The 72,089-nt window shown below is 42.7% G+C and overlaps 3 protein-coding genes across 4 annotated transcripts; 2 read left to right on the forward strand and 1 right to left on the reverse strand.

Moving 5' to 3' along the window:
- Positions 1–8,757: 8,757 nt before the first annotated feature.
- lrrc3ca (leucine rich repeat containing 3Ca) lies at positions 8,758–21,174 on the reverse strand. The gene is made up of 2 exons (XM_024386758.2): positions 20,871–21,174; positions 8,758–10,106 (listed from the first exon to the last, which is right to left on the reverse strand). The coding sequence occupies exon 2, from the start codon at positions 10,021–10,023 to the stop codon at positions 9,229–9,231; it is 795 nt and encodes a 264-aa protein (XP_024242526.1). The 5' UTR covers positions 10,024–10,106; positions 20,871–21,174; the 3' UTR covers positions 8,758–9,228.
- A 5,338-nt stretch (positions 21,175–26,512) lies between these two features.
- Positions 26,513–54,101, forward strand: top2a (DNA topoisomerase II alpha). Its single transcript, XM_024386757.2, has 35 exons — positions 26,513–26,726; positions 28,129–28,275; positions 28,509–28,599; positions 28,739–28,802; positions 30,058–30,203; positions 30,344–30,441; positions 30,575–30,787; positions 30,998–31,171; positions 31,411–31,512; positions 32,016–32,153; positions 32,282–32,420; positions 32,625–32,782; positions 34,186–34,311; positions 34,603–34,713; positions 35,049–35,154; positions 35,311–35,420; positions 36,670–36,762; positions 36,926–37,040; positions 38,699–38,820; positions 39,049–39,197; positions 39,468–39,699; positions 40,019–40,153; positions 40,448–40,648; positions 40,879–41,074; positions 41,352–41,449; positions 41,607–41,744; positions 42,705–42,788; positions 43,472–43,660; positions 43,830–43,959; positions 46,310–46,468; positions 48,845–49,007; positions 49,183–49,238; positions 49,351–49,464; positions 53,072–53,307; positions 53,529–54,101. The coding sequence occupies exons 1-35, from the start codon at positions 26,709–26,711 to the stop codon at positions 53,658–53,660; spliced, it is 4,683 nt and encodes a 1,560-aa protein (XP_024242525.1). The 5' UTR covers positions 26,513–26,708; the 3' UTR covers positions 53,661–54,101.
- Positions 54,102–56,606: 2,505 nt separating this feature from the next.
- LOC112223653 (gap junction delta-3 protein) lies at positions 56,607–60,570 on the forward strand. Of its 2 annotated transcripts, XM_024386755.2 has the most exons (4): positions 56,607–57,053; positions 57,199–57,355; positions 57,509–57,598; positions 57,719–60,570. In XM_024386755.2, the coding sequence occupies exon 4, from the start codon at positions 57,972–57,974 to the stop codon at positions 58,872–58,874; it is 903 nt and encodes a 300-aa protein (XP_024242523.1). In that variant the 5' UTR covers positions 56,607–57,053; positions 57,199–57,355; positions 57,509–57,598; positions 57,719–57,971; the 3' UTR covers positions 58,875–60,570. The 2 variants fall into 2 exon arrangements, with proteins under 2 accessions (XP_024242523.1, XP_024242524.1); XM_024386756.2 differs by lacking the exon at positions 57,199–57,355.
- The last annotated feature ends 11,519 nt before the right edge of the window (positions 60,571–72,089 follow it).

Below are 72,089 nucleotides of genomic sequence, written 5' to 3' on the forward strand. Positions count from 1 at the left end.
GTATTGAACCCAAAGTTTCCACGCAACTCAAGACAGTGTTAGCTCGCTGAGCTAAAGCCTAGAGCATTAGCTCCAGAACTAACATGAGTCTTTAGTTCTCAGGCGAGGTCACTTGTCACACATACCATAACATGTTTTTGCACAGTAAAAGGACCGGTTACACTTGGTATAGACCTACTGCCTGTACATGGGTAATCTGGTGGATACGACTCTACAGCAAGTGTGCAGCCGGGAGAGATTGGCATTTCTCCGCTGTCTTGAATGTATGCAGGGTGAAGCAGCTTGATGTACAAGATGGCCCCCAGGACATAGGGTCTGTGTATAGAAACATTGGTCTCCCAGTAAGGTTAAACCATGTTCCCTGATAGCGACACAAAGAATGTGAATAACTGGTCCAAACAGTATATAGTCAGAAAGTCAAATGTTGGGGTATCATATTTATTTTACTTGGTAATTTTCATTTCTGGCAGCTACATGCTTTTGTATTTATCTCTGTGACATATCCTGCGAGAATTAGGGTGTGCTGTACTGAAGTCTTACTGTAAAGCCTGAGTAGATCGACGAGTCACAACTCCGTGCTGGAAATTACAACGACGTGCAATCCAGTTGGAGTGATGTAGATGTTTTACATCTGACACTGATGTTGGTCAAGTAGGAGTCATGGAGGAGTTGAGCAAGAACGAATGGTTGCAGTGGAAACGGAGCAAGTGTGTGTTGAGCAAGACAATGACATCAACTTCAAGAAATGGGAGACAATACTGCATGCCAAGGCACTAACCATGGGCCAAGATACTTTTCTCAGCAGACCCAGAATAGGTTTGTTCTAAAGGAAATGGTTCATCTCTACCCTCCCTCTCTCCATTGAAATTGTTAACAGACATGTTCTAGATTGTTTATGTACCTAGTGACTACTGTGTACTGTATGAACAGTACATTGTGCATACACTTGCCAGAGTCTTGTTCAAACTTACGTAAATAAATTGGTCATAGTAGTGAAGTAATTACAATTTAGCTAATTAAAACTGGAGTGATAGACTTACAACTGCGACCTGGCCAAGATAAAGCAAAGCAATGCGAAACAAACAAAAACAACACAGTTACACATGGAATAAACAAACGTACAGTCAATAACACAATAGAAAAAAGTCTATATACAGTGTGTGCAAATGGCGTGAGGAGGTAAGGCAATAAATAGGCCATAGTAGCGAAGTAATTACAATTTAGAAAATTAAAACTGGACTGATAGATGTGCAGATGATGTGCAAAAGAGCAAAAAAGTAAATAAAAACTATGGGGATGAGGTAGGTAGATTGGATGGGCTATTTACAGATGGGCTGTGTACAGCTGCAGCGATCGGTAAGCTGCTCAGATAGCTGATGTTTAAAGTTAGTGAGGGAGATATGAGTCTCCAACTTCAGCGATTTTTGGAATTCATTCCAGTCATTAGCAGCAGAGAACTGGAAGGAAAGGCGGCCAAAGTAGGTGTTGGCTTTGGGGATGAAACGGATGTTACTGTGATAGACTGCATGTAGTTTGCTGAGTAGAGTGTGGGAGGCTATTTTGTAAATGACAGCGCCAAAGTTGAGGATTGGTAAGATAGTCAGTTCTACGAGGGTATGTTTGGCGGCGTCAGTGAAGGAGGCTTTGTTGCGAAATAGGAAGCCGATTCTAGATTTAATTTTGGATTGGAGATGCTTAATATGAGTCTGGAAGGAGAGTTTACGGTCTAGCCAGACACCTAGGTATTTGTAGTTGTCCACATATTCTAAGTCAGAACCGTCCAGAGTAGTGATGCTAGTCGGGCGGACGGGTGCGGGCAGCGATCGGTTGAAAAGCATGCATTTAGTTAGCGTTTAAGAGCAGTTGGAGGTCACGGAAGGAGTGTTGTATGGCATTGAAGCTCGTTTGGAGGTTAGTTAACACAGTGTCCAAAGAAGGGCCAGATGTATACAGAATGGTGTCATCTGTATAGAGGTGGATCAGGGAATCACCCGCAGCAAGAGCGACATCGTTAATATATACAGAGAAAAGAATTGGCCCGAGAATTGAACCCTGTGGCACCCCCATAGAGACTGCCAGAGGTCCGGACAACATGCCCTCCAATTTGACACACTGAACTCTATCTGAGAAGTAGTTAGTGAACCAGGCGAGGCAGTCATTTGAGAAACCAAGGCTGTTGAGTCTGCCGATAAGAATACTGTGATTGACAGAGTCGAAAGCCTTGGCATGGTTGATGAATACAGCTGCACAGTACAGTCTTTTATCGATGGCGGTTATGATATCGTTTAGTACCTTGAGCATGGCTGAGGGGCACCCTTGACCGGCTCGGAAAGCGGATTGCACAGCGGAGAAGGTGCGGTGGGATTCGAAGTGGTCAGTGATCTGTTCGTTAATTTGGCTTTCGAAGACTTTAGAAAGGCAGGGCAGGATGGATATAGGTCTGTAACAGTTTGGGTCTAGAGTGTCACCCCCTTTGAAGAGGGGGATGACCACGGCAGCTTTCCAGTCTTTAGGGATCTCAAACAATACGAAAGAGAGAGGTTGAACAGACTGGTAATAGGGATTGCAACAATGGCGGCAGATCATTCGAGAAATAGAGGGTCCAGATTGTCTAGCCCAGCTGATTTGTACAGGTGCAGGTTTTGCAGCTCTTTCAGAACATCTGCTATCTGGATTTGGGTGAAGGAGAAGCTGGGGAGGTTTGGGCAGGTAGCTGCGGGGGCTGCGGAGCTGTTGGCCGGGGTTGGGGTAGCCAGGAGGAAGTTCTCGATTAACGTGAATTTATCGGTGGTGACAGTGTTTCCTAGCCTCAGTGCAGTGGGCAGCTGGGAGGTGCTCTTATTCTCCATGGACTTCACAGTGCCCCAAAACTTTTGGAGTTAGAGCAAATTTCTGTTTGAAAAAGCTAGCCTTTGTTTTCCTAACTGACTGCATGTTCCTGTCTTCCCTGAAAAGTTGCATATCAAGGGGACTATTCGATGCTAGTGCAGTCCGCCACAACAGGATGTTTTTGGGCTGGTTGAGGGCAGTCAAGTCTGGAGTGAACCAAGTGCTATGTCTGTTATTAGTTCTACATTTTTTGACAGGGGCATGGTTATTTAAGATGGTGAGGAAATTACTTTTTTATTTGACCCCTTTTTCTCCCCAATTTCGTGGTATCCAATTGTTTTAGTAGCTATTATCTTGTCTCATCGCTACAACTCCCATACGGGCTCGGGAGAGACGAAGGTTGAAAGTCATGCGTCCTCCGATACACAACCCAACCAAGCCGCACTGCTTCTTAACACAGCGTGCATCCAACCCGGAAGCCAGCCACACCAATGTGTCGGAGGAATCACTGTGCACCTGGCAACCTTGGTTAGCGCGCACTGCGCCCGGCCCGCCACAGGAGTCACTGGTGCGCGATGAGACAAGGACATCCCTACCGGCCAAGCTCTCCCTAACTCAGACGACGCTAGGCCAATTGTGCGTCGCCCCACGGACCTCCCGGTCGTGGCCGGTTACGACAGAGCCTGGGCGCGAACCCAGCCTCTGATGCCACAGCTGGCGCTGCAGTACAGCGCCCTTCACCACTGCGCCACCCGGGAGGCTCAGAAATTACTTTTAAAGAACCAGGCATCCTCTACTGACGGGATGAGGTCAATATTCTTCCAGGATACCTGGGCCAGGTCGATTAGAAAGGCCTGCTCACTGAAGTGTTTTAGGGATCGTTTGATAGTGATGAGGGGTGGTCGTTTGACCGCGGACCCATAGCGGATGCAGGCAATGAGGCAGTGATCCTGAAAACAGCAGAGGTGTATTTGGAGGGCAAGTTGGTCAGGATAATATCTATGAGAGTGCCCATGTTTACGGATTTAGGGTTGTACCTGGTTGGTTCCTTGATAATTTGTGTGAGATTGAGGGCATCTAGCTTAGATTGTAGGACTGCCGGGTGTTAAGCATATCCCAGTTTAGGACACCTAACAGAACGAACTCTGAAGATAGATGGAGGGCAATTAATTCAATTCAACTCATAGTAATGGCTGGAACGGAACTAATGGAATGGTATCGAACTCAAACATGTTTGATACCATTCCATTCCAGCCATTATTATGAGCCCATCCTCCCCTCAGCAGCCTTCTGTGATGACCATGTTGATCTGGGGTTGGAGATTTGATCAAAAGTGGGGAAGCCTTTTTACTCTACCATCCACCACTGATTGTGGACTTCAGGAAACAGCAGAGGGAACACCCCCATCCACATCGATGGAACAGTAGTGGAGAGGGTAGCAAGTTTTAAGTTCCTCGGCATACACATCACAGACAAACTGAATTGGTCCACTCACACAGACAGCATCGTGAGGAAGGCGCAGCAGCGCCTCTTCAACCTCAGGAGGCTGAAGAAATTCGGCTTGTCACCAAAAGCACTCACAAACTTCTACAGATGCACAATCGAGAGCATCCTGGCGGGCTGTATCACCGCCTGGTATGGCAACTGCACCGCCCTCAACCGTAAGGCTCTCCAGAGGGTAGTGAGGTCTGCACAACGCATCACCGGGGGCAAACTACCTGCCCTCCAGGACACCTACACCACCCGATGCTACAGGAAGGCCATAAAGATCATCAAGGACATCAACCACCCGAGCCACTGCCTGTTCACCCCGCTGTCATCCAGAAGGCGAGGTCAGTACAGGTGCATCAAAGCTGGGACCGAGAGACTGAAAAACAGCTTCTATCTCAAGGCCATCAGACTGTTAAACAGCCACCACTAACATTGAGTGGCTACTGCCAACACACTGTCAATGACACTGACTCTACTCCAGCCACTTTAATAATGGGAATTGATGGGAAATGATGTAAATATATCACTAGCCACTTTAAACAATGCTACCTTATATAATGTTACTTACCCTACATTATTCATCTCATATGCATACGTAGATACTGTACTCTATATCATCGACTGCATCCTTATGTAACACATGTATCACTAGCCACTTTAACTATGCCACTTGGTTTACATACTCATCTCATATGTATATACTGTACTCGATATCATCTACTGTATCTTGCCTATGCTGCTCTGTACCATCACTCATTCATATATCCTTATGTACATATTCCTTATCCCCTTACACTGTGTATAAGACAGTAGTTTTTTTGGAATTGTTAGTTAGATTACTTGTTCGTTATTACTGCATTGTCGGAACTAGAAGCACAAGCATTTCGCTACACTCGCATTAACATCTGCTAACCATGTGTATGTGACAAATAAAATTTGATTTGACTTACACATATTCGGGGACAGGGGAGCTGTGGTGTACCAATAGAAGGGGAGCGAGAGTGGGGAAAAAGGAAGAGAAAAGTTTGCATCTCAATAGTCTTACACAGCTTCCTCGTCTGGTATCCTTTCATTCACACTGAAAGAATTATACAGGTGAAAGCACGTTTATTTTAGGAATCCACCATATTGCTTTTATGGGCTTCCGAATCATCATACAGGTGAAGGAAAGCAGACAGGGAAAGGAAGCAACTCTAGACTATTGAGATGTACTCAGGGACATCCTCACTCACTCCTCGTCAATAGCCTTCACTTTAGGCCGGAAGAGGAAACAGTCTGTCCATCCAGGCCCTGGCTGGAAACATTTTAATCTGCAACCCAATGCCATGTTGGGCTGCGCTCTGTGGGATTAGATGGGTAACCTTATCCCCCACTTTGTGTCCCATTACCCAGCAGTTGTAATACTCACACCAGTGTAACATGTCTGGGGGTAGCGGGCGGGGCAAGGTGAGCCTGAAATTTAAATTAACCACAGTGACAGCTACTGCATGTGCTAGGGAACAGGGGTGTTACATTACACGTGTGCTGCCCCACATACTCACAAAACAATACATCCAGATACACAGACACCCATGTACAGGTTCACACACACACACATTTGTCTCACACACAAACACAGAGCTAATTTGTGTTTTTTTACTCTACCATCAATCCCCCCGCCACACAAACACCACAGGCGGCCGGTGGCACCTCAATTGCGGAGGCCGGGCTCAAAGTAATGGCTGGAACAGAATACTATTGAATGGTATCGAACACATCAAACACATGGTTTCCATGTGTTTAATACCGCTCCATTCACTCCATTCCAGTCATTATTATGAGGCGTCCTCCCCTCAGCAGCCTCCTGTGACACACACACACACAAGTATGTTACTGGGAAGGGCGGGACTGGCCAGCTAGCTGTGTTAGGAAATGTCAGCAAGGGAGGCTTACCATCTATATTTCAGTGCTGTTGAACCTCCTGCTCGTCACGGGAGCCTGTTTCCTTGAGATTAGCTCTGTTAGGATCAATAACACTGTCCTGTAAAGCAAACTCAGCCAGGAGGAGAAGTGCTGTGAATAGAATGCTGATGCACCAGAGAATCTATGTGCTCATATCAAAGCAAATGAATGATAAAGGTTCTTCCTTATTAAAGTTATGTCTTAGCGTCTTTGAGTTTGCCCTCTAAACTAAGTCAAATATAGAGCAAAATGGATGAACAAGCTACTGGAGAGAGAGGACTCTTAAAAGCGGATGTGTTGCCTAAGGGACTAAGGAAGTGTAAAGCCACAACGAGCATCATACACTCTGCTGGGCAGCTCAAGGGCACCTCCTGCCCAGTCAACATGGAGAGGGCCAGGTGGTCCCATTTTGTCCTCCTCAACCCCAGAACAGGGTCACCCAAGTTGAAGGATTCCTTCCCAGACTTTTTATGGCCCTCATACATAGTTTATTGGCTTGTTCTACTCTGGAGGCATGTGTTTTCGATGCAGGGATACCCTTGTTGACAAACCCAGTTACAGGGTGTGCTGCGCTAACAGCCGATTTCATTATTCATCATCGTGTTCTGTGTTAAATCTCACTAGTTCATGTCGAATAGACACAAATGCAACATTTTATAAGGTTTTCTTTTACTTATTCTAACAAAAGATTCAATTAGGTATTTTGTGTCCTTTAACCTGCATAGTAATAAGGTTATTTAAGGCAGATTGGAGGTTTGCGTATTCCATCTTGTTTTAATGCTTGGCTAGGTTTAGGCAAGAAATTCTAATTGGTTAAGATTAGGTTTAGGGGTTGGAATACGTTTAGGTAAGAAATGTGACTGGTTAAGTTAAGGGTTAGTATTTGAACCAGTAATGTTTTGTGTGGCAACCTGCAAATCTACTGTTTATTTCACACCTACTGTGCTGACTGTTGAGCTTTCATCCAACCAATCACATTCATTCCGCCCTGGAAGCAGAGCTGCCCTCGGAACAAAAATGAATAAGGAAGCCTCCACTGAGCATATTAAAACAGGAGTTTACTCTCTTGGTTTACCGCTTGCTGTGTCATGTTCAATTCCACTCTACTTAAATCCACTCTTCTCATATTTGATCCTCTCCTACAAAATTACACGGAGGGGAAATGGACATGCATTTCCTTGTGCCTGAGTCTGTACAATTAGGCAGTTCATATCAACCACAGCAGCAACTGGACCAGCAGGTCGCAGCCCCTGCAATGCAGTTTGGAAAGCCCCAGGGAAATGGCCTCGGTAGACGGTCTGGCTCCCACCATGACGCCAGGCTCCCTCAGAGACACTAGCGGGAAGAGGAGGACAGGAGGCACCCCTATAATCTAGAGATAGCTTCCTATTCCTTGTCTCTTTTTATGTGTGATATGTCTGGGCTGTTTTCCTGATCACGTGACCTTAACCAGGACATTGACCATAAATAGATTATAGGCTTTAACTAAGGCCCATAATTCATCCTAGTCAGTGCACATGATCACCACTGCTCTTAATGGATCTGACATTTATCCCGTTCTTTTACTTATCAGTTGTATCTAAAGGGAGATATTCGAGAGTATTGGGACAGAGCCCAAAGATTAGAATATCATTAGCATTTGCTGGTTTCTGAATGGCAGTCAGTGCTGCCAGCATTGTGAAGTTTGAATTTCAGCTATCAGGTAGACTGAGGGACTGGACTGACTATGTCCTACACCCCTGGGTAACGATATGTCAGTCAGTGTGTTTCCCTTGTCGAAGAACAACTACATCGGAGTATCCCAAACAATCTCATTTATAATCTCTTTCCGTTTCTTGGAACCCACCACAAGGTTAATTCTGCTGAGTAATACAACTCAGACAAGGGCAAGTACATTTTTAAAAAGCCCTTCCCTTTCAAATATTAAACTGCTGAACGTGTGTATTAGCTCTTATTGCCAATTTTAGTCCCAGTGGACTCAGCCCACAGTTCTGGAAGCATTGTGTTGTGCCAGCATGAGTGATTAACGCACTGTAAACCCCCACAGCAGGACCTTAATTTGCACTTTAAAACAGAAGGGAACTAAAAGGAACACATTTTCTCCCACTTGGGATGGTTTCTGTGTGAAGGATCATTGTGCCCTGGTGTGTAGGCAGGAATGTTCCTATACTGCACTAGCTGTTTCATTGCCTTGGTGAGAACAACAAAAGGTCGCTATAGTACAGCGAGGACAGGTTTCCTGTACAGCCCTTCTACTACACAGTGCATAACAGCAATGCAGCTTGTATGTGTACTGTTTTATAGTGGTGTGTGGATCAATCAGATCTCTGAGCCTTTTACCGGTTGGAGTGTTTCATTGATTAATGATTCATGTGTATCATTCTAGTACAGTGGCCTGAACACATTATAGGCAGATTCAACTGATGGTCCAGTTGACATATGCACATACATTTGCTTAGTTTCTTGGAGGTAAAATAAGACCATTTGCACCAACGATAATTTAAAAAAGAAACCCATGGAATACATTGTTTTATTGTAAAGAACTACATTTCACTGTTTATGGACTGCATATACAATATGGATGTTGTATGGAAAACAATAATTGTACATGGAAGGATACGGAGTGACAGAGTTGTTCATAGTGTGTGTTGCTATCCTGTTGTTCTGTTTGCTGTTTTATATGGCCAAAGGACCCTTCACAGGCACAATTTTGATAATGGGCCACTCATGGTTCAATTATTAATCTGGGTTATGTACGGTGCCCAGGTCTGGATGGGCTTCCTGCATATATGGACACATATCCTAGTGCCGCTGTGGCACCCACCTAAAAGCCAGACAGAACTCTCCTTGGCTAGCACTGAATGGTGAAGTGTGGGTGCAGCCAGGTTACGGCCCTATAATAACCACCTCCTCTGGCAGACTTAGCCCTCCAGCCTAAGCCCCCATCTGGGCTCTCCTGGTCCTGGGCTATACCATAGTGCTGACAGTAGAAGAGGCCTCGGACGGGCCCGGCTTGGTGGGCAGAGACTTGAGGTACTCCAGGTGGCGGCGGGCGTCCTCCGTGTTGTGCCGGACATAGTAGACCAGGTAGGAGATGACCATGGTGAACCAGCCGAACATGGTGACCAGCATGGCCACGTCCGTGGTCTTCTTCATCACCACGCACAGGTCCAGGTCCTGGGCCAGCAGGAAGGGCACACCCTCCGCCCCCACGTCGGGCGGATCCGACGTCTCACACACGATGCCCGTCAGCGAGAGGGGCTCCAGGTCAATGTGGGGCATGGACATCTGCAGGCTGCAGTCGCAGTGCCACGGGTTATTGGTCAGGTTGGCGCGCGCCCGCAGCCCCTCAAATGCCTCAGGGTTAAAGTTGACCAATTTGTTGGAAGACAAGTCCAGGAAGGTGAGTGAGGGCCCCAGGCTCCTGAAGGCCCCTTGCTCCAGCTTGGCCAGCTCGTTGTTGGAGAGGTCCAGCTCGCTGAGCAGGGGCAGACCCTGGAAAGCATTGCTGGGGACCTCGGTGAGCAGGTTGAAGTCCAGGTAGATGCGCCGTGTGTCATTGGGTAGGTCCTGGGGGATCTCCGTGAGACGCAGGTTGCTGCAGCGCACCGTCTTTCCACGGCTGTCGCTCTCAGAGCAGTAGCAGCCCTGGGAGCAGCTGGTGGCGGCGTGGTGGAAGCAGGTCATCAGCACCACGCTGTGCAGCAGCAGACACATGACCACCGAATGGCGCAGTAGCCAGCCGCTCGCCAGCAGGTGCATGGTGGGATATGGGCATGCTCCAGAGAAGACCAACCTGGGCGAAGGGGCGGAGCCAGTGTCAACCTCCCCAATAGCTGTCAAGCCTATGGAGAAACAGGAAGCATGATTGGTGGAGGGAGACAACACAACCCACTGATAGGAGAGGTACAATTGGTCACCAACCATGCAAAACATTTATTATAAATAGATGTGTTACTTCAAACACAGATGCAGGATAACTAGTGGAACAGTGGTGAGGATGCGGAGGGGATCTTGCGGTCTTGTTCAGCACAGTTGGCTGACTAAACCATGTTAATACTTACAGCTTTAAGGAAAACATAAGGATAAAAAAGTGCCCTCGCAAAAAGTGCTTTGGTGTCAGTGGGACTGATAATTGACATCCCTGCAGTGCTGGCTTATTTCGGCAGGTAGCCTAGTGGTTAGAGCGTTGGACTAGTAACCGAAAGGTTGCAAGATCGAATCCCCCCGAGCTGACAAGGTAAAAATCTTTTGTTCTGCCTCTGAACAAGGCAGTTAACCCACTGTTCCTAGGCCGTCATTGAAAATAAGAATTTGTTCTTAACCGTCTTGCCTAGTTAAATAAAGGTCAAATAAAGTTTTAAAAAATTTTTTTTTCAGTGCATCAAATTGAATCAAGCTTTATTTATAAAGCACATTTCAGACATTGAGTGCAACAAAATGTGCTTTTACAGGAAAAAAAAAATGAAAATAAAAGCTGAAATATTTACTACACAACAAAAATAAGACAACAACAAAAAGAATGACACACTGAACAACTAAAAAGCACTCTGAGGAAAAGCGAAGCTAAAAATAAAGAGATCTCTTTTAAATATGCCCACAGTTTCAGCTCCCCTCAGGTCCTCTGGCAGGCTATTCCAGAGGCTGGGGGCATAATAACCTCTCCATGCTTCTTGGTCCTAGGCTTTGGGATAGTTAGAAGGCCAGTGCCAGATGACCTGAGGGAACTACTGGGTCCATATCTTAAAAGCATGTTTGACATGTATTGGGGTGCACAATCGTGGATTGATTTAAAAACCAATAGAAAAACCTTAAAATTATTCTAAAAGTAACAGGCAGCCAGTGTAGAGACCTTAAAACCAGTGTAATGTGTGTGCTCTGTCTGGTCTTGGTCAGTACCCATGCTGCAGCATTTTGTTTGTTTTTCAGTTGACCGATGGCTTTCTTGGGAAGACCAGACAGGAGAGCATTAAAGTAGTCAAGCCGGCTTGTAGTAAAAGCATGGATGAGTCTGACTGTATCAGTCAGAGAGAAACAGCTGCACCTTGGCAATGTGGTAAAAAGCTATTTTGGTCACATTCCTAATGTGTGATTTGAAATTGAGTTCAGAATCTAAAATAACAACTATCTTTATTGCGCATGAATTAAAATGTGCAGCCAGATTCTCTCTCTGTGCTTTGGCTCCAACAATAAGTACTTCGGCATTGTCTTGTGAGCAATCCAAGTATTTAAATCACTAATACAGTCGAATAATTTATCCATGGAGTTCAAATCCTCTGGTAATACAGAAATGTAAAGTCGTGTATCGTCTGCATAGCAGTGAAAATCAATGCTGTGCTTTCTGATGACGCTGTCAAGGGATAACATCAGTGGCGGTCAGTGCCGTTTAAGATGGAGGATGATTTTCTTTTTTTATGAGCATGGCCTTCTTTCTATTAAAGCATATTGGATGACTGTCATTCATATTCCATTCACCCAGCTCAATGTAACACGTTTTTTTTATTTGTATACCCATCATGAGGTTGCTACAGCCTAGCCAATGAATGACAGTTTACAATGTAGGTGCACACAGGTCGAGACACAAATTTGAGGTGACAGACAGTGACATTCAATACCGCCTTGCACACTCCTGCCAGCATCTAGCTGATATGCGGTGTAATCATTAGTCCAACAGTTGCAAACAAGAGTTTCTATTGGACAAATTCAGGTATGTTTATCACCATTTTGTTCCGTTTGCGTCCTTTTAAGAATCGTTTTTGGAATGAATATCACGCGTAAACGCAGTTCACTTTCATAGCAACCACGTTGTATCCCTTCTCGCATCTATGCACTCTCCTCCTCTCACCTCTTCCCTTTGATTGTGGACTTCAATGCACAACACATCAGCTGTATGTGACCAGGCAAAAATAAACACTACACACAACTAACATCGTTGTCACCATACTAGCTAAAGTAACATCTAACGATAATGGCGCCGGAGGAGATGGCTGCTGTTTTACAGCCACCTAACCAAATTGAGCTATTGTGTGTGTTTTTTTCACGTTATTTGTTACTTATTTTGTACATAATGTTTTTGCCACCGTCTCTTATGACCAAAAAGAGCTTCTAGATATCACGACAGTGATTACTCACCCCGTACTGGAAGAAGATTATTTTTCTTTAATGAGATGGATGCAAAGGATTTACTCCAGACAGGAGAAAGAGACAGAGATATCTGGGACGCATGTCTGGGTGCCTTGTAAGGATTCAACGGCGAGTGGGTAATCTTTCTTTACCATCGGTCCTATTAGCCAACGTACAATCATTTGATAATAAAATAGACGAACTGCGAGCATGTATATCCTACCAAAGGGACATTTAAAAACTGTAATATCTTATGTTTCACAGAGTCGTAGCTGAACGACGACATGAATAACATACAGCTGGCGGGTTTTATGCTTTTTCGGCAGGATAGAACAGCAGCCTCTGGTAAGACAAGGAGTCAAAGGAAGTCTCAAGGTTTTGCTCGCCTGAGGTAGAGTATCTCATGATAAGCTGTAGACCACACTATTTACTAAGAGAGTTTTCATCTATATTCTTTGTAGCTGTCTATTTACCACCACAAACCGATGCTGGCACTAAGACCGCACTCAATGAGCTGTATACGGTCATAAGCAAACAGGAAAATGCTCATCCAGGTGCGGTGCTCCTAGTGACCGGGGACTTAAATCTGTCTTACCAAATTTCTTTCAGCATGTGAAATGTGGAACCAGAGGGAGAAAAAACAATGGACCACCTTTACTCCAAACACAGAGACATGTACTAAGCTCTCCCTCGACCTCCATTTGGCAAATCTGACCATTATTCTATCCTCCTGATCCTGCTTACAAGCAAAAACTTAAGCAGGAAGCACCAATAACTCGGTCAATAAAAAAATTGGTCAGATGAAGCAGATGCTAAACTACAGGACTGTTTTACTAGCACAAACTGGAATATGTTCTGGGATTATTCCGATGGCATTGAGGAGTACACCACATCAGTCATTGGCTTCATCAATAAGTGCATTGATGACGTCGTCCCCACAGTGACTTTACGTACATACTAGAGGTCGACCGATTATGATTTTTCAACGCCGATACCGATTATTGGAGGACCAAAAAGGCCGATGCCGATTAATTGGCCAATTGTTTTATTTATTTATTTGTAATAATGACAATTACAACAATACTGAATGGACACTTATTTTAACTTAATACAATACATCAATACAATCAATTTAGCCTCAAATAAATAATGAAACATGTTCAATTTGGTTTAAATAATGCAAAAACAAAGTGTTGGAGAAGAAAGTAATATGTGCCATGTACTGTATGTGCCATGTAAAATGTGTACCATGTAAAATATGTGCCATGTAAAAAAGCTAACGTTTAAGTTCCTTGCTGAGAAGATGAGAACATATTGGTGAAAGTTGGTGGTTCCTTTTAACATGAGACTTCAATATTCCAAGGTAAGAGGTTTTAGGTTGTAGTTAATATAGTATTTATAGGACTATTTCTCTCTATACCATTTGTATTTCATATACCTTTGACTATTGGATGTTCTTATAGGCACTATAGTATTGCCAGTGTAACAGTATAGCTTCCGTCCCCCTCCTTGCCCCTCCCTGGGCTCGAACCAGGAACACATCGACAACAGACACACTCGAAGCAGCATTACCCATCGCTCCACAAAAGCCACGGCCCTTGCAGCGCAAGAGGAATAACTACTCCAAATCTAAAAGCGAGTGACGTTTGAAATGGTATTAGCGCACACCCAGCTAACTAGCTAGCCATTTCACATTGGTTACACCAGCCATTAGGTTGATAGGCTTGAAGTCATAAACAGCGCTGTGCTTGCGAAGAGCTGCTGGCAAAACGCACGAAAGTGCTGTTTGAATGAATGATTACGGGCCGGCTGCTGCTCAGTCAGACTGCTCTATCAAATCAGACTTAATTATAACATAATAACACACAGAAATACGAGCCTTTGGTCATTAATATGGTCGAATCCGGAAACTATAATTTCGAAAACAAAACGTTTATTATTTCAGTGAAATACGGAACCGTTCGGTATTTTATCTAACGGGTGGCATCCCTAAGTCTAAATATTCTTGTTACATTGCACAACCTTCAATGTTATGTCATAATTACGTAAAATTCTGGCAAATTAGTTCGCAATGAGCCAGGCAGCACAAACTGTTGCATATTCCCTGACTCTGCTTGCAATGAACACAAGAGAAATGACACAATTTCACCTGGTTAATAATGCCTGCTAAACTGGATTAGTAGTTATAACTAGTGGTTATGATGGATTGTTTTTTATAAGATAAGTTTAATGCTAGCTAGCAATTTACCTTGGCTTCTACTGCATTCGCGTAACAGGCAGGCTCCTCGTGGAGTGCAATGGTTAGAGCGTTGTACTAGTTAACTGTACAGTTGCAAGATTAAATCCCATGAGCTGACAAGGTGGAAATCTGTCTTTCTGCCCCTGAACAAGGCAGTTAACCCACCGTTCCTAGGCCGTCATTGAAAATAAGAATGTGCTCATAACTGACTTGCCTAGTTAAATAAAAGGTATACAATAATAATAATAATTTTTTTAAATCTGAGCCCAAAAATACAGATTTCCGATTGTTATGAAAACTTGAAATCGGCCCTAATTAATCGTCCATTCAGATTAATCGGTCGACCTCTAGTACATACCCCAACCAGAAGCCATGGATTACAGGTAACATCCGCACTGAGCTAAAGGCTAGACCTGCCACTTTCAAGGAGCGGGACTCTAACCCAGAAGCTTATAAGAAATCCCGCTATGCCCGCCGACTAACCATCAAACAGGCAAAGTGTCAATACAGGACTAAGATTGAGTCGTACTACACTGGCTCATACGCTCGTGGCATGGCTTGCAAACTATTACAGACTACAAAGGGAAGCAAAGCCACGAGCTGCCAAGTGACATGAGCCTACCAGTCGAGCTAAATTACTTCTATGCTCGCTTCAAGGTAAGTAACACTGAAATTTGCATGAGAGCATCAGCTGTTCCGGACGACTGTGTGATCACGCTCTCCATAGCTGATGTGAGTAAGACCTTTAAACAGGTCAACATTCACAAAGCAGCAGGGCCAGATGGATTACCAGGACGTGTACTCCGAGCATGCGCTGACTAACTGGCAAGTGTCTTCACTGACATTTTCAACCTGTCCCTGACCGAGTTTGTAATACCAATATGTTTCAAGCAGACCACCATAGTCCCTGTGTCCAAGAACACTAAGGTAACCTGTCTAAATGACTACCGACCCGTAGCACTCACTTCTTGAGCCATGAAGTGCTTTGAAAGGCTGGTCATGGCTCAAATCAACACCATTATCCCTGAAACCCTAGACCTAGACCCACTAATTCGCATTCCGCCCTGACAGATCCACAGATGATGCCGTCTCTATTGCACTCCACACTGCCCTTTCCCACCTGGACAAAATGAACACCGATGTGAGAATACTATTCATTGACTACAGCTCAGTGTTTAACACCATAGTGCCCTCAAAGCTCATCACTAAGCTAAGGACCCTGGGACTAAACACCTCCCTCTGCAACTTGATCCGGGTGGTACACTTTGCACTCCGGTACTGCTTGCCATGCGGTAGTAGAGAGAACAGTCTGTGGCTGGGGTCTTTGACAATTTTTAGGGCCTTCCTCTGACACCGCCTGGTGTAGAGGTCCTGGATGGCAGGCAGCTTTGCCCCAGTGATGTACTGGGCCATACGCACTACCCTCTGAAGTGTCTTGCGGTCGGAGGCCGAGCAATTGTCGTACCAGGCATTGATGCAACCGGTCAGGATACTCTCGATGTTGCATCTGTTGAACCTTTTGAGGATCTCAGGACCCATGCCAAATCTTTTTAGTTTCCTGAGGGGGAATAGGCTTTGTCGTGCCCTCTTCACGACTGTCTTGGTGTGTTTGGACCTATCTTGTTTGTTGTTGATGTGGACACCAAGGAATTTGAAGCTCTCAACCTGTTCCACTACAGCCCCGTCGATGAGAATGGGGACGTGCTCGGTGCTCCTTTTCCTGTAGTCCACAATCATCTCCTTAGTCTTGATTATGTTGAGGGATAGGTTGTTATTCTGGAACCACCCGGCCAGGTCTCTGACCTCCTCCCTATAGGCTGTCTCGTCATTGTCGGTGATCAGGCCTACACAGGAGGGGACTGAGTACAGGACGGGACTGAGCACGCACCCCTGGGGAGCTCCAGTGTTGAGGGTCAGCGTGGCAGATGTGTTGCTACCTACCCTCACCACCTGGGGGCGGCCCATCAGGAAGTCCAGGATCCAGTTGCAGAGTGTTTAGTCCCAGGTTCCTTAGCTTGGTGATGAGCTTTGAGGGTACTATGGTGTTGAACGCTGAGCTGTAGTCAATGAACAGCATTCTCACATAGGTGTTCCTTTTGTCCAGGTGGGAAATGACCAGGTCCAGAGTAGGGCGGGCCTAGCAACATGCTGGATAAAGTCCATAGAGCTTAAAATATTAATAAATTCAATGGCGTTGGATTCAGTTTCTTGGTCAAGATTAATATTAAAATCACCGAACACAATGATTTTATCATAGTTCTCAAGGACAATAGACAATAGTTCAGATAAATCAGTAAAGAAAGTGGGGCGGTGCTTTGACGACCTATACAGGGTTATGGCCAGCACTGATGGCTGACATTTAAACAGAATAGCATGATGCTCAAAAGACCCAAAGTCACCAAACAAAATGTCCTTACAGCTGAGAGCATTAGTAAAAATAGAGACTGTTCTCCCACCATTTTTTGATAGAGTATGAAAAGCTGTAGGCCAGGGGGAGGCTTCAATAAGAGCGGCACTACAGTCTGATGACAGCCATGTTTCAACAAGGAACATGCAATCAACTTGGCATTCAGGGGCCTCCCGAGTGGCGCAGCGGTCAAATGCACTGCATCGCAGTGCTAGCTGCGTTACTACAGATCCTGGTTTGATACCAGGTTGTGTCGCAGCCGGCCGTGACCGGGAGACCCATGAGGCAACGCACAATTGGCCCATCTTTTCAGTTTCCTGAGGGGGAAACGGTTTTGTCGTGACGTCTTCAGGACTGTCTTGGTATGTTTGGACCATGATAGTTTGTTGGTGATGTGGACACCAAGGAACTTGAAACTCTCGACCCGTTCCACTACAGCCTCGCCGATGTTAATGGGGGCCTGTTCGGCCCACATTTTCCTGTAGTCCACAATCAGCTCCTTTGTCTTGCTTACATTGAGGGAGAGGTTGTTGCCCTGGCACCACACTGCCAGTTCTCTGACCTCCTCCCTATAGGCCGCCTCATCATTGTCGGTGATCAGGCCTACCACTGTTGTGTCATCAGCAAACTTAATGAGGGTGTTGGCCACGCAGTCGTGGGTGAACAGGGAATACAGGAGGGGACTAAGTACACACCCCTGTGGGGCCCCAGTGTTAAGGATCAGCATGGCAGACGTGTTGTTGCCAACTCTTACCCTCTGGGGGCGGCCCGTCAGAAAGTCCAGAATCCTCTGCCAGAGTCCTTAACTTAGTGATGAGCTTTGTGGGCACTATGGTGTTGAACGCTGAGCTGTAGTCAATGAACAGCATTCTCACATAGGTGTTCCCTTTGTCCAGGTGAGAAAGGGCAGTATGAAGTGTGATTGAGATTGCGTCATCTGTGGATCTGATGGGGCGGTATACGAATTGAAGTGGGTCTAGGGTGTCCGGGAGGATGCTGTTGATGTGTGAGCCATGACCAGCCTTTCAAAGCACTTCATGGCTACCGACGTGAGTGCCACGGTGCGGTAATCATTTAGGCAGGTTACCTTCGCTTACTTGGGCACAGGGACTATGGTGGTCTGCTTGAAACATGTAGGCATTACAGACTCGGTCAGGGGGAGGTTAAAAATGTCAGTGAAGACACTTGACAGTTGAGTACACGTCCTGGTAATCCATCAGCTACTGATGTGAACTGTGTTCAGTAGGCTAATCCATAAACTGTTTACGCACTCAGAACCGGGGTCAGTGCAAACAACACTGAGCTAACAACTTGTTAATGAGTCCTGTAATTTACACTTTTTATTTAGCATGTAAGCCTCTAAAAAATAATCTGTCCTTTTACCCTAACACCCTTCATTAATACCTGAACACCAACCATTTACTATCCCATTACTAATCCTCTTAAGGAAAAACTCACTTTACATGTATTTTGGCCACCCAACAGCATTGTAAGGCTACATGCTAAAGCTAAAAAAGGCAACAAAGGCAACCCAAACAGCCTTTAGCATGTTGTGCTAGCAGCTATATCCTCTCCTGTAAAAAATAATTTAATTTAAACTCTCGGACTTCGGCTGGTTCTTTAAAATGGCTGGAGACCAGAGCAAGATCCACTTACCAAGATTAAAAAAATGAAATCGAGCTCTAAGTAACACATGACCGGGGGAGTCGTCTAAATGACGCATCCTAACAAGTCTCATTGCAATAGGCCAGACCAGTTGAAAGTTCAAGACCATCCCTATCAGCCCTGACCTTCTTTCAAAAGACACACTCAGATGATTATCCCCATTTCTTTATTAAAGCCAAACAAAGAAGATATAGTGGAACAGCCCTGACTACAGATAAGACTAAATGCTCAAGGATAGGAAAAGGATGCCTAAAGTGTTACTGTGCAAGAAAAGCGGTCATTTTCCCACCATGATCCATGCTGCCCTGGTGAGGTGGAACTGTGGGGAACCAAGGAAACTGGACACATGAGGAGAGAGAGAGAGAGAGAGAGAGAGAGAGAGAGAGAGAGGAAAAAAAGGAGAGATCTGAGGAAAATAGGTAACATGACAGTGGAGAAGAACACAGAGGAAGGCCCACTGAAGAGAGATTAATGAGATGCATCGGAGGAAAGAGGGAGATATTAGCATGTCATGGGCTAAGAAGGACAGCTGTTAATGAAAAGCGGAGGCTGGAGGGGTGATGGAGAGACGAAAGTGAGTGAGGGATAAAGCTATGGGACAACAAGAGAGAAAGAGCGCAACACCAACCTCATTAAATCAAATGATCAATAAAATCAGGTTAATTAAGCTATAAAGACATCACCAACCCAACTATAATTGACCTCTCCTGCGTTTAAATTTACACTGTGCTCAAGACAAGTGCCCAGAGGTCAGTTTTGGCAGTTCATAAATTGACTGCAGTCAATGTTAGAATAATAGACTACATCTCAGGCACCAAGTGCGCAAGAGCAATAATTTTGATATGACGCAAATTTAGGACCTAACTCAGCAAAACCATTATAATCCCGAAGGAATAGAACTACAATGTCCTCAAAGCAAAGTCAAAGTTGTTCATGTATTATTTTTTTATTATTTTATATTTGTTTGTTCATTGTATTATCTTTCTGTCCAGACAACCAATGACAGACAAGTTAGGCCTATGTAGGTCATGAGGATGAGACACAGAAAGGGAGGTGAGGAGAGAGGAAGCACAGAAGAACAAATACAGCTGTGAGGGAAATATCTCAATGTTATGTTGAGATGCAGACACTTACATATGAGTCTAACCATATTACCATGCTCTCCCAACTCTGTCCCTATCCACCCCAATTATGAACAAATTTCAGTCGGTTTAGGGACTCAGATTATTATTGCCTGCCTGTCTGATTTCCATTGAAAGCCTTCATGCATTTATTTCCAGAATTATATATTATAGTACTGGTGCTTGCCTAGCCAGCCATGTGTTAGAGAAACAGGAACACACGTTTTCGTTAGAGGCCATCTAGGGTTCAAACAATAACAAAGTGCGCCACCCAGCCACTGTTTTAGTAAAGAGCGGAGGGATGGGCTGGATAAATGTAACCACTCTCAAATGTATAGACAGACCTATGAATCTAAGGACTGACCATGCTTAAATATCATTTTTTTCCCAAGAACCAAATGGGTACATATCCTTAATTTAAAAGTCAAAAAATCTATTTAGCAATTTTGACCCTTTAAGCAGAACATCATTTTGATTAATCGACATGGCAATTTAGAGCTGCAAGAATGAATTTCCATTTTGAACTTGACCCCTGTGGTATCAACTAAAATTGAAGCAATAATTAAAGGATTAATAATCAAGTGTATTATTTAAGTTCAGTTCACTTTGAAGGGTATTCTGACATACAATACATTTATAAATACAAATTATTTTTAGGCTATTAATCTACTATTGTTACTTACACACAAAATTTTTACCTGCACATTTTCTTTGGCGTAATAGTCACTATTTTCATTGTAAGCAACAAGCGTGTCAATAATAAACTCTTACTGGGTGTAGGCTAGACCAATGCCTCCTGGGGAATTGATAGCCTTTCGAAGTTAGTCTTCTATCTTGTCAGGCTAAATACGGTAGGTAATAAGCTACTGTTTGCCCCATTCTTCAACAAGCATTTTTTGGAGCCTGAATGTATTTAACAAGCTGCAGTTATTTCCACAATCATAAAAGCCTTATAGTAGCCTATATCACCGCATGCTGTGTTTAACAGTATATGTAAATGTATGTCTATGAAATGCATGAATTTTGAATAACATGCAGAATAAGCGTTACTTACATCTTTAACGTTCTCCCCCTCCTTCGCATGGCGTGTGACATTCAACCGAATCACTTTAGTTTCAAGACGCCCACTTTCAAATCTTCAAAATAGATAATTATTCATTCCACTCCAAACTGGAATTCGGTCGCTTCCATGGGGTCCTCTGTTGCATATCGCCAAGCCAACGGCGCGCAATGCACCTTGAATTGAGTGCTTGCTCAATGCAGCTTTTTAGTTTCCACGCAACCAGAAAACTAACATTGCTGTAGCCATCGGAAAATTGGCAGGGACACAACACGCGAGTGCACGACGCCTATGGAGGGTTTCATCCAAGTGTGATCCTGCCAATTATGACAAATAATTATAGTGCAAGTGCAGCCACGGAGCGGAATATATTTTAGACACTGAAAAGACAACGTTTGGCTACTGACATCTCAAATCATTGTCCTAAGTGGGCACATAATAATGAAACACCATTTGTTTGGTATTATACTCTTGTCTTCCAAGAGCTTGTGTTTTGACAAACAGTTTACAGATTTTAATATATATTTGAGTTGTATTAGAACACACACACATACAGACACACTCACACAGCCATTGATTCTCAATATAACTTATAAATGCCTCATGAGCTTAGTTCAACTGTCATTCCCCATCAGAACCCAAGATATAAGCTCGTTTCTCTCCAATATTTGTAAATAAAGTCAATGTAAACAAACAGTGTAAAGCTTCAAAACATGGTTCAAATTATAATTTTCATCTCATGGATGGTCAGTCCTTCCATCCATAGGTCCATCTATGAATTTGAGTGGTTACAGCCCCATCTCTGAGCTATTTACCAAAACACTGGCGGGGTCGCCACTTTGTTATCGTTTGAACTGCAGATTGCCCTTTTAAGAAAGTGGGGTTTGACTAATCATGTTTGATCTGCAGGTTATTGTTTCAGTACTGTGTTGCCAGTGCTGTCTATCTTTGGCTGTCTCCGGGCCTCTTCCTGTGTGTTGCCAACCGATAAGGAAGCCATCCAATCAAAACCACACTGTGATAACAGACACAGGCTGGGGCCCAAGAGTGGCTGCCAAGCAAAAAGGGTATTAATGGAATTTAAATCAATCAAAGCACCCCACGTAAGTCCCCCTCAATGTCCCCTCAAACCATCAAATCAATGTCAATGACAGGATGTGTGTGTGAGACTGAGTTATGAATGTATGTTGCTTTTACAAAATAGCTCAAGAATAGACTTGATGGGAATTCATTTGTGTTTTATCACCTGGGAAGACTAAAGATGCTATTGTGTATGTGTTGGCCACATAATTACAGTGCTCAGCGAGAGTGGATTATGCCGCTTTTCCTTGTCAATTAGGTACGGATTACATACGAGGATGAGCATATGAAGATGAAACAGCAGAAAATGCGACTAGTTTCTTATCATCGACAGGATACGCGTCCCAAATGGCACCCTATTCCCTGTATGGTGCACTACATAGGGAAAAGGGTGCCATTTGGGATGCAGGTAGAGGGGAGAGGAGGAGATAGCAGCACTTCCAGACAGTCAAATGCCTTGCCTTCATCTTCTGCATGCAGCAACAGATTACATCAAACGGCCCGCATTGGTGGATGTATGCATTCTGCATTAACAGAGTGTACCTAACAGTGGAGGCCGCTGAGGGGAGGACGGCTCATAATAACGTCTGGAACGGAGCAAATGGAATGGCATCAAACACCTGGAAACCAAGTGTTTGATGTTATTGATACTGTACCTTTCCACGTATTCCACTCCAGCCATTACCACGTGCCTGCCCTCCCCAATTAAGGTGCCACCAACCTCCTGTGATACCTAATACTGATAGACTACACTCCAAGTGATCCAACTCCTTTGAGTGAATCAAAGTTAATTCTTCCCTCTTTGATCCAATCAGCTGGGCCTCTAAGGAGGAAAAGTTGCCTGGATCGCTCCCATCAACATGGTGTTGCTGGAGTGCTGCTAAGTGTGAACTCAGCTGAGGTGCATACTGAAGTTGCTGTAATGTTGTATTAACAATGGAATGTGAACGTTGTGCCAAGATTAGCGAGGCTACGCTTCGCTCTCTCTGGCACAAGAACAAAAGGAGAGTAATTAATGAGATCCAGGGTCTGCGGTCCTCCCCTCCGTCTCTCTCTCTCTGTCGATCTTTCTCTCTCTCACTCCGCCTGTCCCTCTCTCTCTCTCTCTTTGTCTCTTTCTCACCCTCGCGCTCTGTCTCCTCACTGCTCTCAGCTCACTCCAAGATCAAAGCCGTGGCTTGTCTTTGTGAGCATGACAGTACTTCCACCTTATTTATTTATTTCCCTAGCAGCTAGTTTAAAAAAAAAAAAATCAAAAGCGACAAGAGTATATAAAAATAATTCCCCCGACCACCTTGGGGAACAGAGTTACTGCCGGTCAGCCTATCTGTGAGGAACGCTTGCGTCAAAGTCTACAATGCAATTAAACAATGCACCTCACTGTGGAAATTGGACATAGTTATACTTAGTTTCCTTTGAGTTGTTATATGAAATGAATTCCCCATGGTGGCATTGAGCAATCTGAGTCTTTTTCCAAATGTGATAGGAATAAGCCATAGAACTAGAATTACACTGACAATGTCAGTTACCATGTCAGCCATATTGAGTGTAAGGCTGTGGTCTAAGGGGCTTTACCCGTTCTAATAACTATATATTTGTATGGGATGGATCAATCTTGTTCCTAGAGAGTTGATCATATCTCGGGAGGATTCCTTCATCACAAGGGAAATTCTCAGTGCGCCCATATGACAAGCTTATGAAAACGTTATTCGCATTTCTGCAGATATGACGTGAGAAGCATTGGCAATCGGGGTTGGGGTCAATTTATTTGAAGGCAGTCAGCTCAGAAAGTAAACGGAAATTACAATTCAATAATTGAAACAAGAGCATTTATTTTCAATGACTTCTCAATCAATTGAAAATCAATTGAAAAGTAGAACCTTAAAATCACTTCCTGAATTGACTGCCTTTAATTCGAATTGACCCCAACCCTGTAGGCGATGTAAAAATGATGGAGACCCAAATGGATTTGTGAATCAAGTCTTGGTGTCTGATAGTTTGTAAAGGGCATGTGGAGATGGGGATTCGATTGACACAGACATGACGACACACGCACACATCCACTCCCAGACTATCTAATTTAACTTCATCTCCCTCCGAGCCTCAGTCAGACATAATCTGTCAACCGGAGTGGAGGGAAAAAATCTGAATGTGTCAAAATCAATGCAAAACAATGTCTGATTTTTCACTTCCAAATTGTGGCCTTGTTGAAATCCAGTCAAAGCACTCATGTTATGTTTTAACTAGTGCGACAACACTAGCTAATGGACTTACATTTACTGGGCTGGTTTCAGTATGGGGCTATTATCTAAAGAGTGACTGAGGTTGTAGGCTAGTGCACAGTACCTCAAAGGTGAAATTATTATGGTAGCCCTTGCCATTCCCTGGCCCTGTTTCCTAATGCCCTTTCATTATGATTAATATTTCTCACCCTTTCATTGTGTCAAGCATATTCACAAAGGGAGGCAGGGAGGGGCATACACTTCAAAGGTCACTGCATGCATACCTCTCCAAATATACTTCTTCTGGGAGTGGCTTGGTCAAAACAGGAATGGGACTTCAAATGTTGTCAGGTCAGATTTCAGGATGTATTAACGTTGCATATGATATTGGATATTTATCTATTTACAATGTTGTGTCCATCCGGCCGTGATTGGGAGTCCCATAGGGCGGTGCACAATTGGCCCAGCATCGTCCGGGTTTGGCTGTGGTAGGCCGCAATTGTAAGTAAGAATTTGTTCTTAACTGACTTGCCTAGTTAAATAAGGGTTCAATAAAAATGTTTTTTATTTTACGATCTACATGAGTCAATAAATGAAGACCCTCGTGTGAACGGAATTACATTTTTACACACCCTGAACATTTTTAATAGACATTTCTGACATGCTTCACAACTGCTCAGTAAAACGCGTTTGGAGAGTTCATTGCAAGCAGATGCTTAAATAAACATTTCTCTACCTCTATCCCAAGAACCACTATCCTTGTCTGACAGAGGACATCAAGCAACTCGAGATCCCTGTTAGACAGCTATCCGCAGATCTGCGACAAATCCTGTTTCCGTCTCCCCTGCTGCCACAACAGTCAGACTGCATCAAGGCCCCAAAAACACGCCATCAATAAGTAAACAGGAAGGGAGGCAGGCAGCGAGTGTCCATCTCACTTCATTACCAATGTGCCTCTTCAACTTCAAATGGGCTTCTATTTCCAGATGCTTAGCGTGCTTGTGTACTCTGAAGTCTACCCCCTGGTCTGTGTCTGTGTTTATGTATGTATGTATGTATGTATGTATGTATGTATGTATGTATGTATGTATGTATGTATGTATGTATGTATGTATGTATGTGTGTGTGTGTGTGTGTGTGTGTTTTTTTGTGTGCTTTTGTGTGTGTGTGTGTCTGTGATTGTGTGGGTGTTTGTCCCTCTAGTATTGGTTCATTCAGAAAGTGGATAGTCTGTTGTACTGATTGACAACAATCACACACTTTTCCACTGAGTATACAAAGTCTCACTGCACCACTTTCTACACGGACAGGCCAGCCAAGGTGCATAATTAATCATGCAGTTAATTTACAGCTGCTAGGTTATCCTTAAGGACCATTAACAAATTAGAATCTTAAGAGTTTTTCTTGAGTATGCGGTCTGCGTCATATCTGTGAATCTACAGTATTTTGTGTAGCACAGGAGGTTGTTGGGACCTTAATTGAGGAGGACAGGCACATGGTAATGGCTGGAGGGGAATTGGTGGAATGGTATCAAATACGTCAAACATATGGTTCCATGTGTTTCATGCCATTCCATTTACTCCATGCCAGACATTATTATGAGCCGTCCTCCCCTCAGCAGCCTCCACTGTTGTGTATGTAGAACCAGCCATATATACTGTACTGTATTATATGGGCCACAGCATCATCCAGTATAGTCTACACTATAGTTCTGATATGAAATAAAACATTGCCAAGAGTTTGACATATTCATTCTTAGCAGGAAAACAAACCAACAGGGACATGAAGCCATGGCCACCACCTACTAGTGAGATAAACCCATTTAGTACTGAGGGGCCTTGAGCCATGGGTTAAATAATTCAAGCGTTTTTGACAAACCTGTAAGGCAAAGGCCAAAAAAAGGGCTCCCTCTCCTGGTCAGGCAGCACTCACAGTAGGAAACAAACTCACTCTCTGAAGATTATTTGAAGGCTTCAACAGTATGATGACATGTTAACTAAACATTGGAATACAATTTCTAGTAATTTGCACTCATGCAAAGATAATGTCCCTCTCCTTACTATCTGAAGAACAAGTGCCTAAAGTCCCTGTCAAGTGATCCAGTACCTTTCTTTACTTCTACAGCTAATGTATTGATCCTGAATCAAAGGGAAATTATGATACTCCAGTCTCACTGATTGGGCGAAAAATTCAGAGTGTAGTTTATTCCCCCCACCTCATTATTTGAACGTTCTTTGTTCTAGAAATGGGCGGTATAATAATGCTCCTGGTTAGAGATCATTGGCTTATGCCGGAGGGAAAAAATCTTAACCTGTCTGATAGGTCCATCTTGTTGGCGGGAGGAAGAACGTTCGAAGTTTGAACATTTCAAACGTTATGAGCAAAGGAAAAACAAGCGCCCGTTAGAGGTTGTAAATATTAGGGACAGAAAGTGAATAACGTTTACGGATATAAAAACTAGCTAGATAAATTTGTCAGAGGCTTAGAAAATTCAAGTTATCAAGCTTCAGGAACAGAATACAGCAGAAGCATGTCTGCACCATTGAAGGTAAGATAGCTAACACGTTCATATTGTCGATACGATAGACTACAAACACGATGTAACGTTACACACTCTCATGCAAAATACATTTCTTTCCATTTTTAAATTTATGGCTTTTTTAATGACTTACTACATTTTAGCTAGCTTGTAAGTGGTAGTTAGCTGGGTAACTATGATTGACCTTAAAGTAATGTAAGCTAGGTAGCTAACTAGTCGCCTCAGTAAGACACACGGATAGAACAATGAGGCTGAGATTTAGCGACAGGGACGTTAGCTAGTTATACTAAAAAATAGGCCAGTCAGTGATTACGCCAACCAGAGTTGTCCCATTCAGTCCACAATGTTACTTTTCAGAAGTACATAAGACTTACGTAACCATACCAAACGTAACATATCATATTACTTAGACTGTTACAGATTTACGTTTACCGTGTTACGTCTAGTCTGATGGTCATTTGAAACTAAAGTATTTCGAATAACGTTTTAATTTAAAAAAACAAACAATGTACTTGTGAGATTTGCTCGAACGACTCCAGGGAGCTTGTGCCCTCTGCTTGTTTCATCAGAAGGGCGGGGGAGGGGCGATAGAAGAGCTAGGGCTAGTGCGTTACTTTACGGTATGGCATGGAGGGAGATAGTAGCCAAACCGACTCGCGCTAGTTAGACAAACTTCGTGCAGCCATAACTTAACGATCATGCCATCTAGTGCCTGTCTTGGCTGAGTCAACTCGTTGTCAGAAGCTAGCTAACTAGCTTTACTAGCCAGCTATAGCTAAAGTAGATATTTTTGCTGCGCTCCCTGTGCAACGTACAGGCTACCTACCTGTTAGTTGAGCATTGTGGCCAAATTAATTCCATTTAGCTTTTTATTTTATTTTTTAGAAATCTCCCACTTCACTTGCTACACATGGATCCTCCGACTGTGGCGCTGCTTTTATTGACAAACAAAGTTCACATTGTTGAACTTTTCTTTAACTAGGCAAGTCAATTAAGAACAGTAACAACAAGCAAAATGTGTAGGCTACAGGTGGTGCTTTTTTTATGGGGCGCACGCATAAAAACAGTATAAAACTGTTTTAGACCATTTGCCATGTTTATATCCTTGTAGGCAATGTAGCAATGTCACAGATCATTTTAGAGGAATCCTTCCCCCCAAATACTCGCCTGAGTAATCGAATACTAACGTCCATTTGGATGAGTGGTCATCTCTACATAAGACCGAATGTTACTTAAATTAAGCCAACAACTAAAGGAGAGCCGATGGGTGGGAGGATAATCTTTTTAGCATGTTTTATTTTGCAGTGGTGGCCTTGCATATAGGGCAAACACTCCCTAGCCTAGCTATGTTGTGCCTAACCCCCCTTTTTTTTTATTTTTTTTTTTTTAAAATTTGTTTTATTTCACACAGAGCTTGTTTGAGAACAAGGCGGTAGAGAAGACCAAGAAGGACCCTAACCGCCTGTCGGTGGAAAGGATCTACCAGAAAAAGACTCAGCTGGAGCACATTCTGCTACGTCCAGACACCTACATTGGCTCTGTGGAGCCTGTCACACAAGTAACTAGTGCCATGCTACCTTATCAAACAAGTACCACACTACGTCAATATTCTCCCTGAAAACTCAGAGCCCTGTTTGTTTAGAGTCATACACACATTTGATTGTGGGGCAGGGGTGTCAAATTAGAGTAAAATATAAGCAGACAATGCTTATCTTTAGAACACAAACAATGGTTGCTGTTTCCTGTTTATTGTTAGAATTGTCACCAACGCATACTCACTTTCCTCTCCAGCAATTGTGGGTGTTTGATGAGGATGTTGGAATGAACTGTCGAGATGTGACCTTTGTACCAGGTCTCTACAAGATCTTTGATGAGATCCTTGGTGAGTGAACTCTTATTAAATGAGTAATGTTACTGTATTAATTTCACGGATGGTGTATTGTACAGTTAAACCTTCACCATATGAAAATCCCTTACAAAATTGTGAAGTGCCTATTCTCCGATTTCCCTTCTAACCACAGTGAATGCTGCCGATAACAAGCAAAGAGATAAAACCATGACCTGCATTAAAGTAAACATTGATGCGTGAGTATTCTCGTATATTAAACATGATACTGTTTAATATGAATCCTGAAGTGATGGCGGCTGTCCTATGAAATGGAAACTTTCAAGTGTATTATACCATGCTGTATATGTCACTATTGGGCTATACAAAATTGTTTAACAGTTGAAGGAAATGCATCTGGTGTAGTAGAAACAATTATTGGTACACATGATTGTCTACTTAAAAATACAATTATTTCCACTTATGTTCATTTTTCTGTTCACTGTAATGGGGAATCCTGTCTTGTGCTAAAAATGCATGCAGCAACTTCTGTGGCTTTAATGAAAGGGGAGCAGTCATTCTCCCCTGATGGCAGTAGTCAGGATTTGGTTCAATCACGGTGAATCAATTCATGTGAATCCAAATAATTTGTCAAACAGTAGTTTTCCTTTTGGATTATGTGGCTGCAAAACTTGTTCTGTAGATAGATACTTCAGGTTGATATGAGCATTACATTTATGGTACATTGCAACTCAATAGATTCTTGTCAGCACACAAAGTAAACACTTCTAAGGTAAGTTAAATATGACAACTAGAAAAGGTCAATTTCCTGAAGAATGTGCTTGCGTCAGCTCAACTTTGTATGGTAGTGGGAGGTGTGTTAAATGTAGAATTCAAGCTGAATGGAAGTAGTTTGTTATAGGGAGAATATGCTTAATTACTTTAGTGCATTTTTTTTTTTTAACTAGGCAAGTCAGTTAAGAACAAATTCTTATTTTCAATGACAGCCTAGGAACAGTGTGTTAACTGCCTTGTTCAGGGGTAGAACAACAGATTTTTACTTTGTCAGTTCTGGGATTCGATCTTGCAACCTTTCGGTTACGAGTCCAACGCTCTAACCACTAGGCTACCTACTGCCCCAATTGTTTTTTTTTGTTTTTTCAATTGTTACATAAATGATAAACAATGCAGGCACTATGCCTCTGAAATTAACTGTGCCTAAAACTCTTCTATTCTTTCAATGGAGCTATCCAACTCCTGACACCATTGTAGTTAATATGGGGGGGTACCCTGACCAGGGCTCAAACTGAGGTCCCTGTGTTGGTCATTCCAAAAGGCTAAAATCTCTTGGTAAGGTCTTGTACTAGGGTTGCTTTAGTATTTTCTTTTACAAGGGGTCACGTGTTTTATTGGCTCGCGCGTCTCAATTTTCGAAACATGCAATTTGTTAAACAGTTAATGAACTTTGTATGGCCTTACTGTAAGTGACCTGAGCTTGTGCTTGGTGTTTTTCAGTGAGAACAACTCCATCAGTGTGTGGAACAATGGGAAGGGCATCCCTGTGGTGGAGCACAAGGTGGAGAAGGTCTATGTGCCAGCTCTCATCTTCGGACAGCTCCTCACCTCCAGTAACTATGACGACGACCAGAAGAAAGTCACCGGTAAGACTTAATTAAATCAGACACTTATTGTCACTCGTTATTTACTCTCCAAGAAAAAGTGTACTCTCATTCCAATAGGAGTCTTGCCTATTTTAAAAACCTGCCATCTATCTTCACATGTTATTGTACTCCATCTTTAGGTGGACGCAACGGCTATGGTGCCAAGCTTTGCAACATCTTCAGCAACAAGTTCACCGTGGAGACTGCCTGCAAGGAGTCCAAGAAAACCTTCAAGCAGGTTGGTCAAACTACCAACGGCACCTTACAATACACATCAAATTCTTGAAGTCTGCTCAGGCTTGTGACGATGTATCCTATTACCGAAGTCTTAATTCTATTTGTTGTTACCTGTTCTCTTTGTGCCCCTGCAGACGTGGTATGACAACATGGGGCGGGCTGGGGAGCACAAGATCAGGTCGTTTGACGGCGATGAGTTCACGTGTATCACCTTCCAGCCGGACCTGTCCAAGTTCAAGATGCAGACCCTGGACAAGGACACGGTGGCCATCATGACCCGACGGGCTTACGATATCGCCGGTGCCACCAAGGGAGTCCGCGTGTTCCTCAATGGCAAGAGGCTACCCGTAAGTGCAGGCTAACATAGTGGTAAACTAGGCGCGATTGCCACACTAAGAAATTACTCTGCGCTATAGTGACTTTAACAATAGGATAACATCTGTTAAAGGACAATCTGTCCATACTGACGTCTCCAAATGTATTCCTTTGACGGTTGAAATGCTGTTGGACTGCAATGTTTGTCGGTTTTGATTACCAACATCTCTCTGTCCCTCTAGGTGACAAGTTTCCGGAGCTACGTGGACCTGTACCTGAAGGACAAGGTGGATGAGTTGGGCTCACCCCTCGTTGTGGTCCATGAGGTGGTGAGTGAGCGCTGGGAGGTGTGCCTCACAATGAGCGAGAAGGGCTTCCAGCAAGTCAGCTTTGTCAACAGCATCGCCACCACCAAGGTAAAAAGGACCGTGGTCTAAGGGGCATGTGGTTTTGTTGTGACGTGTGTGTACAATGTTGGGTTTTGGATTGAGCTGCGGTATGGAAGATAAATGCAACTGTGAATGTACTCTAACTGGATAATATTGTTTTGGATTTTAATCTTATGGCTTACCAACCACTTGGTTTTATTTATTATTAAACAAATATGTGGGACTACTATACATGGTTTCTGACTGTTCCTGTTCTTTGGCCCCAGGGTGGGAGACATGCTGACTACGTGGCAGACCAGGTGACTTCCAAGATCATTGAAGTTGTCAAGAAGAAGAACAAGGCTGGCGTGGTCGTCAAGCCTTTCCAGGTATATTTGGATTAAAAAACGTCTGCTAAATGTCTGTGACTTAGCTGTGCGTAAATACATTTTTAGGGCTCTCGAGTGGCGTAGCGGTCTAAGGCACTTCATCTCAGTGCTAGAGGTGCCACTACAGACCCTGGTTCGATCCCAGGCTCTATTACAACCGGTCGTGATTGGGAGTCCTGTAGGGCGGCGCACAATTGGCCCGGTGTCGTTAGGGTTTGACTGTCATTGTAAAATAAGCTTTTTCTTTTTACTGACTTGCCTACTTAACCTTTATTTAAGTTAAAAATATAATTGTGTATGTGTGGTCCCGGGAATTGAACCCACTATCGCCAGGGTCTACCTACTAAGCTAAGAAAAAAAGGACCAGGTACCCCACCAAACTGACCCAGTCTCCCTGAGATGCCATATTTGCTGATCAAAGATGACAAGATAACTGTATTGTCCATTACATTTTCATAACATGACCATTTTAATGAGCTTGTACTTTGTCCACCTCTCCCCAGGTGAAGAACCACATGTGGATTTTTGTCAACTGCCTGATCGAGAACCCTACCTTCGACTCCCAGACCAAGGAGAACATGACCCTGCAGCAGAAGAGCTTCGGTTCCACCTGCCCCCTCAGTGACAAGTTTATCAAACAGGTAAACAAGGCCTAGCCTTAAGTTCATTGTTCCTTCTCTCTGTAGAAAGTCCATTGACACTCATACAAAATATCATACTCTTGTTTGGATTGAATCATTTTGTACATGGCTTATTGTCTGTCAACCAGGCCAACTCCTGTGGGATAGTGGAGAGCATCATGAACTGGGTGAAGTTCAAGGCCCAGACGCAGCTCAACAAGAAGTGCTCTGCCGTCAAGCACAACAAGATCAAGGGAGTGCCCAAACTGGACGACGCCAACGACGCAGGTAAATCACATTCGTTATGATATGCATTTTAGTCTAGTCTGTCACGATTTCGCTTAAGAGGTTAGCCCTTAGTTCACTTCTAGTTACTTATAATCTGCAGTTTTAAAACAAATCAATCAACTTGTTGATCTAGTAAAGTTTTACACTTAGTAATGATGTCATACGATTCAAAATAGTGAAGTCGCTGTGTTTCTCTACAACCAGGTGGCAAGAACTCCAACGGCTGCACTCTGATCCTGACGGAGGGAGACTCGGCCAAGACGCTGGCCGTGTCTGGTCTGGGCGTGGTGGGCAGAGACCGATACGGAGTCTTCCCTCTCAGGGGAAAAATGCTCAACGTGCGGGAAGCCACTCACAAGCAGGTCAGAACAGGCATAAAAAAAAAATTGGAAGTTGGTGATCACTAGATAGATATCTCTAAGGCTCTGCTGGGCATAATTGGGACTGCAATTGATAATGACTTTATTATCGCTATGGGGAATTTTTTTGTTCTGTGTTGAATCAAATGTATTTGTCACATACCGTAATTGCTGGACTATAAGCCGCTACTTTATTCACACGCTTTGAACCTCGCGGTTTATACAATGACGCGGCTAATTTATGGATTTTTTTTCCCCCGCTTTCACAAGATTCATGCCGCCAAAAAACTGAGCACCGTCACATAATGTGACGTAAAATCGAGCGCGCTCAAACTTCCCATCATTCTGATTACGGTAGTAATTTTGTCACCCTCATCATGGCAAAGACACAGAGAAATGCATATGATGCAGCTTTCAAGTTGAAGGCGATCGATCTGGCTGTTGGAGAAGGAAAGAGCTGCTGCACGGGAGCTTGGCCTTAATGAGTCGATGATACGACGTTGGAAACAGCAGCGTGAGGAACTGACTCAGTGCAAAAAGACAAAGACTTTCAGAGGGAAGAAAAGCAGATGACCCAAAGTATTTGCAGCCACTCGACATCAGTGTAAATCGTGCATTTAAGGTGGCGCTCCTTGTTCAGTGGGAGTCTTGGATGACAAGTGGGGAGAAATCCTTCACTAAAACGGGCTGCATGCGAAGAGCAACTTATGGTCAAGTCTGCCAGTGGGTCCTGACAGCGTGGAGCATTGCCAAAAAATCCACTATCATCAACGGGTTTCGAAAGGCTGGACTGCTGCGTGTTGAAGGGGCAGCATGAGCTCAGCGGGGTAGTTGCCTCCGGGTGAAAGTGACGAGAGCGACAATGAAAACAATCCAACATCGGATGAAGCAATACTGAGGCTATTCATCTCCGACACCGAAGGAGATGACTTCAGTGGTTTCAGTGCACAGGAGGAGGAAGATAGTGACCAAGTTAATTTGTTTCAATGTACCGGTAGGCACCTGCGGCTTATAGACATGTGCGGCGTATTTATGGACAAAATACATATTTTTTTAATAATTCAGTGGGTGCGGTTTATATTCAGGTGCGCTTAATAGTCCAGCAATTACGGTACACATGGTTAGCAGATGTTAATGCGAGTGTAGCGAAATGCTTGTGCTTCTAGTTCCGACAATACAGTAATAACCAACGAGTAATCTAACCTAACAATTCCAAAACTACTACCTTATACACACAAGTGTAAAGGGATAAAGAATATGTACATAAAGATATATGAATGAGTGAATCGATCCTCACCATATGTTTTACAAAGGGCCTCAACCTCTAGAATGTTACGCATCTGCTGTGGTCGTCCACTATTGAACTAGTTGTTAATAGTTTGATCCCTGTGTGTCCCCTGTGTCAGATCATGGATAATGCTGAGATCAACAACGTCATCAAGATCCTGGGGCTGCAGTACAAGAAGAACTACAGCGACCCAGAATCCCTCAAGTCCTTGCGTTACGGCAAACTCATGATCATGACCGATCAGGTCTGTACTGTCTACTGGCAATTTCTCTGTGGAATTTAGAGCTTTTTGTCTGTGAACTCATTTATTTGTGCAGCTCATTGGAATGTTTTGTTTTTAACTGTAACCTTTATTTAGTCATGAAGTCCTATTGATTGAGATACTTTTGTAATGGTGACCTAGCCAGTAAAGCAGCTCTACTCCTAGAACTGAAATAATAATTTCTCTTAATGGCCCTAGTCAGAGTATACCAGTTGTCTCACTGACAGAACATTCCTCAGATCATTGATGCTCTCCTGTGTGGTTGTTTGACAGGACCTGGATGGCTCCCACATCAAGGGGTTGCTTATCAACTTCATCCACCACAACTGGCCCTCACTGCTACGCCACAACTTCCTGGAGGAGTTCATCACCCCCATCATCAAGGTACATGGTACAGTCCAGTTGAGACTGACGGTTGCTGTTTTGGGCACTGCGATTCTTCAAGGCAACTCCCCATAGTGAACATCAATTTTTAATCCAGCTATATTAAATACAGCCATGTCGACAACATAGAAGCTTGCTTGTACAGTTTCCTGAACTAGTCTTTACATGCAACTCCAGTGCCATCTGTTGGTGACATTTCATAACTGTAACATATGCATACTGTATTTATATTATAGTTTTACAGTAGCAAGCATTGAGGTTTTTGCAAATATAGAGATCGGTTAATATTATCAAGTATAGCAAACAGTCAAATGTCAATTTTTGAATTCTTCCAGGCCACTAACAAGAAGCAGGAGCTGTCCTTTTACAGCATCCCAGAGTTCAACGAGTGGAAGGACGTACAGCCCAACATCAAATCTTGGAAAATAAAATACTACAAAGGTTTGTGCCCTGTGGTAGTGAAGCTGAACATGTAAGCAGCCACTTTGTATTTTTCCCATACCTGCCCCAAATCTTAAGGTGTATTTTATTTTTTACCATAACCCCCTCCCCATATATTTAGATGTGCTTATAACATCACCACCTGTATCTATCCAGGTTTGGGTACCAGCACTTCGAAGGAAGCAAAGGAGTACTTCTCTGACATGCAGAGACATCGCATTCCCTTCAAGTACGCTGGACCTGTCGACGACGAGGCAATTACCCTGGTACGTTGGCCATTCACCCTCGTTTGAATCCCTGTATAAAGGTTGAATAAAAAGAAATCGACTCCCATGACCAAACCAAGATCTTTCTCAATCAGCAGATCTTTATATTTTGATTGGAGAATCTTTCGCCGTCTATAACCACATTTGTATGTGAGAAGTCATGCCGTATAAAAACATGTTTACCTCGCGTTGTTGTGACGGAAACATGACTTGTCGGTACAATTACATAAATGTCGGAAGACAATTTGTTCGGTCGACAACATGGTAGAATCTTTTTGTGTATGTAAAATGAATTATGTGACAATTCCAGCGGAAACTGCAAATGCATAAAATAAACAATTTCAAGGTAAACGAGTCACGTGATCATATGTTCATGTTGTAGTACAACTTAGCAAGAGTTTACGGGCATATGAAATAAAATTATCTTCATGGTGGTTAAGTGATGAGCTTGATGCAAATTTCCAGTAAATATTGAGGGTAATATTTGAATGCTGGTGACTTGATTGGCTGACAAATTATTGGGGGGGGGATATTGCTTCATATAACCTGCCTGTCCAATTGATCACTGAACTGCTGTCTAGAACATGCAGAAATGACAAATAAAATGCACCGAAACCAATAGGTAGGGCTGTAACCAATGGTTATGGATAATCTTTCTTTGTGGAACAAATGGCTGACTGAAGGCCGGACGGCCGGGCATCCGTGTCGTTGAGTCCCTTTCTGTTGTAACGTGGACTACAATGTGATGACTTTGTTGCGCCTTGCTGAAACAAGCAAGTTGTTGTAGCAAACAACTATTTGGTTGTCTAGGCCAGGGTTTCCCAAACTGTCCTGGGTGCCTCGCTGGGTTAACTTTTTTTTAATGTTCTTTTTGCCCAGGTACTACACAGCTGACTCAAATAACCAACTCATCAACAAGCTTTGATTATTTGTATCCGATGTGTGTAGTGCTAGGGCAAAAACCATAGGGACCCCTCCCTGGGTGCACAAAGGACAGAGTTTGGGAAACCCTGGTCCTGCAGCAGCACATGCAGTCAGGAGAGAGAAATGTATGTTCCGTGGCCAGTTTGTACACCACCCCATTCACAAAAATGGTTTGCTTCTACAGGCATGGAGTCACTTGGCGTGCCGTATGAGTCAAGCAGACTGGCATCGATCTGTCGCCAATTGGCTTGAAACCTAGCTTATGATTCCTATAGTGGTAGTTTCATCATCTGTGATCGAGTCTTACCCTTTTTTTTCTCCCTAGGCCTTTAGCAAGAAAAAGATTGAGGAACGTAAAGAGTGGCTGACCAGCTTCATGGTCAACAGACGCCAGCGCAGGGAGCACAACCTGCCTGAGGTAAATCACTAGTGACCTTTGACCCTTTAGACAGCCCAACCATAGAAATGGAATTGGTAGAACAGATATTCCCAGTAAAGTCTGCTCCGTGATGGGTGGCTCATTCTAGTAATTATATTTTTATGAGCCTAGTCATACCACCTTCTGTCTTTTTGTGTTCCAGGAGTACCTGTATGGTCAAGCGACCAAGTCCCTGTCCTACAATGATTTTGTCAACAAGGAGCTTGTGATGTTCTCTAACTCAGACAACGAGAGGTCCCTCCCCTGCCTGGTCGATGGTCAGTGGTGGAAATGGGGTTATTTCAAGTTGACCTTAAACAGTACCTGTTAAAGGGTAGTGCCTGCTGCAACAAATGTATTTTAAAAAATAGTATGTTTTTTGTGCGAACCAACCTTTTTTGTTGCAACTGTTTGTTGGTTTTACATTGCACCAGCCAAAGTTCTTCGCTATAAACAGTTACTTAGTTCATCCAGGAAATATATAAATCTATACCACTTGAAACATTAACTATATAGACTTGAACTATCATTACTGTTATTTATTGAATAATAACCTACTATATTTAAATATTACTCGATTTAAAGTAACGATTAACTCATCAGGAATTTTGGGCACCACAGGAATAGTTGTTTAACGAGTTACTACCTCCCAACTTCAACTCTAAATATATTATAAATATCTCTTACATCAATAAGTCAGTTATTAATTAATACCTCGTCAGCCTCTCCTCTGTCATTGTGACCACGAAGCGCACCGTGGTAACTGCGTAAATCTGCACGAACCCTAACCAAATTGATGAATCAGCGATACACAAATTGCCTTAGTAAATAAATAACTAATCACACAGATACACACTCACACGGTATAGGTTATTGATTACTAACAATGCGATAAAGTCCCTAGTGGACTAACCCAACAGAAAAGGGCTGGTGAAAGATAAAGAGCAGGAGAGAGGGAGAGCGAGCACTTATCGTACATGCATTTAGAAACTATGCTCACTGTAAATATGAATATTTGGCACCCTAACAACCGCTCATTTGGATTAGAAATGCAACATGTATTTATGCTTAGATGTCTTTCTCTGTCTCTGAAACCACTCGGTCCGTCTACGAGAAGTAGTTCGATGCAAGTCTCTGGGTGTCCACCAGAGGTCATAGTTGTGGGCTTCTTTGTCTTGAATGTTTGTTGGAAGGATACATCAGATGTACCATACGGTGTTGGGGGAACTGTTCTTCCCTAGCGTCTTGGTCAATTGTCCTAGACTCCTTCACATGCAGAGCTGCAGACGGTGCATGTTTTAGTCTTCACCTTCTCTCGTTGAGTTTCAGTCTTACCATTTTATGGTCTTTCTGGTAGTTTTAACCACTTCAACCTGTGGACTGTTCTCTGGTCTATTTAAATTCTCAGCTAGTCCTATTAAGCCTTCTGGCCGTGGAGGGCAGTCCCATCAAGTAGGCACGAACTCTGACCTCATTATGGGTGTGGTTTAGTGTGCAACAGACCTGAAAAACCATTCTCATTAGACTGAACTCAAATTTCTATATTTTCAAACCGTTTCATCGTTCTTCATATTGTATGAACATCCTATAGGGTGGAAACATTACAGCTAAGTTACAGTATTTCTGATACTTTTAATGACATCACAAAATAGACATTAATTTTCCATATTCCATCCCTCATCGGCTGTTGAAATATATTGTGCCTGTCTTTTTATGAAGTTTTGGCAAGAGTTTCTCTACACACAACACATTCCTTTGTTCAATATTGCAGGGCGTGAGAGAGTTTACAACTGGCGTTAAGTCCTAAAACCAGCGCAATTCCCCCCTTCCTCTGGTGGGAGGGGTTGGCTGGCTTTCAGTCACCAAGGAGAAAGTCATGACAACTAGGAGAGCTAAATACACACAATCAAAACTGATATACTGTTGTGTCTCCCAGGTCTGAAGCCGGGCCAGAGGAAGGTGCTGTTCTGCTGCTTCAAGAGGAATGACAAGCGGGAGGTGAAGGTGGCTCAGCTGGCTGGTTCCGTGGCCGAGATGTCAGCCTATCACCATGGAGAGGTGAGACCCAGTGAACTGTGGGGAAATGTAGTGACAACTTTCAATATCGACTCAATTTGTTGGTTTCTATTTTGTTTATTGTTGGATCGGTATTGTACTCATAAGGGTATTAATAAGTGACCATTTTTCTGACATACCATGGTAAAAGACTATTACAACATGTAGACTAGAGTTTGTCTTCAACCTCTTTCAGAATGGACTGTCATCCTCTGTATCTCTCTCTGTCAGGGCTCTCTCATGATGACCATCGTTGGCTTGGCCCAGAACTTTGTGGGCAGCAACAACTTGAACCTGCTGCAGCCTCAGGGTCAGTTTGGCACGCGGCTGCACGGTGGCAAGGACTCTGCCAGCCCCCGTTACATCTTCACCATGCTCAGGTCAGCGCCACAACATGCTCTGGATATGCCACTCTCTGTAATGATGCAGCGTACTTGGTTCTGTGAAGTTTCTTGGCGACGACTACATAGACATGAAGCTTTTAGAATGTGACTTGCCTAAGCGGCCGCTGTGGTCTTCAGGATACATAGACTGGGGGCTTAGGAGGTCACTTCAATTCCAGAGATTGACATTTGCACAGTTTCGACCACTGTCTTCGCCAGGCTGCCGTGTTTGTCAGTGACGTAAGACTACTCTCTCCCCCCCTAAAGCCCCCTGGCCCGTCTACTCTTCCCTGCGGTGGACGACAACCTGCTGAAGTATAACTATGACGACAACCAACGCGTGGAGCCTGAGTGGTACATCCCCATTATCCCCACCGTGCTAGTGAACGGCGCCGACGGCATCGGCACGGGCTGGGCAAGCCGCATCCCCAACTTCGACGTCCGCGAGATCGTCAATAACATCCACCGCATGCTGAACGGGGAGGAGCCGCTGCCTTTGGTGAGGGGAGATTCGTTAAAGGCCTATATAAATGGGAGCTAGGAGTTGGGATGGGTTTAAGATCGAATGCCCTTTATGCGTTCAGAATGTGTACAGGACGAGTCAATCAAGGCCTAATCAAGAATCCATACTCAGTATTTCTTTCGGATGTGAAATCTAGATAAAATATGTTTTAGTGACTGTTCCTTTGCAGGTTTGGGATTAGCCCATAGTTTCAGATCCAGTTATAGTTTATTGACATTTTGTTACAATCAAGTTCTCAATCAAACCTTTCCTTCTCAAGGATTCAAATGTAAACAAAATTACTTGTTCTGTTCAGCTCCCCGGCTACAAGGGTTTCAAAGGCACCATTGACCAACTGATGACGAATCAGTACCTGAACAGTGGAGAGGTGGCCATCATCGACAGCACCACCATCGAGATCTCTGAGCTACCCGTCAAGACATGGACACAGGTTGGTACATAGTTTTATACCCTGGTCTTGGGTGGATCAGTTGGGTAGTTTATCTTTACTTGATAGAAGTCGGTGTCAAGTCACTGTCCTGCTATATGAATATACAGTAGCATAGTAGTGCCTTGGATCCATAACAACAATGGTTAGAATCTAGTTATCTGTTTGCCCTTTGCAAACGGAAAACGTAAATCTTGTTCTTATTTGACAAGTTCAGGTTATACCTCTGTTTCAAAAACATGTCCACCTACTGAACACAACCCAGGTAAATTCTCCATGTCTTCCCCTCTCCCTCAGACCTACAAGGAGAACGTGCTGGAGCCCATGCTGAACGGCACAGAGAAGGTCCAGGCCCTCATCACCGACTACAAGGAGTACCACACGGACACCACGGTGCGCTTCGTGGTCACAATGACAGAGGAGAGGCTGAGGGAGGCTGAGGCGGCTGGCCTGCACAAGGTCTTCAAGCTGCAGCAGTCCCTCACTTGCAACTCAATGGTAATGATCACCCTACCACAAACATGCTACTACTCCCTCGAATAATGTATAATTAATTATTGACTTCTGGCTCCATTTTGTAATGATTGTTTTCATTTGTCTTAAATTGATACTCTGAAGGGTACTACTCATTCCCCAGAAATATAGTACTGCAACAAGACAGTAGACAAGCAGAACATTCAATGTGATGTTTTACATCTATCAGAATAACCTCTCTCCTTGCCCCTCAGGTGCTGTTTGACCATGTGGGCAGCCTGAAGAAGTATGAGTTGGTGCAAGATGTGCTGAAGGATTTCTTTGAGTTAAGGATGAAGTACTACGTTCTGAGAAAGGACTGGCTGGCTGGCATGCTGGGGGTAGAGAGTGCCAAGCTCACCAACCAGGCCCGGTTCATCTTGGAGAAGATTGAGGGAACCCTGATCATCGGTAGGTATCAGCGCTGTCTCCTTCCCCTATGACAATTATTTTTGCTTACCTATAGGGTAAGATCTGCAAACATCCAACAGTTGATTCTGTGTTCAAGCCCACACACACAATGCTCTTGTGTTTTCATTCACCCTCAGATTGGCATAGGCAATGTAATGTTAGCTGTTGTACTATTTCTGTGAATTTCATGAAAAGCCCATGCCACTGGTTGGGTGATATTTTGTTTCTTGCTTTTTTTAAAGGTAGCCATTGTATGTCTGTCTCGCCCTTTCTCCAGAGAACAAGCCAAAGAAACAGCTGATCCTCATGCTGACGGAAATGGGCTACGACTCCGACCCCGTCAAGGCCTGGAAAGAGGCTCAGGAGAAGGACACGGTAGTTAATTTAATTCCCCAATATCTGACCATACTCCTAATTTGTTTTTCTTTTATCATATAATCCAACATCCAACCCACAGTTATGATATCATGAGCGTACATGGTAGCTTTAACCCAGGAAAGTAAGTTGACTTTATTTGTCTCCCCTATTGAAGACTGTGGAGGAAACGGGGGATGATGAGGACAAAGAGGAAGACACCACTGGGCCAGACTACAACTACCTGTTAAACATGCCTATGTGGTACCTCACCAAGGAGAAGAAAGAGGAGCTGTGCAAACAGAGGGATGCCAAGGTCATTTGTGAACTAATGTTTCATTTTGGTTTTATAAATTGGTTTGTAGCATCGTGAGTCTGTAGTTCAAGTCGACTACAAAATCCACAATGCAATGCTCTTTATGGGTTGGCTAGGTAGCAAGCAAACATGGCTACACAGTAATACCAAAGACAATATTGGTATCTAAAGTAGCTAGTTAGTGCAGTTTAGGCAATTTTACAGCTATTAATTTAAGAGTCTAGCATCTCACCATGTTCAACCTGCAGATCGATGTTCGTCCGAGTGTAGTTCGACACTCGTAACGGCAGATACTTTTGAGGAGATGGGGAAACGTTGCCCATGCTACGTCAATGGGCCACGCAGTGCATTCTGGGACGATGAGTTCTCTCCAGAGTGAAGGGGAGGCTATTGGGTGCTAGCTCAAAACAATATTGCTATGGATTTCATCAACAAGAAGTGCATTACAAATATTTTCAGAGATGTGAGATAATTAACTTGCTATCTGTAGTATCGTATAGCTTTGGAATCGTGACATTGTGTACTCTAGGAAAATAGGCACATTTCTCAACATATACATTGACTTTGGCGACGAGTTTAGCAGCCACGTGACTCAGCATGACGTTATACGTTCCTTCATTGGATTCCTATCTCCTTCCTTTAATATCTCTGGCAATGGTACCATGCAATGCACCCTGGATTAAAGCCCTCCTTTAAGTGGCACATTTCTGGAGTTGGGAATGCTGCAAAACAATTATCAATAGCTCATTGGAGAGAAGACAACCTCCAGAGTTATGAAATCTGACATGTATTATAGGTGTTTTCGCAGTCTAACAGTCATGTTCCTGTTATCTTCCAGTGTAGTGAGCGACTTTATCACAGTGCGAATTTCTGCCTGCTCTAACGCCAATAACTGAACCATGAAATCGATAGAATATCACTGATGCACTAAATCGCCATAACTTCGCTCCTCTCATGCAGCTGACCGAACTGAACACAGTGAAGAAGAAGACCCCAGCTGATCTCTGGAAGGAGGACCTCGCTGCCTTCACTGAGGAGCTGGAGGTAATACGACATGACCAGTCACATATGTCATTCTGTAACAACACTTTTGTCATTCTGTAGCATTGTCTTTCCTGTAACTTTCTGTTATAACGGCACCACTCATTCTATAACATTTTGTCATTCCCTAACGACACTATTCATTGGTTGCTCCTCCGTCAGTTGGTCTCATCGTGGCCATCGTTATGAATGTTCTATGGACCTCCGGGGTCATATTGGTGCAAATTACAGATGGCTTGGAAATATGAGGACCGTGCTAAAGTTGGCAAATAATTAGTAGGAAACAAATTTTCCGTCATTGTCGTCAAATTTACTTTATAGAGGTCAATGTTGCCGTTAGCTAGCGAAGTCAGTGCTGTCCCCTGAATCTTTGCTAGCTAGCTAAAGTTATTCCATCTATGCTATCATTGCGATTTCGCCAGATTGACAAAGTTTTTCCTACTAATTGTCATCGTGTTTCCAAGCCTCAGACAAATAATCAGCGCTCATTGAGTAGAATGCTCAGTCCTAAATCGGCCATAAAAGAAACATTCAAAACAATATAGTGACGAAATGTGCAACCCATGAATAGTCATTCATTCCATAAGAACAAGTATAATTCTGTAACGTTCTGTTATTTCATAACACCTGGGTCAAGTAATCATCACTGTCACGTAATATATTTGACTCTGGGTTTTCTTCCACAGCGTGTGGAGGAGAAAGATCGGCAGAACGACAACATGCCCGTGGTGAAGGGAAAGGCTGGCAAGGGCAAGGTGGTGAAGGTGAAGCAGGAGACCATGCCCACACCCCAGGGACGCCGTGTCATCCCACGCATTACCAGCACCATGAAGGCTGAGGCCACCAGGAAGGCCGTTGTCAAGAAAGGCAAAAAGGTCAGTGCCTCTTCTGGAACCTTTTTTGTGTTAAACCCTAACTAGACTACAATAATAATTTTTAGATTTTATGTAGTTCACTGGTAAAGGAACTTGTTGGAGATGGTAATTGACTATTACTTTTTATTTATTTATATATAATTCAATTTTGATATTTGTCTGTTTTTAGGGTGAGGAAGTGGTGATGAAGATGGAGTTTGATGAGGATGGAGGAGAGAACGGAGAGCCGGCTGCTGCTGAGGAGATTAGCCTGGGAGCGCGACTGACCAAGACACTTAAAGCACCAGCCAAGAACAAAGGTGAGGATAATGATTTGATTTTACCAGAATCATCCCCCATTGGCCGCTTCCAGTAGAGGTGTAGTGACATGTTTTGGGGATTTATTTTGTATGCTGGGAAGTTAACACAAGTATTTAAATGTATTATATAGATCAGGGGTGTTGAACATGCATGTTCAACCAGGCCCGCGGGTGGTTTGACTAAGATGGTTTCAATGAACCTACATTTAGTCTCTTCACTCTGTCCAGCTTGCTAACAGTCATGGAAATGAAAGCTAGACAGGGTGCATCAAATTCGATAAGTGATGTATCGAGTAGAGGTCGACCGATTAATCGGAATGGCCGATTTAATTAGGGCCGACTTCATAACAATCGGAAATCGGTATTTTTGGGCACCGATTTGGAAGATTTTAACATTTTTACACCTTTAACTAGGCAAGTCAGTTAAGAACACATTCTTATTTTCAATGATGGCCTAGGAACGGTGGGTTAACTGTCTTGTTCAGGGGCAGAAAGACAGCTTTTTACCTTGTCAGCTCGGGGATTCAATACACAAGTATATATTTTTAAACCTGCGTATTTAGTTAATATTGCCTGCTAACATGAATTTCTTTTAACTAGGGAAATTGTCACTTCTCTTGCAACAGAGTCAGGGTATATGCAGCAGTTTGGGCCGCCTGGCTCGTTGCGAACTGTGTGAAGACTATTTCTTCCTAACAAAGAAAGCCAACTTCGCCAAATGGGGGATGATTTAACAAAAGCACAATTGTTGCACGACTGTACCTAACCATAAACATCAATGCTTTCTTAAAATCAATACACAGGTATAAAAAAGAAATCCAGGTTAGCATGCAATATTAACCAGGTGAAATTGTCGCTTCTCTTGCGTTCATTGCACGCAGAGTCAGGGTATATGCAACCGTTTGGGCCGCCTGGCTCGTTGCAAACTAATTTTCCAGAAATGTACGTAATTATGACATAACATTGAAGGTTGTGCAATGTAACAGGAATATTTAGACTGATGGATGCCACCCGTGAGATAAAATACGGAACGGTTCCGTATTTCACTGAAAGAATAAACGTTTTGTTTTTGAAATTATAGTTTCCAGATTAATGACCTACGGCTCGTATTTCTGTGTGTTATAATTAAGTCTGATTTGATAGAGCAGTCTGACTGAGTGATGGTAGGCAGCAGCACGCTCGTACGCATTCATTCAAACAGCACTTTAGTGCGTTTTGCCAGCAGCTCTTTGCAACGCTTCAAGCATTGAGCTGTTTATGACTTCAAGCCTATCAACTCCTGAGATTAGGCTGTTGTAACCCATGTGAAATGGCTAGCTAGTTAGCAGGGTGCGCTAACAGGGTGCTCTAATAGCATTTCAATCGGTGACCTCACTCGCTCTGAGACTTGGAGTAGTGGTTCCCCTTGCTCTGCAAGGGCTGTGGCTTTTGTGGAGCGATGGGTAATGATGCTTCGAGGGACAGAAGATATACCAATAGTTAAAGGTATATGAAATACAAATGGTATAGAGTCCTATAATTCATATAATAACTACAACCTAAAACTTCTTACCTGGGAATATTGAAGACTCATTTTAAAAGGAACCTCCAGCTTTCATATGTTCTCATGTTCTGATCAAGGAACTTAGATTTTTTTACATGGCACATATTGCACTTTTTACTTTCTAACACTTTGTTTTTGCATTATTTAAACCAAATTGAACATGTTTCAATATTGAGGCTAAATTGTATTGATGTATTATATTAAGTTAAAATAAAGTGTTCATTCAGTATTGTTGTAATAGTCATTATTACAAATAAATGGTAAAAATCGGCCGATTTTAATCGGTATCGGCGTTCTTTGGTCCTCCAATAATCGGTATCGGCGTTGGAAAATCAGTCGGTCGACCTCTAGTATAGAGGACTACTTTAGCTAATATTGACGTAGAGGAAATAATACATTCTAGGTTCGGCCCTCCAGAGGATTCCATTGATAATTTGGTGTCTAAATGGTGTCATTGGTGTTAATTTAAATGAAGAGGAAACGTTGGGAGATTAGTCATAGCACTTTAGTGAATTCTGTTTTGTAAGGGTTTATGACCTTAGATTTGCGCTTCTGTCGCCTCTTAAGAAAATCCTCAATTTGTCATTGTTACCACTGTTACTACTCCTACTGGTGGCACAATGTTATCATAATAGTAAATTATATATATATATATATATATATATGCTGCCATATTAGTTGGTTTTAGAATGGGAAGATATACACAAATACATTTTAAAAACAAATGCTGCCAAAATTCAAGAATGACCTCTATTGCATACATAATCTGTGATTCACTGACTAACCAAAGCCCCTATTCCCCTGCAGTATCAAAGGCATTGGGCAAACAGACCACCCTGTCGTTCAAGCCCATGGCGGCCAAGAGGAACCCGTGGTCTGACGATTCTGGGTCAGACAGTGAATTGGTGATTCCACTGGATGTTGACCCAGTGATACCCAAGGAGAAACCTAAACGCAAAGCCAAAGGTGAGACACTACCCAGAGGGGAAGAGGCAAAAATTGCTACTTGGTGAATTTGTGAGGCATATAAGACATTGCGAGATGCAGATTAGTAAGACATATGCGCACGGTTCTACCTGCCCCTCACGCTGGCCTGCCTGCTCTCTCTCTTCATTAATGACACTAGTGTGTTTGGTCTATTGAATGTAGAATACTCGTTTAGGCTATGGGACTGATGTCGCCGGCATACAGTAGGCTATCTTCGGGCCAGTCTTGCGAGCATGGGCTACTCTTTGTTGCTGAATGGGTGGGGGGGTTTGTCTCATGAAATTACCATAGTTTACCCGGTATAGATTACCTGTTTCACATATAATGGTATGTGGCCCATTGAAAGCTCTACGGCATGTTTGTCTGTTATGGTAGGCGTTTTAAACGCCGACACAACTTTCTCTGGAGGCATTATACTTGTCTGTAAAGCAATGCCCCTTCTGAAGCGGTATTAACCACCATCGGTAGGTGACCAGAACTGTCAATACTAGCCTGCCTGCGCGCACCTCTTTCCTTTAATTTTTTTTTAAAAAGCACTTCTTTTTTTTCCCCCCACCTTTTATTTAACCAGGTAGACTAGTTGAGAACAAGTTCTCATTTGCAACTGCAACCTGGCCAAGATAAAGCATAGCAGTGTGAACAGACAACAGTTACACATGGAGTAAACAATTAACAAGTCAATAACACAGTAGAAAAAAAAGGGGAGTCTATATACATTGTGTGCAAAAGGCATGAGGAGGTAGGTGAATAATTTACAATTTTGCAGATTAACACTGGAGTGATAAATGATCAGATGGTCATGTACAGGTAGAGATATTGGTGTTTAAAGTTATACAGTGGGGAGAACAAGTATTTGATACACTGCAGGTTTTCCTACTCACAAAGCATGTAGAGGTCTGTAATTTTTAGGTACACTTCAACTGTGAGAGATGGAATCTAAAACAAAAATCCAAAAAATCACATTTGTAAGATTTTTTTATTAATTTGCATTTTATTGCATGACATAAGTATTTGATACATCAGAAAAGCAGAACATTTGTTTGCAATTAGAGATCATACGTTTCCTTACCAGGTTTGCACACACTGCAGCAGGGATTTTGGCCCACTCCTCCATACAGACCTTCTCCAGATCCTTCAGGTTTCGGGGCTGTCGCTGGGCAATACGGACTTTCAGCTCCCTCCAAAGATTTTCTATTGGGTTCTGGTCTGGAGACTGGCTAGGCCACTCCAGGACCTTGAGATGCTTCTTACGGAGCCACTCCTTAGTTGCCCTGGCTGTGTGTTTTGGGGCGTTGTCATGCTGGAAGACCCAGCCACGACCCATCTTCAATGCTGGTTGTTGTTGGCCAAGATCTCGCGATATATGGCCCCATCCATCCTCCCCTCAATATGGTGCAGTTGTCCTGTCCCCTTTGCAGAAAAGCATCCCCAAAGAATGATGTTTCCACCTCCATGCTTCACGGTTGGGATAGTGTTTTAGATTCCGTCTCTCACATTTGAATTGTACCTACGATAAAAATTACAGACCTCTACATGCTTTGTAAGTAGGAAACACTGCCGATTTTGCAGGTTATCAAATACTTGTTCTCCCCACTGTATATCGTGACTTACCAAGACATTTTAGTAGAACGAAAGCTAGGCAGACTTCCCTGAGCATAATTCTGTGGATTTCTTTTTCGTATGTCAGTTTTAAACATTACAATTTGTTTCCCATTTGTCGCATCCCTAGTCTAAACCACCCAAACAGTTCTAAATCGGCAATTGCGTTACCCAGCAGTCACTTATATGCTCATTGGCATCCCATGCTCGCGTGTAATTCATCAAGCCCACCAGGCAATATGACAGTCCCGGTGCCTCAAGTGTTATGTCTGGCTGCTTGTTCTGTTTCATGATTTGGGGGTCTTTGAAGACTCCAGACACTTCCTCTGAGTAATTAGCTGTACTACTCACTTCTGATTAGGCTTGTCTCGGAACTTAGCTTGATTACTTACTGTATGTTGAGGACATTCCCATGTCTCTCGTACTTCCATACAGGAAGCTGTTATTTTGGCACAACCTAACAGTAACATGCTGTCTAACAGTTGCTATTTTTTACAGGAGTAGAAAGGGATGCCTGCCCTTAACAGCATGTGTTGCACTAACTTTTTTTAATCCCAAATTTTGTGGTAGTTAGTCTTGTCTCATCGCTGCTAAGTTGCTGGGTGGCCTAATTAGTAAGAAAAGAAAATGTAGCCAGCTAGCCGCACTTTGTGCCTCTGATCAAAAACCTGTATTAACCAACTTTTCAACAACAAGCTGGGTTTGTGATTAGTGTTCATGCAGTGATAATGCAACAAGTGTTGTCTTTTCCCAAAGCTGCTGTGAAGTACAACCTGGACAGCAGTGAGGATGAGTTCGGCTGTGGGCTGAGCTCCCCCGAGAAGGCGGCGTCCGTTGATGACGACTGCTTTTTCCCCGAGGCCAACGCTGCGATCGATAGCGAGGCAGACTCTCCACCACCTAAGGCCCCTGAGCCCAAGTGAGTCTATGATGAACAGTATAGTTTAACAGGAATTTTTTGTAGGCCTGGTGACACTGGTGATAATTGTTGGGGGTAATGCAGTGAGTTAAGCCTATGTAAGCAATAGTCTAAACTCTGCACATTTTTATTTAATTGCGAATCCTGACACCAGTCAAACTATCTCTTCATATAGAAAGATGGTGAAAAGCAAATCAGCGACTGTAAGTGAAGCTAAAAGCAAATCCAGCTGTAAGTATATTCTAGACCTTTCCACCACAATGGCACACTGTGGCAGACAACTAAGGTGATTCTTGGACTAGCACAGTTAAATGTAATCCAAACTTGTTTCTGTGTTCTGCAGCTCAGTCTGATGGCGATGATGCGATGGCCTCTATGCCTGCAGCCAAACCCAAGGCAGCTCCCAAGAAACCAGCAGCTCCCAAGAAAACAGCAACCGCCAAGAAGAAGCCTGCAGGTACTATAGAACACCTCTCCCTGTACTGATAATACTGCAGTAGTTGTGACATTAGCTTTCTGCTTCAATGAGTAATAAAACGTGTACAGGTAACTGTCAAAATAAAGGAAACACAAACTGTCTTAATAGGGCGTTGGGCCACCAAGACCGCCAGAACAGCATTAACTGGATGTGACACTATTCTTCCCTGACAAAATTCATCTTTTGGTGGTGGTGGGAAATGCTGTCTCAGGCGGCTACTCCAGAAACTCCCATAATTGATCAAATGGGTTGAGATCTTGTGACAGACACGACCTTTAAACCAGAGATTCTCAAACTTTTAGGGCCGGTGACCCATTTTGTGATAGCAAGCCGGTCACGGGTGCACCTCAGCCACACTCAAGGTACTAAACGATATCATAACCGCCATCGATAAAAGACAGTACTGTGCAGCCGTCTTCATTGACCTTGCCAAGGCTTTCGACTCTGTCAATCACCATATTCTCATCGGCAGACTCAGTAGCCTCGGTTTTTCGGATGACTGCCTTGCCTGGTTCACCAATTACTTTGCAGACAGAGTTCAGTGTGTCAAATCGGAGGGCATGCTGTCCGGTCCTCTGGCAGTCTCTATGGGGGTACCACAGGGTTCAATTCTCGGGCCGACTCTTTTCTCTGTGTATATCAATGATGTTGCTCTTGCTGCGGGCGATTCCCTGATCCACCTCTACGCAGACGACACCATTCTATATACTTTCGGCCCGTCATTGGACAGTGTGCTATCTAACCTCCAAACAAGCTTCAATGCCATACAACACTCCTTCCGTGGCCTCCAACTGCTCTTAAACGCTAGTAAAACCAAATGCATGCTTTTCAACCGATCGCTGCCTGCACCCGCATGCCCGACTAGCATCACCACCCTGGATGGTTCCGACCTTGAATATGTGGACATCTATAAGTACCTAGGTGTCTGGCTAGACTGCAAACTCTCCTTCCAGACTCATATCAAACATCTCCAATCAAAAATCAAATCAAGAGTCGGCTTTCTATTCCGCAACAAAGCCTCCTTCACTCACGCCGCCAAGCTTACCCTAGTAAAACTGACTATCCTACCAATCCTCGACTTCGGCGATGTCATCTACAAAATGGCTTCCAACACTCTACTCAGCAAACTGGATGCAGTATATCACAGTGCCATCCGTTTTGTCACTAAAGCACCTTATACCACCCACCACTGCGACTTGTATGCTCTAGTCGGCTGGCCCTCGCTACATATTCGTCGCCAGACCCACTGGCTCCAGGTCATCTACAAGTCCATGCTAGGTAAAGCTCCGCCTTATCTCAGTTCACTGGTCACGATGGCAACACCCATCCGTAGCACGCGCTCCAGCAGGTGTATCTCACTGATCATCCCTAAAGCCAACACCTCATTTGGCCGCCTTTCGTTCCAGTACTCTGCTGCCTGTGACTGGAACGAATTGCAAAAATCGCTGAAGTTGGAGACTTTTTTATCTCCCTCACCAACTTCAAACATCAGCTATCTGAGCAGCTAACCGATCGCTGCAGCTGTACATAGTCTATTGGTAAATAGCCCACCCATTTTCACCTACCTCATCCCCATACTGTTTTTATTTATTTACTTTTCTGCTCTTTTGCACACCAATATCTCTACCTGTACATGACCATCTGATCATTTATCACTCCAGTGTTAATCTGCAAAATTGTAACTATTCGTCTACCTCCTCATGCCTTTTGCACACATTGTACATTGTATATAGACTCCCCCTTTGTTTTCTACTGTGTTATTGACTTGTTAATTTGTTTATTCCATGTGTAACTCTGTGTTGTCTGCTCACACTGCTATGCTTTATCTTGGCCAGGTCGCAGTTGTAAATGAGAACTTGTTCTCAACTAGCCTACCTGGTTAAATAAAGGTGAAATAAATAAATAAATAAAAATACCGGGTCTCGGGCCCTGAGAAGGAACATTTTAAAAGCCTGCTTCTCAGCATCGGCGATAGAATTGTGCAGTTTACAAGCTGTTAGTAATATTCATTTAAAAACGTGTTATTTGAGATCTGGCTTGGGCCCTACTTTGAGTCCATGCTTTTTAAACCCCCCCCTTATGTTTCTCTGAGACCCCTCTTTCGAAGTCGGAGCTCTTCTAGCCATGGTAGACAAAAGAGTGGGAATTTTTATACATGAACGTAAGCAATGTTCCCTCTAAGCTGCGTGCGTGTGTGGCCGTGCACCACCTCCAGGAAACCACGCAGAAATGCCAGGTAGACGCAAGAAATTTTACTTCACTAAGTTCCCCCCCGTTACTTTGCAGTATTTTTTTATTTTTTTACTGTGATTAAATCAACATTATCAACTGGGTGGATGGAACCCTGAAAGCTGTGATATATCAGGCCGTATACCACGAGTATGACAACATTTATTTATTTTTACTGCTCTAATTATGTTTGTGACCTGTTGAAATATAGCGATATGGCACCTCGGAGTTTGTGTTATATGGCCAATATACCACAACTAAGGGCTGTACCAGGCACTCCGCGTTGCGCGTAAGAATAGCCCTTAGCTGTATTATGTTGACCATATACCACACCCCCTCGGGCCTTATTGCTTAATTATATCGGCCCCTTTTCAAAACAACAAATGGAGCTTTGCAGGATTGAGTCTGATTTCGTTGTATGCTGAGCCAGAGCTCGACAGAGTATAATTCTATTGGCAGGGGTAGCCGATGAGCGGTCTTTCAATCAGCTTGTCAGTGAATGTGCTTTTCGGATCGGAGGTGCACATTTCTTAATATTCTTTCATAGTTAGTGAATTATTAGCCCAGTTATAGATAAGGGTATATTGGTCAGAAATTGGGAGTTACTACTTCCTCCAAGAGCACAAAAAGTGTAGGCTACATTTTCAAGTTGTCTTTGAAAAGCCCGTTTACGTCTTAAAGGGGCAGTTTTGTATTTTGAGACAGGCTTGAATATGCAAATAAGCCAATAGACAGAGGGGTAGCCTACATTGTCTAATTCTCTGTATGGTAATAATAATTCATTGTATTTTGTATAGTGGTTAGTCATACGATGCAATTTACAGTTACCAATTTGGCCTATGGTGTTACAGACCAAGTAAAAAGTTCTTCATAATGTTAAAAAAAAAATCTCATGGAATGTAGACCTGCATTGAACTCCACATATAGGCTATATCATGGTAATCTAAAGCCATTTCCATGTGAATGTTATTGGATTTGCACTACATTATGCTCGAATAGGCTATTGGCCACTGTCTTAAATTGTAAGGGTACAGCTTCAATGTTCACTGTAAATGTGCACCAGAAGTTGCACAAAATTCTCACAACATTCAAGTTTCTGCTCGTAGGACCTAAAATTTGCTCAGTGCCCCAAAATAATTAAGAGGGAACATTGAACGTAAGAATGATTGAATGTTAATTAACTTGGGAACCACACCTGTGTGGAAGCACCTGCTTTCAATATAGTTTGTATCCCTCATTTACTCAAGTGTTTCCTTTATTTTGGCAGTTAACTGTATATTTACATGTTGTATATCCTGGATGGTGTTATATTGAGGGATTATTCTGAACAGACTCCTAACCCCATCATCCCCTCCAGATGCGAAGCAGCCGTCCATCATGGATGCTCTGTCCAAGCCCAAGCCAGCCTCCAAAACCGCCACCAAGAAGATCCCGTCGTTTGACTCCAGCGACTCGGGGGGCTCGTCCAATGCCCCTGCCCCGTCTAAGGCCGCGCCGGCCAAGCGCAAGGCCCTGGACAGTGACGACTCGGACAGAAGCTCTGATGACCTCATGTCCCGCATCAAGGGCAAGAAGACTACCGTCGCCAGCAAGGTGAGTCCAAACCGTGGCGGTTCTAGCATTGATGTGAGCAAAGTTATTGATAATGCAATGATATCCTGAGACTTTTTACAATTGACATGGTGCTGGAAAATATCAACCTAAGCTTGTTAACCATGAATTCAGGTTTGCACCCTCCCACCTTGTCAGATCCCTCACTCTGAAATAAATTCACTTCAATTTGGATGTTTTCTTCTTCCTGCATCTCCTTGTAGAAAACAAAAGTGTGGGATGATGAGAGCTTCCATATATCAGATGAGGAGGTTGTGGCTCCCAGGAGCAAAGCAGTCCGTGCCAAGAAACCCGTCGCTTACAACTTTGACTCAGACTCTGATGAGGACTTTTAGGTTGGAGCATCCTGTTCTCTTATATGGTCAATGTCTCCTGTTATCAAGGATATTACCACTGAAGTCCCTTTTAATGAATCAATGTTTTTATATACTTCACTGCCGCTTGGTCATTTATGGCTTTGCTTTGTAACATTTAGAAGTCTTGATTGCTTTTGCACAGAAGACTGGTTATATTAGAATTGTATCATACCTGGAAGAAAAATAATACTTGTTTAAAAGCTAATAACAAACGATGTCCTATGAAGGATTATTCTCACGCATCTTGCAAATGGCAAACTTTGACAAATGTTATGCTGAATAATTTCACTAGTTTTAACCTATTCGTTATATGTTCAGTCTTCGGTTTTCATCTTTTTATTCATGTTCTGTCTTGTCATGTAAATATTTAATTGGATGTCTTTTTATATTTGTTTTGGGAAATAAAGTAGTTGCTTGTTATCATGTGGTGGTTATGTGTTTGTTCGTAATTGGGAGGAGTTCCATGTAAATTTGAAATCACGCAATGCTTAATTAACAGCTTTGGAATTTAGCATTCCCATTTATTTGCTTTGACACATCTCAGTACAGATGTGCTCTTATCGCAAATGAGCAGAAGTGTATTCGGTGATTTGGAATGTTCAACATTGCAGACAAATGGAAAGAATAGAGCTGACATGATTCCCTAGTCTCTTACACACGTTGTGCATGATACATTTCTATCCTGATGTTCTGTAAGGTTACATCCTCCCGAGCAGGCCCCTGATCAAGTTGAGCTTGGTGGCCTGATTGGGATGGGCATTTCAACAGTTCTACAACTCCTTCTCTACAAACTCATTTCAGGTGAATACTGTATTATAAAAACTTTAGTTTGACAAGAATTGGGTATCAATACCCTGTGAAATGAACTCATACCTTACTTGTATCAGGGAACATGGATAATCTTTACCTGATACCTTTTGTTCTGATTTGCTTTGACTATTTTCATCAACCTAGAACTGCAATATTTTTGAAAAATGTGGTGCCCCCCCAACCATATGGATTGAAAATACACATTTCGACCTATATGATATATTGTTATACTTTTGTAATCATACAAATATATCATAGTGAATTCATAATGTGACTTAATAAACCATTTCATATTTTACACTAAAACATTAGGAACATGTGTTCCTAATGTTATAGCAGCCCCACTTCAGAGGCAGGATGATGTACTTGGGACAGCAGCGGTATGTGGTTCAACTCAATATCAGGAAGGTTTTCCTAATGTTTTGTACACAATGTATGTAACTATAGACAATCAGTTTTAGGAAGCTCTACACACAATTTCACCTTTTACTTTATCCAAAATAGGCATTTGGAAACCAAGCTATCTCGCTAGCTACCTACCAAAGTTCTCAGTTGAGTGTCTAACTTATCAAGTAAACTTCCTAATAAACGCTAAAATTGTGTAAGCTAATTGATGCCTTGTTAGTAATGCAATGTTTTATGATATAGAGTGAAAAACATTTTGTTGATACCAGTTTCAATCTGTCAGCGCCACTGACTGGCTAGCGCTCAGCTAGCTATTAGACTGTCTCTTAATGATGAAGTCCTCAGCTGGCTAGCGCTTAGCTAGAATTTTTGCACAATTAATGTGAAAGCTAGCAACCTAACTAATTATTTGCCTAAACAATGTTCCCGTCTTTGAATACCATTATGCTAGTGTCACTCTTCAGTAGCACATCAGCTAGCATAACAGCTAAGGTAGCAACAATATGAGCTGACTTGACTTTTGCAAATTGATAACCTTTCCCTATAAGTGGTGTTGGGAGGAGGATGCACTAACACCCTGGAAAGATGTTTGTGGTGCACTCTCTCATAACACTTTTTTTGATTGATAAATGAGTGTATCATCTTCAAGCTTGATAAGGTAAACAAAATATTCTCATAACTGTAGTCCATGCATTAATTATTTGTAACAATTAGATCATTAATTGCTTTAAACTAGTAGCTAGCTCATGACATTTTTACCATAAATGCAATTTTGACTTTGCGCCTTGCATAGTCAAAATGTTCTTTATGGTGAAACCAAAAATGTGCTTTTTGGTCATAATTTAAGGTTAGGGCTAGGCACAAGGTTAGCAGTGTAGTTAGGGTTTGAAATAAGATGTTATGAATGTGGCTAGGCCAGCTAATGACCACTGCAGAGCTGCATCCCAATAAATGCCAACCTGCACATCCACATGGAAGGCTATGATTCCAAACACGGTTAATGTAGCAATTAAACAATTTCCCAGGGAAACAGGGAAAGTAGCAATTAAACAATTTACCTCAGCCCACAGTTTCATCCGATACTGACATAAAAACGTATTGACCTCATGTAGCCTACATTTAAAGTTCAAAGGATGACTCAATCTAGCCTTTTTCTGCAGTGGGCTAAATTAGGGTCACACAGTGTTTCTTGGTAAGTCAAATGTACTTTAAAACAAAGTATTCACTTCACATACATGGTTATGGGCTTGAAAACTGAAGACACCTCTACCATGTCAGATATAGAGTTTAAATGTATTCAATTTTGAGTTTGCATCCCAATATTACATTTCATATATATCACAGAAAACTGAAATATAACAAAACCGTTCGTTTGACATAGAAACACCAGATTTTAAGCAGGTTTATTAATCATGTTTATTAATTGTGAAAAATATTACAAACATTCCACCCATGAGGCCACTAAAGGATGAATTGTTCATTTGACTGCAGGAAAGGGGTGTAGGCTATTTGAAAATTAAAACAAAGTCAGGGACTGGCTGGCACAGCCAATCCCAATACAAAAGCACTCACAGCTGTTCTATCAGTAGGTCTACAAGTGCCCACTGGGCGCAGACTTCAGTTCAACGTCTAGTTTTGATTTACATTTGGTTGAGTTGTCAACTAATGTGAATTCAACATGAAATCAACAAAACATTTCACCATGTCATTGGATTTAGGTTCAAAGTTGGGGGGAAAATATGAAATTCCCTTATGTTGGTGACATTTTTTTCAAATCCAATCAGTTTTCCATCAACTTCATCACATATTTTTTGTTTGAAATTACATGGTAACAACGTTGATTCAACCAGCTTTTACCCAGTGGGTGGTGTATTGATGCTGGGGTGTTCCTGTGTTCTCCCTTGTGAACTGCTCAGGCCGATTGGGAAGTGCTGACTCTTCCTGCCATTAGGAAAAGCCGTCATCAATCAAGAGTATGCACTCTTGAGTAAACATTAATTATGTTTGTGTACTTTGATATCCCAGATAGGACATGACAGGAATTTCCTTCCCCGTTGACGCCCCAGCAAGCCGACTACTAAAAGCCAACCATTATCACTGTCTAACGTGGAGTTAGACTGTGGTAATAGTCGGAGCACACTGAGGGAACTAACACAGGTTGGCTCCATTTTTTTTGTCATTACACCTTTAATAGATGGATGATATAATGCCTAATGTTTAAAGGTTTTTCTACAGATCTTTTTTTATTTTTATTGACTGACAATATTTTGATGACTCATTGCCTGCTACCCATTGATTCAAGGCTGCCTCAGGCTGAAGTACCAAATCAAAGAAGGCACCTGCCCACATAAACTAGGCACCCAGAGTGTGTATGCCAGAGGCTAAAGAGTACTTCTACCAGGCTTGTACAGGAAACGGCTTATTATGACGATCTACCATGTATATGGTTGAAAAGTTTGGTATGTTCTCTCAGTATGTTTAACCTCTATGTGAGCAAGTTAATTATTTGTGTGGGTCGTTTTGTATGTAATATTAAGTACATTCAATAATATATTGTTTTGCCTATGTGCCTCTTAACTAATCAAAACCTCTGTTCTTCAATGTCATTTAAGATCACGAAAGGAGCAGCGGTTTTCACTGAATTGGTTCATTTCCTAAGGAAGCTTATAAAAGGAGTTGAAGCAACTTCTCATCTAATACAGGTATTTTCTTGTGTTAATTAATTAAATGTAATGTGGATGAGGGAATATATTGGAATAGCTATCTTTCTAAGTTTTTTTCTGTATGTTACACAATCAAATATTTGATCTGTCTTGTTTCAGGTCATGTGAAGGACACACGTCCATGGAATTAGCCTTTGATCTGTAAATCACCCTGTTCAGATTTTTATCATCCATTTTAGTACTTCTTAAGGGAGGGCTTGTGAGCAGACTTGGCATTTTGACTTGACAACCCTGCATGCCAGTAACTCATGAGTGATAACTATTTCTGAAAATGGACTGAATATAAGTTCCACTAGACCTCCAGAGACCCCCAGAGAGCCAGGAGGAATAGCCCAGACCGAGTCCTCGCATCATGGGTGAGTGGAGCTTCCTCAGCGGCCTCTTCGATGCCCTCCAGGTCCACTCCCCTATGCTGGGACGCTTCTGGCTGCTGCTCATGCTGGTCTTCCGCATCCTCATCCTGGGCACTGTCGCCGGCGACTTGTTTGAAGACGAGCAGGGGGAGTTTGCCTGTAACACACTGCAGCCGGGCTGCAAGCAGGTGTGTTACGATGATGCCTTCCCCATCTCCCAGTACCGCTTTTGGGTGTTCCACATAGTCCTCATCTCCACGCCGTCCCTCATCTTCCTAATGTACGCCATGCACCACCACAACAAGAGGACCATGCAGTTAGGCCAGCCAAGGTTCAGCCAGCTGATTAGCAACGCCGCCAGGGAAGAGCGCCATCTCCGACAGCTCTATGTTATAAACGTGGCCTTCCGTTTGGTGACAGAAGTGGGATTTCTGGTAGGTCAGTGGTGGCTGTACGGTTTCCAGGTTGAGGCCCAGTTCCCATGCAGCCGCTTCCCATGCCCCTACACGGTGGACTGCTTCGTGTCACGCCCCATGGAGAAGACAGTCTTCCTCTGTTTCTACTTCGCCGTGGGAGTGGTATCTGCCTTGTCCAGTTTCGTAGAGCTCGTCTACGCTTCAATGAAGTGGTTCCGTCCCACCGGGGAGCAGCCAGAGGAGCGGGTATGCGACTGTCAGAACCTCCGGAACCTGCAGCAGGAGGAGGTGGAGATGGAGGAGGAGGAGGAGCAGAAAAGGAGGGGAAGGACCATGTCCGAGGGTGGGAGTAGTAGCGTCAGAATGAAAGGAGGGGCGGTGAGGGGCAGCGCCAGCAGGAAGGTGTCTAGCATTGGACACAAGAGCGTCGGATATCAGGGAAACAACCAGAGCACCAAGACCAGTGTTTCTCCTATATTCATTTAGCAGGTGTGGAAATTGTTGCCACTGCTGCAAAGAATGATGATGTAATTTTTGGTTTTAATATATATTTCTGCCAGACACACTTTTAAATGGATAGTCGTTGACTCAGTGACTGGAAGTCTATGGGAACGGCTAGCATGTCGTTGCGCTAACGCTAGTAGAAATCCACCCCCCGCTACCCTTGCCACCACTGCTGAAACAAATCCTAGGGGAAACACTGAAGACAGTTAAGGTGTAATTTAGATTCATTTGAAAGAAATCATATATTCAATTAGACAGTGGATTTGAGTACATTTTGATTTGATTTATTAGGATCCCCAATCATTTCTTTAGAAGTAAATTATCTCTCCAATTTCAATTACAACCGAAAGAGCTCATGCTGTGTCTCTAGCCCTCACTCGCCTCTTCTGTTTGACGGTGATACCCTTCTGCTGCAGCGACTTCTCATTGGCGAGCTGCAGGATGGTCAACTCTTTGCGTCTGAACAGGCGGATGAAGAAGGCCTTCTCCAGCAGCTTGTCCAGGGTGATGCTGAAGCCAATGACGACAGCTAGTTAATGCATTGTCGGTATTACTACAATAACGGTAACTGCAGTAACAACTTTTTCCCTTTTCGATTACAAGACCGGGAAATGAGGGGAAAGGAAATTGGCCCACACTTAAACGTATTTTCATTGGATTTACACAAATGAAGACCCTGTGAAAGGCCAATTACTGTCCACGGGGTGTACATCAAATTGCATCACGCTCACGCTACATATACAGGAGATAGGCTCCTGCCCAATGGGCCATTCTGGCTTGGACCAGGCTACTTACTTACATTACACATGACTTTCCTTTGTTTAAAGTAATGTTATTAGGTTACATGTAACAGGTTTGCAATTTCATGCATTTGGAGTACTTTTTTTGTTTATTTTTTGTTGTTATTTCCCTAAAATGAACATAAAGGAAATACTATTTTCTCTAATGTAAATTGTGGCCGGAAAAGATTTGTGTCAATACTCCATACAGAAACTGCTTGGAGACGAGACCTGTAAAAGAAGTCATAACAAGACTCAGCAGGATGCATGAACAACAGGGGGGGACTGATATTTGGAGCATGTACACAAAGAATCTCTGAAGTGCATACAGTATAGGCACGGTCATAACTGTGGCTCCATGGTTTCCAATAAGGCCTTCCTACATCCAGCCAATGTATTTCTATGTTCTTGTGTGTGGACAGTGATATTTTCCAATGGCATTCAAATGTGCTGGATTATACCAAAGTATTTTGCTGTTGGCGTTTACAGCAAATGTCTTATTCATCTTGATCCATTTTATGCAGACCAAGAGTGAGTTAAAATGAAGTGCAATACAGATCAAATAACTTGAATTGAATATACTGTAACTTGGTATGTGTGGTGTGTATGAATCTAGTGTGCAAAATATGACCTACATGAGATCCATGATTACGTCATTTTCATAATTTAATCTCTGCTCGACTGAACCTTTGCACCCGGTGGAAAGAGCCTGCTACATAGTACTATGCAAGGTTTTCCCCTTAAGAGTGAATGAAGAATGTTGCACACTGTCTGATACCATCGGTGTTGTGAGACTGAGTAATATCTTCTTTTCGCTGGCAGTGAAACGTGTGCACACGAATATGCACAGGGGTATGCAAAGCCGTTTTTGTGACATGGAAATAAATGTTTTAGAATCAGTCTTGTGAACCTTTGTCTTATTTTAAAAATATACAGTTTATAGGACTCTCAAAATAACATAGATGTACCTTTGTTATTACAACTATGTAATCTACTTGAATGCAAAATGGTAACACCTTTCATTTCCCTTTCTCATCGGGTGGAGAAGCTAGACCCGACCAGTAAGTGGTATCTGTGGACTCAGCTTGTCTTTTAACTGCAGTGTGTATCAGAGAACAATGGGGGTCAGCAGAGTCATAACTATGTGTGCCTGGCCTTGTTTCTCATAGGCTGCGTTTAGACAGGCATCCCAAGTCTTGTATTTTTTTCCGCTAATTGGTCTTTTGACCAATCACATCAGATCTTTTTGCACCAGATATTTTTCAGAGCTTATCTGATTGGTCAAATACCAATTAGTGAAACAAAGATCAGAATTGGGCTGCCTGTCTAACGCAGCCATGATATATCAGAATTATACTCAACGGCAGTTACACTGAACATGACACAAACTGCCTGGGTTTTGAGACCTTCAAAAAATATTCATACCCCTTGATTTATTGCACATTTTGTTGTGTTGCAGCCTGAATTCAAATGGATTAAATATATTTATTTTCTCACCCATCTAACCACAATACCCCATAATGATAAAGTGAAAACATGTTTTTAGACATTTTTACTAATTTATTGAAAATGAACGACAGAAATATATAATTTTCATAAGTATTCATACCCCTGAGTCAATACTTTCTAGAAGCACCTTTGGCAGCAATTACAGGTGTTAGTCTTTCGGGATAAGTCAAAACTGTAACTCGGCCACTCAGGAACATTCACTGTCTTCTTGGTAAGCAACTCCAGTGCAGATTTGGCCTTGTGTTTTAGGTTATTGTCCTGCTCTGTCCGATGGAAAGCAGACTGAGACAAAAAATACATATATGGAGAGTGGTACTCAGTAATGTGTTGTATTGGATTTGCCTCAAACATAACACTTTGTATTCAGGACACAAATATTTTTTGCAGTATTACTTTAGTGCCTTGTTGCAACCAGGATGAATTTTTTGAAATATTTGTTATTCTTTACAGGCTTCCTTATTTTCACTCTGTCAATTAGTTTAGTTCTGTGAAGTAACTACAATGTTGTTGATCCATCCTCCATTTTCTCCTATCACAGCCATTAAACTCTGTTTGGCCTCATAGTGAAATCCCTAAGTGGTTTCCTTCCTCTCCGGCAACTGAGTTAGGAAGGACACCTATTTTCTTTATAGTGACTGGGTGTATTGATACACCATCCAAAGAGTAATTAATAACTTCACCATGCTCAAAGGGATATTTAATGTCTGATTTTAATTTTATTTTTACCCATCTACCAATATTTTGTATCTTTGGAAGGCATTGGTAAACCTCCCTGGTCTTTGTGGTTGAATTTGTGTTTGAAACTCACTGTTCGACTGAGGGACCTTACAGAACATTGCATGAGTGGGGTACAGAGATGGGGTAGGCATTAAAAATCATGCTAAACACTATTATTGCACACAGAGTCCATGCAACGTATTATGTGACTTGTGTAACACATTTTTACTCTTGAACTTACTACTTATTGACTCAAGACATTTCAGCTTTTTACTTTTTATTAATTTGTACAAATATTTTTTTTAAATTGTTGAGTAAATAAAGTGCTACCATAATTTGTACACAGATACTAATATGAATTCCTGTTCACATTTTACAATAAGGTACTGCTAAATCTCTTTCTTTTGCAGTTGTAAACCACTTATAGTAACTACTTTACTTTTGAAACCCCTTTATTAATTAAGAGTTCTTTAAAATAAGTGTTACCAAATAACTTTTTTGTGAGGAACCACATTGGATTGTTGATGTATTTGAAATATTAACAAAAGACAAAATAACATTTCTTAAATGTCTTAAATTTCTCCAGTATCATGATTATGAAAAGCAAAGGTTAAGTAACAACTCACTTTTGATTATGTATTAAATAAATGTTTTATTGTCACACAAAGCACAGGTGCAGTGAAATGTGGTGTGTTACAGGGTCAGCCATAGTAGTATGACACATGTGGAGCAAATTAATATTAAGTTTAACCAAACAAGTTAACCCCAGACTTTCACTCTTAAGGCAATATGTGTGACTTCTAGTTTTTTGTCTTAAATCAAATGAGCTTACAATATAACATTGAGCCATGTATTATCAATATTTAATAAAAGGCATCTTTCAAATAGGCTTTCAAATCTTAAGAAAGTTTTACACAATGTATGGAGAACTTCCAATGTCAAGGCTGTTACTAGCTGTTGTAAACGCTCAAAAAGGCTTCATGTTACTTTGTTTGAGAAACAGCCAATTGAGAAACAGCCTTTTCTAAAGACTGACTGGTCCAGTCCCTGGAAATGTGGACGTCACCCTCAGTCACTTCAGTAGGCTTCTGTTGCATGTTGCTGGGTCAGGGGTTTGAACAATGAGGCTAGGGATTCTTTAGGTCTGGTCAGGTATAAAATAAAAGGTTAACCAGGTAGGAAGTCAGTTCAGGAGCAGCAACCATTAGTACAGTTAGCAAACATGTACAACACCAGAATAAACATGGGCAAGGTAAGCACTGGGAAGGCTTCTTATATGTTTTTAAAAAATATATATACTTTAAATTCTTGTTAATCTAACTGCACTGTCCAATTTACAGTAGCAATTACAGTGAAACAATACCATGTTATTGTTTGAGGAGAGTGCACAGTTTTGAACATGAAAGTTATTAATAAACAAATTAGGCACATTTGGGCAGTCTTGACACAACATTTGGAACAGAAATGCAATGTTTCATTGGATCAGACTAAAATTTTGCACATACACTGCTGTCATCTAGTGGCCAATATCTAAATTGCACCTGGGCTTTTTTTTTAAACGGTTGTTTTTTTCGTTGTATTATCTTTTACCAGATCTAAAGTGTTGTATTCTCCTACATTCTTTTCACATTTCCACACACTTCCAAGTGTTTCCTTTCAAATGGTACCAGGTCCTTGCTTCAGGGCCCGAGCTACAGGCAGTTCGATTTGGGTATGACATTTTAGGCAACATTTTTTAGAAAGGGGCCGTTCCTTAAGAGGTTTTAATTGTCATAGATTTTTATACAAAACGGTTCTTAACTAGTGTTCTATCACCCCAAGCAACACTATCATAGTTGGTTACCAGTGTGACTGAATAGCATCCAAAATGTTGGTTTCATACAATTGTTTAATTAGGGATTCACAAAAAAGCTGTGAAACCTATTGTTATTGTAGGATTTATTTTCCTTTGTATAAAATAGCCCAAGCATAGACTGGTAACTTTTTTTCTAGTTCGACACACAGAAACTACAGGCCATGAGTAACTTAGTCAAAAAGAATGGCACTGATTGGCCTATAGGTGGCAATAAGTCAAAGGGTATGAATACTTTCTGAAGGCAATGAAAATATCCGTGGAGGCCGGTGGGAGGATCTATAGGAGGACGGGCTCATTGTAATGTTTAGAATGGAACGGTATCAAACACATCAAACATATGGAGACCACGTATGATTCCGCTCCTTTCATGCCATTTCAGCCATTACAATGAACTCATCCTCCTATAGCTCCTCCCACTAGCCTCCAATGGTATATTTATAAAATTCATTCTTGCTGTCGATAATTGTAATGTTATATCTTCTCATAGTAACTGTATCCACTGGTTAAATGGGAGAGAGTGAGGTGGTTGCCATCTTAGAGCCCAATTTTTTTCCCAGCAGTTATCTTCTCTGATTGAATGAAGATATTCAAGAGGCTATCATCATTAAGAGAAAAAAAAAGTCACCTGGTAATATAAATGCTTATTTAAGATCTTGCAATGTCCTCAAGCCATTACTATCCATGATATTGCCAAGGGTATGGATTACGGATATCGCATTTGGACCATTGGGGTGATGTGAAAGGCTGTCTTCCCGATGATCGCAAGACATTATTGTTTAATATTGGAGTCTGGCTATGCCATTTCGTTCCCCGATTGCATAGTTTACCAATTTTGCGCCAAATAGAAATAGCTTGAGCAATAATAGGGCCAAAACGTGGTTTACATTGTTTAAGAGATACGTAGATCAATGAACACCACTTCTTCCAGTGCAATGGGAGCCATCATAGTTATCTCTATTCTCAGCCAGAGAGTGGAAGAGTCATGTCTAAACCAATTTATATTTGGGTGAAATGCTAGTACTTGGAAATACAATTTGAAGTTTAGAACAGATAGCACTCCAGAGTCTATCCCTCTCTGTAAATGTGTTCATTTAACCTGGGATCTCTTACCTCTCCATATACATTTTGAAAATGCACTGTGGATTTTATCCCAATAGCCAGAAAGGCTCATGAAATTCAACCGAGATAATAAAAAAAAACATTTTAAACGTTTTTGGCAATGGTTTTATCTAAAGAAGGAAATATATCTATTCTTAAATATTTAAAATGAGAAATGATTGGGATTCCATAAATAGAGGTGGGGTCCTCTGTCAGGTTTGGGGGGCAGTAAGGTCAGATTTGGTTAGATTTGTTTTATAACTTGAGATAGAGCTGAATTTGTCTATGATCTTCAAAGCGTTTGTGAGGGATGAGATACATTGTCTAGATAAAGTAAGATATTGTCAGTGTATAATGAGATGACGTGTGGTCCTGTGCAGTTCAGTATAGCATAGCACTTACATCGCCAGGGTTGTGGATTCGATTCCCATTGGGGGACCAGTGTGAAAAAAGTATGAAAATGTATGCACTCTACTGTAAGTCACTCTAGATAAGAGTGAAATGACTCAAATGTAAACGTGATCTGAAGAACTGAGATATATTGGTGTAAATTCTTTTGATTATCGAATTGCCTGGACCAGGGTCTCCATCGACAATAAAAATAGCAGCAGGTCACCTTGCCTTCTACTTATTCAGAACGGAGCAGAGCGGGTATTGCCTAATGTTACTATAGCTGAGGGATTGGCATATAATATTTTAATCATATTTAATCAAACCCATTATCAGGTTTAAGGTATGACCCAGATGCAGACGGTGTCAAAGAAACAAAAGTGTATTTCTTGTACAGGGGCAGACAAACGACAGGTCAAAGGCAGGCAGAGGTCAGTAATCCAGAGAGGGTGCAAAAGGTCCAGAACGGCAGCCAGTCTCAGGGTCAGAGCAGGCAGGGGTCAGTAATCCAGAGAGGATGCAAAGGGTCCAGAACGGCAGCCAGTCTCAGGGTCAGAGCAGGCAGGGGTCAGTAATCCAGAGAGGATGCAAAGGGTCCAGAACGGCAGCCAGTCTCAGGGTCAGAGCAGGCAGGGGTCAGTAATCCAGAGAGGATGCAAAGGGTAGATCTCAGGGTGAGGTGGGGCAAGGTAAAGAACGGCAGGCAGGCTCAGGGTCAGGTCAGGCAGGGGTGTATAATCTAGTGAGGTGGGGCAAGGTAAAGAACGGCAGGCAGGCTCAGGGTCAGGTCAGGCAGGGGTGTATAATCTAGTGAGGTGGGGCAAGGTAAAGAACGGCAGGCAGGCTCAGGGTCAGGTCAGGCAGGGGTGTATAATCTAGTGAGGTGGGGCAAGGTAAAGAACGGCAGGCAGGCTCAGGGTCAGGTCAGGCAGGGGTGTATAATCTAGTGAGGTGGGGCAAGGTAAAGAACGGCAGGCAGGCTCAGGGTCAGGTCAGGCAGGGGTGTATAATCTAGTGAGGTGGGGCAAGGTAAAGTGAACGGCAGGCAGGCTCAGGGTCAGGTCAGGCAGGGGTGTATAATCTAGTGAGGTGGGGCAAGGTAAAGAACGGCAGGCAGGCTCAGGGTCAGGGCAGGCAGAAGGGTCAAAACCGGGAAGGACTAGAAAACAGGAGCAAGACAGACAGGAGCAGGGGAACAAACGCTTGTAGGGTTCACGAAAACAAATTGAACTGGCAACAGACAAACAGAGAACACAGGCATAAATACACATGGGATAATGGGGAAGCTGGGCGACACTCATATGTTTCAAAACAGACCAAAGATACATTAGGATCATTGTAGAAGCTTTTTCAAAAGCTTTTTCTGCGTCAGATACTAGAGAAGACCATAATCCAGCAGTTTACATAATTAAAAAATTCAAACAGCATCTTCTAGACAATTTCACAGCACTGAGACTGCGCTTGTCAAGGTAGTGAATGACCTACTGCTATTCTTATTAGGAGGTTGGAAGACCTGGTTGGTCTACGAGGACAGATTCTTAACTGGTTCAAATCATACCTCTCTGAGCGCTAACAATTTGTTCAGCTAGGCAATCATTTATTTGACGTTCCAAGGTTGAATTTGGTGTTCCTCAAGGTTCTGTACTTGGACCCCTTTTATTTTCCTTATACATGCTACCCCTTAGAAAATGTCATCTACTAGCACAACATACACTTTCACTGCTATGCTGATGACACCCAATTGTATTTTAAACCAGACGATACTTTACAGTCAGCCTGCCGTGCATAACAGATGGTAGTAACTGGATGGTTTTAAACTGATGATACTACTTGGCCACAAGAAACTCACAAACAAAGTTTCAGCGCTCACTCTCAACATTAATGGTTGTCTCATTACACCAAACATGGACGTTAAAAACCTTGGTGTTACCTTTGACCCCGGCCTAACTTTTGACAACCATATAAAAGGCATATCCTAAACATTTCCAGTTTTTTCACTTCATCACTCAGCCAGATGCCGAAAAATTGTTCCATGCGTTTATTTGATCTTGATTGGACTACTGCAATGCCCTCCTCTCGAGCTGCACATACTGCACTATTAAAAGCCTATACAACTTATACAAAACACTGTAGCTCGCAGTTTAACCAACACTAGAAAGCACATCACTCCAGTTTCATCTGCCTGTATGGTATTGGTCTGATTTTATGATCTTCCTCTTAATATTTAAAACCTCTGCTTTGCCTTGCCTGGTTATATCTGACAGACATGCTCGTTCCACACAACCCCAGTGAGGAAGCTCTGCTCCCAAGGAGCTGGTCCACTTACTGTACTTAAATGCAGAACCAAAGCAGGGGGTGGAGCATTCTCTATCAAAGCTCTTCGGTTATGGAACAGTTATTGCCCTGTCAGGTTATTGCCCTGTCAGGTAAGAGGGGCAGACACCATTGACGTTTTAAATCACTTTTAAAACCTCACCTTTATAGCCTTTAATCAGTGATTGTTTTCGGCATCCTCTGTCTTTTATGTCATTTTTTTGCTCTGTTACTTTTTACCTCGCCAATTTCACGATATTCAACGAGTAGTTGCAGTCTTGTCCCATCGCCGCAACTCCCATACGGACTCAGAAGAGGCGAAGGTCAAGAGCCATGCGAAGCCACACTGCTTCTCGACAAACTTCCCGCTTAACCCAGAAGCACCAATTTCTTCGGAGACAACACCGTACAACTGGCGACCGTGTCAGCATACATGCTACCAGCCCGCCACACAAGTCGCTAGAGTGGGATGGGCCAGCCAAACCCTCCACTAACCCGGACAATTGTGCGCCGCCTCATGGGTCTCCCGGTCAGGGCTGGGATAGTGACACCTCTAGCACTGCGATGCAGACCCTTAGACCACTGCACCACTCGGGATGCCCTGGTTTATGTTTTTTTTATTCATACTTTTTACTGCTCCCTTTGACTTTTTTCATTTTTATTGTTTTAATGTAAAGTGAGTTGTGATTTAAAATGCACTTTACATAAAGTTTGATTTGATTTGCTACATAGACACAGGGAATGGAAATTGTGGTTGTGACATACTTAGCGAATAATCATTCTACCCAAGGTACGTTTTTGTAACCCACAGAAAAAAATGCTAAACCCTTATGTTAATCCTTATATTAATCCCTTATAATTATATCATGCAAAATACCCTGTGCATGGATATATCAATATTATGCCTTGATCCTGTCGATTCCAACATGTTGGCCTACATTGTCAGTTCCTTGTGATTATTCCTCAAATTATTATTGTTGTAAAACAGTTTAAATCTCCCAACTTTCTAAATCTCCCCATGAAGTATTTCTAGCTCAAACCTCCTCCCTCTCAGCTCCTTCTATCTTTTCCCTGGACACAGCATACAGTATATTCAGATTGTGAGGAGGTGGTGCAAGGCTTTGATGTTTCATAGAACAGAATTATAGATGTCTTTTACATAACCTCTCCCTTACTGGAGCAGAGGAAAAGAGAGAGAAAAAGAGGATTATCGGCCCAAAGTTTTCAACACTCTCTCGACTGGCTGGCTGTCTCTCTCATCCTCTCCCTACCCCTCTCCCCTCTCTCTCTCTGCCCTCCCCCTCTCTTTCTCTCTCACCCCCTCTCTCTCATCCCCTCTCTCTGCCCTCCCCCCTCTCTCTCTCTCTCTCTCTCTCTCTCTCACCCCCTCTCATCCTCTCCCTCCCCCTCTCACCCCCCTCTCTCTCTCTCTCTCTCTCCTCTCCCCCTCTCTCTCATCCTCTCCCTACCCCTCTCTCTCTCACCCCTCTCTCATCCTCTCCCTAACCCCCTCTCTCTCTCTCTCTCTCATCCTCTCCCTACCCCCCTCTCTCTCATCCCCCTCTCTCTCATCCTCTCCCTCCCCCTCTTGCCCATCTCTTTCTCCCCTCTCATCCTCTCTCTCTCATCCTCTCCCTCCCCCTCTTGCCCATCTCATTCTCCCCTCTCATCCTCCCCTCCCCCCACATGCCCATCTCTTTCTCCCCTCTCACCCCCTCTCTCTCTCATCCTCTCCCTCCCCCTCTCTTCTCACTCTACTATTCCCCCCTCTCTCATCTATCTCTCCCCTTTCTCCCTCCAACTCTCTCTCTCTCTCTGTGAATCCTTGGAGGCTCCTATACGTGTTTCTGTCTGAAGTTGAATTTAGGTTGGCTGTTTGAGTGATTGTCTCTGTAGATTAGGAGAGAGGAGAGGAAAGAGAGGTAGCATATTTACCCCTCTCCCAGTGTATTTTCTTCCCTTGCCAGACGTCTCAGGGATCCCCCAGTCAACACCTGTAGCCCCCTCTGCCTCCCTCTAGGCTGGGGTTCAGGACTGTTGCAGTACACTGACAGCTCCATGTGGTTGACAACCAGCCAGCTGATATCTTGGCACCTCTTCCTGTATATTCTGCCCAGAACTGATATTAGCCTACAAAGACGCAGGATGTGAATATGTACTATTCAGTGATGTGCATGGTAGACTATTCCACATTGTCATGAAGTTGCCCTGTTGGTGAGGGTTATGACCCCCATAAATACCTTTCCCCCTTTTCTCTCTCTACTCTACAGAATGGACTCTTGGAAGGACTCTTGTTAACATAGAGAGAGTATGGTAACATCAAAAGGTTGGGGAAAAGAACAATCTTTATGTAATCTAACCAGTTGAAAGTATCCATTGGTACTTAAAAAATATGATGTCATATCAGATGTCGTCTGAGACATTATTACTGATGATAGGATGACATAAACTATATCTTGGAAGTCTATACATTCAAGTTATCAGATTCACATGGAATTGTTGTGCAATTTAAATGTTGAAATATGAAACTATTTGTGAAAAGATTAAATGTAATTTTAGTTTTTAAGATGAGAGAATTGTTTTCATAAGTAAAATATACTCAGTGGCCACGCCCACGTGAATAGGCATTGGTTGGAAATGATGAACCAACCCCTTTTCTACATTTCTATAAGAGCCCCCATGACTCAATTCACGGCAAACTAAGCCAACCTCAGTGTGAGCTCTGGTTGCGAATGGTTGAACGACAACAACCTAACGAAATTAACATTGTGTTCCCGATGACATGAGGACTGATGTCCATACGTTTAGAAGGGCGAATTTCAACGTGGAGGTGACGATCGCCACGCTGGAAGGAGGAATTTCGACTATACCAGCTAGAATATAGCATGAGCTTATAGTATGGCAACTTGGTACGGATTTTGAACTCTTATTCACTAAAGAAGTGATACATCCTAGACGTCGAGTTAGCAGCAGCATCTGTAAACGTACGTGGCCTTGGAAAGGGAGGACAATCTCTTCAGAACGACAGAATACTACAACGTATCCGTTCTACCACACCACGATGGTACTACAACGTATCCGTTCTACCACACCACGATGGTACGACAACGTATCCGTTCTACCAGAAGATGACAGACTACAACGTATCCGCCCAGAAATATTCTTCAAAGGACAAGGGAGTTCTCTGCTGGGCGACCCAGCCTTCCATCTTCGACCAATCTGTCGAAGCGCAGCTCAGAGTAAATATATTTCTTGCATTTTCCTTTTCCGAATGGGCGGTTATTTAGAATGCATAAGATTCGGTATTTCCGATAGCATAGCTTCATAAGATCAGATAGAGACCCAATCCTTTTGTTCGTCAGTCTTCCCACATTTTAATTAAAACCCAACCACCTTTCTTTGTCTAACCAGCCGTCATATCGGTTTCTTCCGCTAGGGACGTTTTCTTTTATGACATAATTAGTCATCAATGTATGATCCATCCTGTGTATATGTAATTCTGTGTGATTATTTAAATATTTAGTAAATAAATAAACCACATTTTGTATTGCTGATTGAACTTGTTAGCCAGGGTTCATGAAGATAACCAAGAATTCTATGACGTTCAGATGAGACTGAATAAGGTGACGATTAATAAGTGATTGCTATTGATATAAAAGATTACCAGGTCTTTAAGAGTTTATTCGGAAGACAACAGCGCTATAAAGGAATCTATAAACATTCTTCCGTGGTACCCCAACTTCCTAGTTAATCACATTTACATGATTAGTTTAATCAGGTAATATTAATTACAGAGAATTGATTTGATAAATAGCATGTCATATATCACTTCATCCATAGTAAAGACAACATTTAATGTGACTTCAGTAACTGTACAAGAACCTCTTAAGGATGTCTAAAATGACATACCCAAATCTAACTGCCTGTAGCTCAGGACCTGAAGCAAGGATATGCATATTCTTGATACCATTTGAAAGGAAACACTTTGAAGTTTGTGGAAATGTGAATGTAATGTAGGAGAATATAACATTAGATCTGGTAAAAGATAATACCACTTGGAAAGGCTAATATATGACGTAGGAATCTACGTGCAATTTAGATCTTGGCCACTAGATGGCAGCATCGCATGTGCAAAGTTTAGACTGATCCAATGAACCATTGCATCTCGGTTCAAAATTTGGTAGCAAGACTGCCCAAATGTGCCTAATTGGTTTATTAATAACTTTTCAAGTTCATAACTGTGCACTCTACTCAAACAATAGCATGGAGTTATTTCACTGTAATAGCTACTGTAAATTTGACAGTGCAGTTAGATTAACAAGAATTTAAGCTTTCTGCCAATATAAGATATGTCTATGTTCTGGGAAATTGTCTTGTTACTTACAACCTCATGCTAATCGCATTAGCCTGTGTTAGCTAAACCGTCCCCGGGGGTCCCACTGATCCAGTAGAGGTTATTAACATGCATGTGAGTGTACCAAATAGTGTGTGTAGGGTAGATATAATGGTCTAATGCAGGCCTGGGCAATTATTTTC

The sequence above is a fragment of the Oncorhynchus tshawytscha genome, linkage group LG24 (genome assembly GCF_018296145.1).
Source record: "Oncorhynchus tshawytscha isolate Ot180627B linkage group LG24, Otsh_v2.0, whole genome shotgun sequence".
Classification (NCBI taxonomy): Eukaryota; Metazoa; Chordata; class Actinopteri; order Salmoniformes; family Salmonidae; genus Oncorhynchus; species Oncorhynchus tshawytscha.

Excerpts from the sequence above, each read along its gene's own strand:
- lrrc3ca (XM_024386758.2), bottom strand. The coding sequence starts at position 10,023 with ATGCACCTGCTGGCGAGCGGCTGGCTACTGCGCCATTCGGTGGTCATG.
- top2a (XM_024386757.2), top strand. Across the intron at positions 31,513-32,015 it reads TGGTCGTCAAGCCTTTCCAG|GTGAAGAACCACATGTGGAT; the intron begins GTATATTTGGAT and ends ACCTCTCCCCAG. Across the intron at positions 41,450-41,606 it reads AGGCTCAGGAGAAGGACACG|ACTGTGGAGGAAACGGGGGA; the intron begins GTAGTTAATTTA and ends CCCCTATTGAAG.
- LOC112223653 (XM_024386755.2), top strand. The coding sequence starts at position 57,972 with ATGGGTGAGTGGAGCTTCCTCAGCGGCCTCTTCGATGCCCTCCAGGTC.